The sequence below is a fragment of the Bos mutus genome, chromosome 18, assembly GCF_027580195.1.
Source record: "Bos mutus isolate GX-2022 chromosome 18, NWIPB_WYAK_1.1, whole genome shotgun sequence".
Classification (NCBI taxonomy): domain Eukaryota; kingdom Metazoa; phylum Chordata; class Mammalia; order Artiodactyla; family Bovidae; genus Bos; species Bos mutus.
In genome coordinates this window covers 18948196-19017430 of record NC_091634.1, presented here as the reverse complement: position 1 = coordinate 19017430, position 69235 = coordinate 18948196, and the positions used below count along the sequence as shown (strand labels likewise).

The 69235-nt window shown below is 51.9% G+C and overlaps 2 protein-coding genes across 5 annotated transcripts; one reads left to right on the top strand and one right to left on the bottom strand.

The window, feature by feature from the left end:
• The first annotated feature begins 32227 nt into the window (after positions 1 to 32227).
• On the top strand, positions 32228 to 44499 carry LRP3 (LDL receptor related protein 3). Of its 3 annotated transcripts, none has more exons than XM_070387994.1 (7): positions 32228 to 32545; positions 34386 to 34433; positions 40034 to 40172; positions 41475 to 41689; positions 42113 to 43229; positions 43452 to 43584; positions 43841 to 44499. In XM_070387994.1, exons 1-7 carry the CDS (start codon positions 32473 to 32475, stop codon positions 44426 to 44428), a joined length of 2313 nt encoding a protein of 770 aa, XP_070244095.1. In that variant the 5' UTR covers positions 32228 to 32472; the 3' UTR covers positions 44429 to 44499. The 3 variants fall into 3 exon arrangements, with proteins under 3 accessions (XP_070244095.1, XP_070244096.1, XP_070244094.1); XM_070387995.1 differs by having other exon boundaries at positions 39998 to 40172; positions 43822 to 44169; XM_070387993.1 differs by having other exon boundaries at positions 32229 to 32545; positions 39998 to 40172.
• Positions 44500 to 45389: 890 nt separating this feature from the next.
• SLC7A10 (solute carrier family 7 member 10) lies at positions 45390 to 61281 on the bottom strand. Of its 2 annotated transcripts, XM_070387997.1 has the most exons (11): positions 61062 to 61281; positions 51619 to 51823; positions 49418 to 49569; positions 48826 to 48951; positions 48601 to 48754; positions 47787 to 47910; positions 47598 to 47701; positions 47160 to 47256; positions 46811 to 46960; positions 46070 to 46247; positions 45390 to 45827 (listed from the first exon to the last, which is right to left on the bottom strand). In XM_070387997.1, the coding sequence occupies exons 1-11, from the start codon at positions 61210 to 61212 to the stop codon at positions 45697 to 45699; spliced, it is 1572 nt and encodes a 523-aa protein (XP_070244098.1). In that variant the 5' UTR covers positions 61213 to 61281; the 3' UTR covers positions 45390 to 45696. The 2 variants fall into 2 exon arrangements, with proteins under 2 accessions (XP_070244098.1, XP_070244099.1); XM_070387998.1 differs by lacking the exon at positions 46811 to 46960.
• Positions 61282 to 69235: the final 7954 nt, after the last annotated feature.

The window sequence follows — 69235 nt, the reverse complement described above, 5'->3', positions numbered from 1 at the left end:
AAACTAAAAGACATTTACTCCTTGGAAGGAAAGTTATGACCAACCTAGATAGCATATTCAAAAGCAGAGATATTACTTTGCCAACAAAGGTTCCTCTAGTCAAGGCTGTGGTTTTTCCAGTGGTCATGTATGGATGTGAGAGTTGGACTGTGAAGAAAGCTGAGCACCAAAGAATTGATGCTTTTGAACTGTGTTGTTGGAGAAGGCTCTTGAGCGTCCCTTGGACTGCAAGGAGATCCAACCAGTCCATTCTGAAGGAGATCAGCCCTGGGATTTCTTTGGAAGGAATGATGCTAAAACTGAAACTCCAGTACTTTGGCCACCTCCTGCGAAGAGTTGACTCATTGGAAAAGACTCTGATGCTGGGAGGGATTGGGGGCAAGAGGAGAAGGGGACGACAGAGGATGAGATGGCTGGATGGCATCACCGACTCGATGGACATGAGTTTGAGTGAGCTCTGGGAGTTGGTGATGGACAGGGAGGCCTGTCATGCTGCAACTCATGGGGTTGCAAAGAGTCAGACACAACTGAGCGACTGAACTGAACTGAACTGAACTGAATATTCCATTGTGTATACTTACCACAACTTCTTCATCCATTCATCTGTTGATGGATATCTAGGTTGCTTCCATGTTGTAGCTATTGTAAATAGTGCTGCAGTGAACAATGGGATACATGTGTCTTTTTCAGTTTTGGTTTCCTCAGGGTATATGCCTAGGAGTGGGATTGCTGGGTCATATGGTGGTTTAATTCCTAGTTTTTTAAGGAATCTCCATACTGTCTTACATAGTGGCTGTATCAATTACATTCCCACCTACAGTGCAAGAGTGTTTCCTTTTCTCCACACCCTCTCCAGCATTTATTTTTGATGATGGCCATTCTGACTGGTGTGAGGTGATACCTCATTGTAGTTTTTACTTGCATTTCTCTAATAATGAGTGATGTTGAGCATTTTTTCATGTGCTTGTCAGCCATCTGTATATCTTCTTTGGTGAAATGTCTATTTAAGTCTTTTTCCTTCTTTTTTGATTCAGTACCATTTTTTTCCTACTTTTTGTTTGTTTTTCTGGTATTGAGTTATATGAGCTGCTTGTATATTTTGGAAAGTAATCCTTTGTCAGTTGTTTCATTTGCTATTATTTTCTCCCATTCTGAGGGTTGTCTTTTTACCTGGCTTATAGTTTCCTTTGCTGTGCAAAAGCTTTTAAGTTTAATCAGGTCCCACTTGTTTACTTTTGTTTGTATTTCTATTACTCTAGGAGGTGGGTCATAGAGGATCGTGCTTTGATTTATGTCATCGGAGTGTTCTGCCTATGTTTTCCTGTAAGAGTTTTATAGTTTCTGGTCTTACATTTATGACTTTAATCCATTTTGAGTATATTTTTGCCTATGGTGTAAGGAAGTGTTCTAATTTAATTCTTTTACATGTAGCAGTCCAGTTTTTTCCAGCACCATTTATTGAAGAGGCTGTCTTTGCCCCATTGAATATTCTTGCCTCCTTTGTCACAAATAAGGTACCGTAAGTGCATGGGTTTATTTCTGGGCTTTCTATCTTGTTCCATCGGTCTATATTTGTTTTTGTGCCAATACCCACTCCAGTATTCTTGACTGGAGAATTCCATGGATGGAGGAGCCTGGCGGGCTACACAGCCCATGGGGTCACAAAGAGTCAGACACGCCTGAGTGACTAAGCACACACAGCCTTGCCTGCAGCAGGTAACTTTGAAGACATCCTCACTCCTGGACAGTGAGCAAAGCCAGAAAAGAGATTTAAGCCCAGGGTTGAGCCCAACCCTCCTTCTTTTCTTTTAAAAATGTTGTGCTATTTCTGCATGGGGCCTTTCTACTTGCTGTGCCCTGCACTTGGAATGCTATTTCCTGGGCCTTTTGCAGAAATGGCTCTTTCTCCTCTCTTGGCAGTCAATAAGTGTATCACCTCTTTGGAAGGCCTCCTCTCACCATGCTCTGTACAGGTTCCTCTGGGTCAGCATCCCATACCTCATCTTGCCTGTTTCCTTATAGCCTTTTCACAGTCTGAAATCATTTTGTCTCTTGTCCACCTTCTCAAAGAGCATTAGGCCCGGGCAGGTGGGCAGCCTTATATGTCTGTCTACCTAATGGTGCTTGGACTGTAATAGGCATTTGTGGACACGTGACTTTTTTTTTAAATATATGTATTTGGCTGTGCCAGGTGTTAGTTTCAGCATGCTGGATCTTTGATCTTCATTGTGGCAGATCAGATCAGATCAGATCAGTTCAGTCACTCAGTCGTGTCCGACTCTTTGCGACCCCATGAATTGCAGCATGCCAGGCCTCCCTGTCCATCACCAACTCCCAGAGTTCACTCAGACTCACATCCATCGAGTCAGTGATGCCATCCAGCCATCTCATTCTCTGTCATCCCCTTCTGCTCTTGCCCCTAATCCCTCCCAGCATCAGAGTCTTTTCCAATAAGTCAACTCTTCACATGAGGAGGCCATAGTACTGGAGTTTCAGTTTTAGCATCATTCCTTCCAAAGAAATCCCAGGGCTGATCTCCTTCAGAATGGACTGGTTGGATCTCCTTGCAGTCCAAGGGACTCTCAAGAGTCTTCTCCAACACCACAGTTCAAAAGCATCAATTCTTTGGCGCTCAGCCTTCTTCACAGTCCAACTCTCACATCCATACATGACCACAGGAAAAACCATAGCCTTGACTAGACGAACCTCTGTTGGCAAAGTAATGTCTCTGCTTTTGAATATGCTATCTAGGTTGGTCATAACTTTCCTTCCAAGGAGTAAGCGTCTTTTAATTTCATGGCTGCAGTCACCATCTGCAGTGATTTTGGAGCCCAGAAAAATAAAGTCTGACACTGTTTCCACTGTTTCCCCATCTATTTCCCATGAAGTGATGGGACCAGATGCCATGATCTTAGTTTTCTGAATGTTGAGCTTTAAGCCAACTTTTTCCCTCTCCTCTTTCACTTTCATCAAGAGGCTTTTTAGTTCCTCTTCACTTTCTGCCATAAGGGTGGTGTCATCTGCACATCTGAGGTTATTGATATTTCTCTTGGCATCTTGATTCCAGCTTGTGCTTCTTCCAGCCTAGCGTTTCTCATGATGTACTCTGCATATAAGTTAAATAAACAGGGTGACAATATACAGCCTTGACGTACTCCTTTTCCTATTTGGAACCAGTCTGTTGTTCTATGTCATCATGGCAAGGGACATCTTTACTAGCAGCATGCAAACTCTTAGTTGTCACATGTGGGATCTGTTTCCCTGACCAGGGATTGAACCTAGGTCTTCTGCATTGGGAGCATGGACTCTTAGCCAGTGGACTTCCAAGGAAGCCCCTGGACACATGACTTTTTAAAAACTCAACATATTATATTGTTTGGATTATGCATTTTTTGGACAGTTAGTTCGGCCTTTTCAAATACCGTAAGGCACCAGTTCTCAAAATATGGTTCCTGGAACCCTAGGGGTCCCTAAGACTCTCTAGGTGGTCAACTCTACTTTCATGATTTTACTGTATGTCACTTTTTCACTGTGCTCACATTGTCATCGATGGGCTACAACACATCAGCATAGATGTGGGTAAATTCAAGGCAGTGGGGCCACAGGGCCGTAGTTATCATTATATTTATTCTTCACTACTACACTTTCAGAATTCCCTGGTGGCTCAGATAGTAAAGATGTTTGTTTGTTTTACTTACTCAGTCATGTCTGACTCTTTGTTACCCCATGGACTATAGCAAAGGCTCCTCTGTATGTGGAATTCTCCAGGCAAGAATACTGGAATGGGTTGCCATTTCCTTCTCCAGATGGTAAAGGATCTGCCTGCAATACAGGAGACCTGAGTTTGATCCCTGGGTCCAGAAGTTTCCTTGGAGAAGGAAATGGTGACCCACTCCAGTATTCTTGCCTGGAAAATCCCATGGACAGAGGAGCCTAGTGGGCTACAGTCCATGAGGTCGCAGAGAGTCGGACACAACTGGGCAACTTCACTTTCTACTCTTTCACAGAGAAAAAGCCAGTTTCCCTTAAGAATTTGCTTATGGAGCAGTAAGCATTATTAATTTTATTAAATCTTAACACAAGTACTTTAATATTTTGTGTGAGGAAATGGGAAGTAGGCAAAGAGCCCTTCTGCCAAGTATCAAGGTTCAGTGGTTGTTTTAAGAAAAAGTACTTGTGTGATTGTTTATCGGGTGACAAGGCAACGGTTTTCACAGAACACCATTTCCACTTGAAAAGATAACCGACAGGCAAACATGCTTATTCACATTTAATAGACATCTTCTTAAAAATGAATAAAGTGAACCTATCACTTCAAGGAAACCAACTGACAGTATTTGTTGCCAATGATAAAATGTGGATTTCCAAACCAAAACACAAGTTTTAGAAAAGTTGTATCCACCACCATGAGCTCGACAGTTTTCCAGTATTTAAAAACTTTGTGGGACTTCCCTGGTGGTCCAGTGGTTAAGAATCTGCCTTAGAACCTTGGTGGGGGTTCTAGGTATAGGATAAAAGAAGAATATCCACAATTTTCTGGAAAAGGCTATTAAAATACTCCTCTGTTTTCCATCTACATATCGCTCTGAGGACATATTGTCTTCTATTTCAACCAAGATAACATATCACAGCAGACTGAATGCAGGAGTAGATATGACAATTCAGCTGCCTTCTGTTAAACCCAACATAAAAAAGATTTGCAAACTGTAAGACAATGCCACCTTCTCACTCAGTTTTGTTTTATTTTGTAAATAGTTTCATGCAAAATGTTATTGTAATTATTACTTTAAAACATTGTTTTAAAGTTATTGTTAAAACTTATTGTTACTTTAAAACATTAATACATATTTATAAATTTGTCTCAATTTTAATTTCTAATATCTCAAATTATTGATAGATATATTCCAAATAAAAACTTCTTTGGGATGCTCAGTAATTTTTAAGAGTACAAAGAGATCTCAAGGTAAAAAGAATTGAGAACCACTGTTTTAGTGAAAAAGCTTTTGGAGCCTTGAAGGATTTTAAGAGAGGCGGGATAAGAGAGAGTGTTGGGAAATGTGTGAGGGGTTGCATGTGTTCCCCTCAATGAAACAACTCTGAATTATGGTAACTGAGGATTGGAATGTGGTGACATCGTTTTTATTGACCAGTGACTCCTCCATTCATTTCAGTGACTCCTTTGATAGTGTTGAATGAATTATCTTGATGACAAAATTATGATTTAAGTAAAGTTTTGAAATCATACCAATACAGCCTCCTGATGAAAGTTCAAAAAAGAAATGTATAGACTGGAACTTCCCCACTCGTTCAGTGGCTAAGACTACACATTCCAAATGCAGGGGCCCTGGGTTTGATCTCTGGTCAGGGAACTAGATCCCACATGCCACAGCTAAAGATTTAGCACAGTCAAATAAAGGAATAATAAATAAATATTTAAAAAGAAATGTATAGACCAAGATACATGCGAAGCAGTATTGTCTGTATTGAGGAGGGCATGGCAACCCACTCCAGTATTCTTGCCTGGAGAATTCCCGTGGACAGAAGAGATTGGCAGACTACAGTCCATGAGGTCACAAAGAGTCAGACACAACTAAGCCACTAAGCACAGCACATCATCTGTGTTAATGGGTAAGAACACTGACTGTGGAATCAGACTGCTTTGCCAGGTGTGTTTCGGAGAAGGCAGTGGCAACCCACGCCAGTACTCTTGCCTGGAAAATCCCATGGACGGAGGAGCCCAGTAGGTTGCAGTCCATGGGGTCACTAAGAGTTGGACAAGACTGAGTGACTTCATTTTCACTTTTCACTTTCATGCATTGGAGAAGGAAATGGCAACCCACTCCAGTGTTCTTGGCTTGAGAATCCCAGGGACGGGGGAGCCTGGTGGGCTGCCGTCTATGGGGTCGCACAGAGTCGGACACGACTGCAGCGACTTAGCAGCAGCAGCAGCAGCAGCAGCAGCTGTGTGTTTGTTGCCGGCGATAAATGTTCAGCACATTTCTTATCCTCTCTGAGGCTCAGTTTCTGCACGTGTAAAATGAGAATAATAATAATTACCTCATTTGCTTGTCCTAAAGACTAAATGAGTTATTTTCACCCTTAGATCACACAGAGAAAGTACTTCATAAGGGTTTACTGTTAGGTTTTCAATTGATTGGATAAGGCCCACCCAGGTTAGGGAGTAATATGCTTTACTGAGTTCACAGGCTTCACTCAGTAATTACTCGGTAATTACCCAGTAATTAACTTAGGAATCAATTTACTCAGTAATTACTCCATAATATGCTTTACTCAATCTACCAATTCAAATATGTAATTTCATCCAGAAACACCCTTATAGACACACCCAGAATAATGTTTGATCAAATGTCTGGGCACCCTGGTGACCCAGTCAAGTTGACACATAAAATTGCCCTTCCCCACAAAAAAAAAAAAAAAAAAACCCACAAAAAACATATCCTTTAATTATGAGGGTTCTAATTTCTCCACAACCTTGACAACACTTGTTATTATCTTTTTATAGCCATCCTAGTAAGTTTGATGTGATATCTCACTGTGGTTTCAATTTGCATTCTTTTAATGACTTATGGTGGTGAGCATCTTTTCATGCACTTGTTGACCATTTGTATATCTTTGGAGAAATGTCTATTCAGATCATTTGCCCATTAAAGTATTAATGGGTTGTCTTTTTTATTGCATTTAATTATTCTTCATACACGTTCCTTATCAGATACATAATTTACAAATATTTCATGCCATTCTGTGAGTTTTCACTTTCTTCATGCGTGTGTGCATCCATGCTAAGTTGCTTCAGTTGTGTCTGACTATTTGAAACCTTATGGACTGAAGCCTGCCAGGCTTCTCTGTCCATGGAATTTTTCAGGCAAGAATAATGGAGTGGGTTGCCATTTCCTTCAGGGGATCTTCTGCACCCAGTGATTGAACATGCATCTCTTATGTCTCCTGCATTGCCACTAGCACCACCTTAGAGAAGGCAACGGCACCCCACTCCAGTACTCTTGCCTGGAAAATCCATGGACGGAGGAGCCTGGTAGGCTGCAGTCCATAGGGTCGCTAAGAGTCAGACATGACTGAGCGACATCACTTTCACTTTTCACTTCCATGCATTGGAGAAGGAAATGGCAACCTACTCCAGTGTTCTTGCCTTGAGAATCCCAGGGACGGGGAAGCCTGGTAGCCTGCCGTCTATGGGGTCGCAGAGAGTTGGACATGACTGAAGTGACTTAGCACCACCTTGGAAGCCCCCACTTTCTTTATACTGTCATTAAAACAAATTATTCTGTATTTACTGGCTACACTGGGTCTTCATTGCTGTGCATGGGCTTTCTTTAGTTGCAGGGTGCGGGCTTCTCATAGTGGTGGCTTCTCTTGTTGAAGAACCCAGGTTCTAGGGCATGTGGGCTTCAGTAGTTGTATCGCTCAGGCTTAGTTGCTCTGAGGCATGTGGAATCTTTCTGACCATCATTTGAAGTTCAAAAACTTGTAATTTTGATTGAGTCTAATTTATCTATTCTTTTTTCTTTTTTTTTTGTTTATGCTTTTTTGTGTCTAAGATTCCATTGCTAAATCCAAGGTCACAAAGTTTTACAATTACATTTTTTTAAGGGTTTAAAATTTTTTCTTTTACTTTGGTTTCTGATTCATTTCGAGTTAATTTTGTATATCATGTGAAGTAAGGGTCTAACTTCATTATTTTGCATGTGGATATCCTGGTATCTCAGCATCATTTATTGAAAATCAATTGATCATAAACATGAGTGTTTTTCTTCTGAATTCTCAGTCTTATTCCATTAATCTCTCAGTTCATTTCAGCTCAGTTGCTCAGTTGTGTCCGACTCCTGGCGACCCCATGGACTGCAGCATGCCAGGCTTCCCTGTCCATCACTATCTCCTGGAGTTTACTCAAACTCATGTCCATTGAGTTGGCGATGCCATCCAACCATCTCATCCTCTGTCGTCACATCTTTCCTGCCTTCAATCTTTCCCAGCATCAGGTTCTTTTCAAATGAGTCAGTTCTTTGCATCAGGTGGCCAAAGCATTGGAATTTCAGCTTCAGCAGCAATCCTTCCAATGAATATTCAGGACCAATTTCCTTTTGGATGGACTGGTTGGATCTCCTTGCAGCCCAAGGGACTCTCAAGAGTCTTCTCCAACACCACAGTTCAAAAGCAAAAACAAGACCAGGAGCTGACTCTGGCTCAGATCATGAACTCCTCATTGCAAAATTCAGACTTAAATTGGAGAAAGTAAAGAAAAAACTACTAGACCATTCAGGTAAGAGCTAAATCAAATCCATTGATCTATATGTCTATCCTTATTTAAGTATTGAATTGTTTTGATAACTGCAGTTTTGCAATAAGTTTGGAAATTGGGCATTGTGAATCCAGCTTAATTCTTCTCCAAGATTGTTTTGGCTACTCTGGGTCCCTTGAGTTTCCATATGTATTTTAGCATGTTTTTCAGTTTCTGCAAGTAAGCCAGCTGGGATTTTGTTAAGGATTACCTTGAATTTGTAGATAATTTTGGGGAGAGAATTGCTGCCTTAGCAATATTAACTCTTCCAATCCATGAACATATCATTCGTTTTCCTTTATTCAGGCCTTTAATTTCTTTCAACATTTTTTTTTTCTCTTTGGAGTACACATTTTGGACTTTTGTTAAATTTATTCTTCTTTTTGATGTTATTATAAATGGAATTATTTTCTTAATTGTATTTTTATATTGTTCATTGCAAATATATAGAAATACAATCGGTTTTTTTTTAATCGTAATCTTATATCCTGAAGCCTTGCTGGACTCTTTTATTAGCTCTAATACTTTTTTAGTGAGTTCTTTAGAGCTTTACTATACAAATCATATATTCTGTGAATAGAAAAAATTGCTGTTTTTTCCATTCTGGATATCATTTATTTCATTTTTGTGCCTAGTTGCTTTGGCTAGATCTCTAGTTCAGTACTGAATAGAAGTGGTGAGACCACACATCCTTGTTTTTTCCCTGATCTTAGGGGCAAAGCATCCAGTCTTTCACTATTAAGCATGATGTTAGCTACAGATTCTTCACAGATGTCTGTTATGAGGTTGAGGAAGTTCTCTATTCCTAGTTTGTTGAGTGTATTTCTCCATGAAAAGATTTTGTCAGATGCTTTGTCTGTATCCATTGAGATATTTATGTGTTTTTTGTGTTTTTTTTTAAATTTTATTGTTATATTACATTAATTCATTTTCAGATGTTAAACCAACTTTGCATTCCTCTGATAAATCTCACCTAGATGTGTTTTTAACATATGTAATCATCAAATTTATCTTGGAAGTCTTTCAAGGTGCATGCCCCTAAATTCCTTATATTCTCATTTATCACTCTCTTGTGTTTCTGGCTTGGCTGTGGCTGGTTTTAAATTTTATTTATTTATTTACTTAATTGGTGTAAAATTGTTTTACAAGGTTGTGGTACTTTCTGCTGTATAACAGCATGAATCACTATATGTATCCCTATACTCCCGCTCTCTTGAGCCTCCCTCCCACTCCCCAACCCCAACCATGACTATTGTATGAATTATATTGCATATAATTCATGAATTGCATGAATTGTTGGTCCTATTGCACCCACAAGGACCCCTCCCTTGTTGGTGGACATCATGGTGGTGTGAGGTTTTCTCTGAATCTCACCACCAAGGACAAATCTGGGATATCACTCCCCTCACACACAGGTTTCTTATTGCACATGAGTCTTTCTAAGACAAAGTTGAGAAGGGATTGCTGATTGTAGTGTGGACAGGTCACACTTTCCCCTCCTCCTCCAGCTGTTCTGGAAAACGCACTCCTCCACATCTGGCAGCACTGGAGACTGCCAATATCAGGGTAGCCTTGTAAAATGAGCTCTCATTGTTTTAACCCGCATTTCCTTTGCTTACAAGTGGAGTTGGGTATCCTTCTATATGTTTGCTGGGCATGGCATTTGTTCTGTGAATTGCCTGTTCATATCCTTTGCTCAGTATTACAGCTGTGTTGTTTGTTTTTCTTATTGATTTGCAGGTGGAATTTATATTAGATAAGAACCCCTTGCCTTTCATAGGTGTAATCAATATTTTTTTCTCAGTATGGCATTTGCCTTTGGACTGTTACAGTTTTATCTTTTTGGTTATTTGGACTTGGTCTTCTTTCAAGTCCTTTGGTCAGTTTACAGTGTTCTTAATCTAGGTCTTATATTGTTTCTTGCTGGGTTTATTTCTAGTTGGACATGAATTTGGGTAAACTCTGGGAGTTGGTGATGGACAGGGAGGCCTGGTGTGCTGCAGTCCATGGGGTTGCAAAGAGTCGGATACGACTGAGCAACTGAACTGAACTGAACTGATGGTGAATGGGATAATATTCCTATTATATTAAAATTTCTATACTCCTGCTATGTAGGACCTCCCTTTATGTTTGGATATGGCTTTTTAAAGAAGCCCTCTTGCCTGAGTCTCTTACAGTTTGATAATAGTCTCTTCAATAGTTTGTAAGATTTGGGGGAGGGAGCAAATCCTGGGTTCTGAAAATTGGGATATTGAAGGATAAATTTAATCTTAAGGGGAAAAAAGATCACAACAAACTAGAAAAAGACATCTGCAATACATATAAGTAACAAAATAATTTTTGGCAGAGGAAGGACCCAGCGAGGTTAGCAGAGTCATAGAAATTACCTCATCTTATCAGAATTTCAAGAGACTTCCAGAAAAACATCTACTTCTGCTTTATTGACTATGCCACAGCCTTTGACTACGTGAATCACAACAAACCGTGGAAAATTCTTAGAGATGGGAATACCAGACCACCTGACCTGCCTCCTGAGAAATCTGTATGCAAGCCAAGAAGCAACAGTTAGAACTGGACATGGAACAACAGACTGGTTCCAATCCAGAAAGGAGTACATCAAGGCTGTATATTGTCACCACGCTTATTTAACTTATATGCAGAGCACATCATGAGAAATTCTGGACAGGATGAAGCACAAACTGGAATCAGTATTGCTGGGGGAAATATCAATAACCTCAGATATGCAGATGACACCACCCTTATGGCAGAAAGCAAAGAGGAACTAAAGAACCTCTTGATGAAAGTGAAAGAGGAGAGTGAAAAAGTTGGCTTCAAGCTCAACATTCAGAAAACTAAGATCATGGCATCTGGTCCCATCACTTCATGGCAAATAGATAGGAAACAATGGAAACAGTAACAGACCTTATCCTTTTGGGTTCCAGAATCACTGCAGATGGTGACTGCAGCCATGAAATTAAAAGATGCTTACTCCTTGGAAGGAAAGTTATGGCCAACCTAGACAACATATTAAAAAGCAGAGACATTACTTTGCCAACAAAGGTCCTAGTCAAAGCTGGACTTTGACTACTGGTTTTTCCAGTAGTCATGTATGGATGTGAGAGTTGGACCATAAAGAAAGCTGACTGCCGAAGAATTGATGCTTTTGAACTGTGGTGTTGGAAAAGACTCTTGAGAGTCCCTTGGACAGCAAGGAGATCCAACCAGTCCATCCTAAAGGAAATCAGTCCTGAATATTCATTGGAAGGACTGATGCTAAAGCTGAAACTCCAATATTTTGACCACCTGATGCGAAGAGCTGACTCTTTTGAAAAGACCCTCATGCTGGGAAAGACTGAAGGCAGGAGGAGAAGGGGACGACAGAGGATGAGATGGTTGGATGGCATCACCGACTCAATGGACATGAGTTTGAGTAAACTCTGGGAGCTGGTGATGTACAGGGAGGTCTGGTGTGCTGCAGTCCATGGGGTTGCAAAGAGTTGGATACGACTGAGAGACTGAACTGAACTGAAATGAATCAGAATTTGAAAAGATAGGTTATCAACAATCTGAGTGTTTATCAAAGAAAAATTAGCATTTGTACATGAGAAATTAAAACAAAGACCTGTACACAAATGTTCACAGATGCTCTAAGTACAATGGCAAAAACTGAGACTAGCCCAGGTGTCTGTCACAGGACACAGATAAACCGTGGCATATCCAGGCAGAGAATTTCTATGCAGTCACAAAAAGGTATGGATTTCCAATATACTCACGTGAACAAAATCTCACATTGGAGATAGTAAAACAGCACAGGGTTCATGAGTTCATTTATGTAAAACTTGAGAAAATGCAAATTTATCACAGTGATAGTAGATCAATTGTTGCCTATATGGTGGAGGGATTGACTAAGAAGGGGCACAAAAAATAAACCTTTCTGGGATGATGGAAATGCTCTTCATCTTGGTAGGGATATGTTTATCAAAACTCATCTAATGTTTACTTAATATGTATGCATTTTATTGCTTGAAAGTTAATCTCAATTAAAATATTAAAATAATCAAAATCGTGTTACCACAATTTTGTTAAAAATCTGGAACTTTACCCCAGTCTGACCCACCAGTTTTTCTTGCCTATGTCCTGTGTCCTCATGGCAGGGCCAGGCCTTCATTTAGGGGTTGTCTCATCACCCCCTATTTCTACCTTCTGTGTAATTACAGCTTAAAAGGGGCTCCAGATAGGGGTTCATCTGGGCCAGGAGGACAGGGATTTATACACCCCATTAGCTGCTTCCTGAGAAGGGTTTCACATTTAGTTATCATTTGGAGGGCAGGCTCAGCCTTGGGGATGAACCTTCTGACATCCTCCTGGGGAAGAAGCCTGGCTATCAGGGAAGAGTCTGGAGTGTGTGGGGTCTCCGCTGTGCTGGGTTCTTAGGGAGACAAAATCAATCATGGAGTTCCCTCCCTACCAGCTCTGTTCAATCATGCAGTTATTTTTATAAATCAAACTGTAATGTTGAATGTATTTGTACAAATGATATTTACAAGATTTTATTATTTAAGCTAATAGGTAACTAACAGAGAAACAGAAAACATTTCACACTACATTATACTTCTTATAATCAGATTATACTTTAATACAAAAACTCATCTAAATTTAACTGAAACTCAGCAAGCATGGAGTGTCTATTAGGCGTGAAACGATTTACTCTGTGCTCTGGGAGCTGTAACATGAGCTTAGAAGATCTGTGGGGGGAGTGCCCTAATTCAAGCTGGAGGAGCATTAAAATGGAGAGTGAAGGGCAGGTGTAGGATTTAGTGTGGACTGGTTTCCGGCCTTCATGTTTTGATTCCTCACTGGTCTGCATCCCTGAGATATTCTATCACTTACTTCTGAACAGAGTGGCTTCTTAGAAGTCTGTTGCAATCAGTTATTTTATTTTAAATTGAAGTAAACCTGATTTACACTGTTGTGTTAACTTCTGCCGTACAGCAAAGTGATTGTTATACTTACACGTACATTATTTTTTGGTATTCTTTCCCATAATAACTTATTTGAAAATAGTTCCCTGTGCTATTAATATATAGTAGGACCTTGTTGTTGGTATTTTACTTTTTATTTTAAAACTTATTTATTTACTTATGTTGGTTGTGTTAGGTCTTCATTGCAGCACACAGGCTCTCTCTAGTTTCAGCGAGCAGGGGCTGGCTACTCTTGAGTTGCAAGTTGCGTCGTGAGGGCTTCTCAGAGTGGTGGCTTCTCTTTGCTGCAGGGCACAGGCTCTAGGGCTCTCGGTCTTCAGTGGTTGTGGCGACTGGGCCCTAGAGCGCTTCGGCTTCAGTAGGTGTGGCACACCGGCCCAGTTGCTCCTCAGCCTGTGGGATCTTCCTGGACCAGGAATCGAACCCATGTCCTCCTGCATTGGCAGGCAGATTCTCAGCCACTGGACCACCAGGGAAGTCCCATTGTTGGTATGTTAAACAATAATGTGGTACCAAGTCAGCCACTAGCTGTGCTTACTCTGCTCTATGCAGTGTCTGGTATACCTGTGTGTACCTGGGTCTGAAGTGCATAGAGGAACTTGGGAACTTTGCTTTAAAGAGAGTTCAGGAGGCCAGCTGATGATCCAGGGAGCAAGTCTTCTGATGAATGCCTCAGTGGAGCTTCTGCAGGTCAGCCCCAAGGGCATACAGCTAAAGGTGACCTGGGGGTGGGGCGGATTCCTGGGATGGCTGTCAAGCCAGTGACTTTCAGTAAGTCCACACCTATGAGAGTCAAGCCCTGGAGAAAGCCAGACTGATCAGTTTCCTGGTGGAATGGGCACCCCTGATTTCCCTCTTTCAGTGACTCCCAAAGCTCTTTTTAATGCATGAGAGTAAAAGAATTTTGCTTGAATCACCATAACTTAGAGTACAGAATATAATTATATAAATACATTTCATCAAACAAGTATTTCTAGACCATGTTTTCCAAATTTGTAAAATATCATGAAAGTGTAGTTGCTCAGTCGTGTCTGACTCTTTGCTACCCTATGGACTGTAGCCCGCCAGGCTCCTCTGTCCACGGGATTTTCCAGGCAAGAATACTGGAGTGGGTTGCCATTTCCTTCTCCAGGGGATCTTTCAGACTCAGGGATCCAACTCAGGTCTCCCGAATTGCAGGCAGATTCTTTACCGTCTGAGCCACCAGGGAATCCCTGGTGGTAAAATATCACAGAGATAAGAACTTATTCTAGATCATAGCACTTCAAAATGAGATTGGAGGTAAACAAATGAAGATACTTGCAATTATGATACCTGTGTTATTCTTTACATTCTAAAATGAACAAATTTGGGACTTCCCAGGCAGTCCAGTGGTTAAGACTCCATGCTGTCAATACAGAGGGGCATGGGTTGGATTCCTCGTCAGGGAAAAAGGATCACACATGCTGTGGGGCAAGGCCAAAAAAAATTGAGCAAATTTGTAATTAGCACGTGGTGATCTATTAACTACATTTGTTGTTGTTCAGTCACTGTGCCGTGTTCGATTCTTTTTGACCCTGTGGACTGCAGCCTTCCAGGCTCCTCTCTCCATGAGATTTGCCAGGCAAGAACACTGGAGTGAGCTGCCATTTCCTCTCCAGGGGATCTTCCCAACCCAGGGATTGAACCTGGGTCTCCTGCATTGGCAGGTGGATTCTTTACCACTGAGCCACCAGGGAAGCATTAGCTACATAAATACATCAATGTCTCCCAATAACTTTGAGAGGATGCTGGATTTTATATTCACAACCAGCCACATTTATCATTGCATCTTATAGTCTATGATTTTGTTAAAAATAGTAAATTCTTTCAAACTCCATCCACCATCGAAAAATGAAACAAACGACCTGATGAAACAGAAGATGCAAATGTGGGGAGCAGTCTTTGACAAAGGGGCCAGTGGGTTCCGACAGATGAAGTGGGTGTAGACCAAGGACGTGTTGCTGCTGGCAGGATTTTGCTTCCTGGTATTGTCATCAGTGTCTTTGGAGGCAGGGCCAAACGAAGGAGAGGGTGTCAAGGCACACAAGACAGAGGGCTTGAGGGCAGCCTGTGTGGCCGCTCACAGGACTGAAGCCCTGGTGGGAAGGGAGGTGGCCTCTTGGTTGGGAGCCCAGCACCTTGTCCCGTGTGCTCCTTAGAACTTCTCCCACTGAAGAAAAAAGAGAACTTGGTTGGGTCCAGACTCTGGGAAGTCCCAGGGTGGCACTGGCTTCTGGCGGGGTGGCCCAGTCTTCCCACAGTGCCTCAGGGTCTGTGTATTCTCTGTCACTTGTCTCTGCTTCCATTGGGGTTGCCTCCCTTCCAGGTGGGAGGGGAGCTTGCTGCCAGTGGCCTCAGACGGACATCCCGCTGCCACACGAGCTCAGGGCAGAGAGTTTCCCCAGCTTCGAAATCTCAGGCTCATCTTTGTGAGCCAGAGTTGGGCCTCAGGCCTGTCCTGGGTGAGATGCTGTCCACCCAGAGGAAAGGAGGGAGGGCTCAGTGGGTGAATCCCACAGTGTCCCCTTGTGGTCCTGGCAACACATCAGAATCATCTCCTGAATGACTCGAGAGACCTTCTGTTTTATTTTTTAATTTACTTTTGGCTGCCCTTGCTGGAAGCAGGCTCGCTCTAGCTGCAGCAAGCAGGAGCTGCTCTTTAGTTGTGATGCTGCCCACTTCGCTGTCTCCCCTTTGTCGCAGAGCACAGGCTCTAGAACTCACAGGTTTCGGTATTGCAGCTCGTGGGCCCTGGAGCACAGGCTCAGTAGTCGTGGCACATGGGCTTAGTTGCTCCTTGCCATGTGGGATTCTCCAGGCCCAGAGACCGAGCCCATGTTCCCTGCACTGGCAAGCGGATTCTTCACCGGTAGACCACAAGAGAAGTGTTTGAAGGAACCAAACCAAACCATAGTGCAGTTTCTGACCCACCTCATTGTTCATTCTAGCATTTCCCCTTGCTTTTCTGGTAATTTCATTCTCACTCAGTGAAAAATCTATTTCTCTCATTAGCTCCAATACATTTACTTCTTTGTTCTACTAGACGTGTGAAATGGTTTCAGAATTCAAAGCCTGCATCTGTTTGAGAGGGCTTCACAGGTGTTACAGTGGTAAAGAATCCGCCTGCCCATGTAGGAGACGAGGGTTCGATCCTTGGGTCAGGAAGATCCCCTGGGGAAGGCAATGGCAACCCGCTCCCATATTCTTGCCTGAAGAATCCCCACGGACAGAGGAGCCTGGCGGACTACATGGAGTCCCGTGGGGTCACAAAGAGTTGGACTCGACTCAGCGACCGAGCACACACACACATCTGTTTGAGAAACAAATCTTCCAACCAGAGTACAATTTATGTACAGTTCTTTTTTCCTTAGTTTTACCATATCTCGTCAGTACACTGCCTGAGTTCTTTTCTTCCTCACCAGTTTCATTGTGGCTAAACCATCCATTTGTAAGCAGATTTACTTGTCTGCTTTTCATTTTCAAATTTCAGAGTATGCATTTCACTTTGGATTCCCTTGACATTCTGGATGATTTCTAAAAAAATTTTATATTGTAAAATTTACTCTTTGTGGTATGCAGATCTATGGATTTTTGACAAATTACACACACTTATTTTCCAGTGTTGAATGAGCCTTGTATTCTTGGGATAAACTCCGTCTAGTATCTTTTTAATATATTGCTGTATTAAATTAAAAAAAAATTTTTTGGCTGTGCCAGGTGGCATGGTTTGATGCCAATTCCCAGGGATTTAAGATCAGACGACACTATCCCTTGACCACAGCTGGACACTCGTCCCAGGATGGCCTATACAGGAGAGCACCTGGCCAGGCTCAGCTAATCAGAGACCTTCCATAGAGTTTGGAACTTGATTGGCTGGCCTGTAACATGCAGACCCTGGTTCTGTGTGTGATGGCGGTGGTGGTGGGGTGCCATGCTTTCTGCTATGTAGTTGCAAGAAACAGAAGATGCTGAAGAAGAGAACAGATCAGGTACAGGGAGAAGGGCTAGGATGAGAGACCCAAACCACACAATCTGCCTGTTTCTACCTTTTGTATTTCTTTTCAAGGGATAAAAGTATTTAGAGACAGAGATGTATGTGTACTACCTTTAGGGAAAAGAGCAAATACATTTGAGTTCTTGAACATACCTCAGGCCATAGTCCCTTAGGAAGACTTGAGTTGGGTTTCTGTTACTTGCAGCCATAAGTATCACTGGTCACTTTCCCTCAACTGGCCTCCTCCTCCCTAGTCTAAATTGGGGGTCACTGTGGCTGAGCCACACCATGCTGATTCTCATTTTCATCTTTCATAAAGTGAAGGAAATCCTCTCTGACTTTCATGCAGGGATCTTGCATGGAGAGGGGATTCAAAGGACCGCCAGGACAAAGATGTTGGAAGGAAAACAGCCAAGAATTTCAATCATCTGAATTTGGGGCTGAGATAAATCCAAGAGAGTAGCCTGGTGGGCTACAGCCCTTAGGGTCACAAAGAGTCAGACATGACTGAATGACTTAGCACACACACCTATCCAATAGTGATGATGATAATGGGGATGATGATTTGGGATTTTTGCCTCCCCAGGAGCAGAAAAGAACTTTTGCCTCCCTAGTTGGCCTTGAAGTTGTCATAACCCTCCTGAGAGCAGATATTATTATTGTGGTTGTCCTTGTCATTACTGTTACAGCTAAACGTAACTGAGCACCCTGAGTTCATAGGGTTCTAGGTCCTTGGCCTCCCTTGCCACCTCCCAAATTTGACCACTCCATGGCGACCTGTGACCGAACCTTAGATCAAAACTGGTTAGACTTTGGATCTTGCAAACAAGATTAAGGAAACTGAGATTATTTTCTCCTCTTAATTTATAGACATTTTTTAAAAAGAAAAAATGAAAAGAACATCATCTCTTGGTGTTCTAGGTGGTATAGAATGTTATTTACATAAACAGTTGAATGAACTTTGGGGATGGACATTTCTGATGCTCATTCTCTGGATGAAAACATCACTCCCTTATTTTTTGCACGACTTCCGTTGTTGACAACATGGGGAGTTGAGTGGACAAAACTCAGCCCCATGCATTCCGGTGACTTCCAGTCCCTGGGGACCAGGGATGATGTTGTTCAACCTGGCTTCAGCTACCTGAGAGAGTGTAAAATTGTATTTCCAGTGCTATGTAACCTGCTCATTTTCTTTGTTATCTGAGATTTAGGAGCTGGAAGGAGACCTCTAAACTTCTTGGCACTGATTATTTCAACTGCTGTGAAGCTAATGATTCGCATATTGAAGGAATAAAATATCCTAGAAACCTGCTAAAGCAGGAATTTCAAAGCGTGTTCATTCTGTTGACAAATGTGCCCTTCTGAGAGGCTTATGGAGGCATGATTTTATTTGCTCTTGTTCCTAAAGGTAGTGCATACACCTCTCACTCTTGCTAAATACTTTTTCCCTTGGGAGAAAAAAATTTGCAAAAAAGTTGCAAAAAGGAGAAATAGGCAAAGAAGAAAAGCAAATAAAAGATGGGGAGAAAAAAGCATATGAAAAGATGTTCAATTGAGCAAATGCAAATTGAAGCAGTGAGGTTTTTTTTTCCCCTCCAGCCACATAAGAAACTATTATATAAAGGCTAATGACAATTCTGCGTTGCTGAGAAAATGAGCACTTTTTATATCCCACCTTCCAGGTGCAATCTGGCAACCTTCACCGGGGTTTACACTGCTTCCTTTGGCTCAGAAACTATACCTCCAAGCACAGTCTTGAAGCCCTAACTGAAGCCCTTTGTGAGGCTGGAAACTGAGGCCATTGACTGGAGATTGCTTAGGAGAGAGACCAGAAACAGCCTCACGCCCACAGCGGGGACGGGTGAGACGCGTGCCATACAGCTCTCCACGGCTCTCCACGGAGCTGGGGCAGGTGGTAAGAATGAGGGTGCAGACATTCACATGCAAATGTGCGGACAGGAGGTCTGTTACTGCAAGTGAAAAAAGCGACAAATCTGTGCTCATTGTGATTTCATTTCTGTAAAACATTTGTGTGTGTGTTTTAAAAAAGTAGTCTGGGGAGTCACCAAAGAATAAATACTGTATGACTCCAATCAGACGGGGTACCTGCAATAGTCACATTCATAGATAAGGAAGTAGAATGGGGGTCGCCGGGGCAGTGGGGGTGGGAGGATGGGGAGTTACTATTTACTGGGTACATGGATGCAGTTTGGGAAAAAATTCTGGAGCGGGATGATGGTGACAGTTTAGTGCCACTGAATTGTGCGCTTAAAAATAGTTAAAATGGGGGACTTTCCTGGTGGTCTAGTGGCTAAGACTCTGTGCTTCCAATGCAAGGGTCCTGGGGTTCAGTCCCTGGTCAGGGAACTAGATTCCACATGTCGCAACTAAGGATCCCATGTGCCACAACTAAGACCCACACAGTCAAATAAATCAATAAAATAAAAGCTTCTAAAAATGGTTAGAATGGCTCACTGACAAACAGCAAGTCCTGCTGTATAGCACAGAGAACTATACTTGATATCCTATGATAAACCATAATGGAAAAGAATATTTAAAAAAGAATGTATATGTATGTGTGACTAAATCACATTGCTGTATAGCAGTAATTAACAACATTGTAAATCAACTATACTGCAATAAAAAAACTTTAAAAATGGTAAATTTCATGTTATGTATATTTTACCACAAGAGGATTTATTTTAAAAGAGGCTGGAAGGATTTTTGCCAAAATAACCCTGTATGGTTGGTCTTTGTTTTCCTTATAACATGCATACATTACTTTTCTATTTTGTGGGCAGCCAGTGAGCTATGGATTCATCAACTACCTCTATTTCCATTAAAGAATTAAAATGCTATTACGTTGACTCGAAGCCTGCACCCATGATCTCTTTGGGGGTGTTTCTGTCAAATTTTCCCTTAGAAGCAAATGTATAATTTTTGCCTCTTTTCCCTTCCACCCCTCACCTCTGCTTACCCCTCCCACCCGACAGACTTCCCAAACTTCCTCTAGCCAACGGGGAACACTCTGTCATGGGTCCTGCTGCACGGCCTTGTAGAATGTCAGTCTCAGTGCCTGCAGATTGCTCTTACCCACGGTGGGCACCACTGACTGTTCTAGCTGCCAGGGAAGTTTGTTGAGGAGAGAGAGGAGGACATTCGGGGATGGAGCGAGGTCATGGAACCCACAGCAGCAAAGTTGGACGCCAGCTTGGCACTCACTGGCAGAGCAGTCCCAGGAGCCAGCCACCAGACCCCTCTTCCCCGATGCAATGAAGCAGGGTTCTGTAGGGCCCCTCCAGGGACAGAACCCTCTGTGTCTCCTGCCTCTCATTTGTAGAAAAGCTTTAGCCTCCTAGACCCATTCTGAGTTCCAAAGAGCAAATTGAATCAGGGAAATGAAAAAAATACAGAAACAAAGGAAAACAGGTAGCAAGACAAACTATTAATAGTTTAGCCAGAGAACAAAGTCAAGCACCTTCAGTTCCCTCCTCAAGGGCTGTAGGTAATATCCTGAGCCATAAACTCAGTTGTTCTACAGATACTAAAACCCCCTACCAGGTAGAAGTTGACTGCATGCTGACCACAAGCATGTAGACTCCACACTGGTTGGAACCAGAAGGTTGATGAACCTGCTTATCTCAGCAGCAAACAAGCAGAAGAATGGCCACCAGCTGATCAGTTAGTTACCTTGCGATCCTCAACCCTAGTGTTGTCTTTGAAACGCTTCCCCAGGAGACTTTGGGGAGTTCAGGGTCTTTTGAGCATGAGCTGCCCATTCTCTTTGTTTGGCCCCATGTTGAATGCCTTGCAAAAATGCTGCGCTTTTCTTCACCACAGCCTGGTGTCATTAGATTGGCTTTACTGGGCACAGGTGAGTGGACCCAGTTTGGTTTGGTAACACCAACCCTTCTTCCCCCACTTCCCCCACCCTCCCTGCTCTGTAACCAGGGCCTGAGAGTGTGGTGATTGGCTGATCTTGGTTGTGTGCATGTCAGTGCTTGCAAGAGTGGGACAGAGAGTGTCCCTAATAGACTTCTGCACTTTTAGCAACGGCTGGGGGCAGAGCATCCTCAAAAGGAGACTGTGGCTGGGACCAGGAAGGGAGAACCATCTAACCCTGGCAGCTGCCCACTTGGTAGCAAACTTCCAGAGCTTGAAAACTTTTCACAAGCTATTCCCTCTGTCTACTACAATCTGTCTCCAAACCTTTGCCTCACTGCCTCCTTGTATTCATGTCTCAGCTTGAAGGCCATCTTGGTGCATCCCTCTGGTAGGCCATTGAAGAGTCCTGCATCCTGATCCCACATCTTATTTTCTCTGAGGTACGTATCTTCACCTGAGGGTGTTGTATTCACTCACCTGCATGTTTAGGGTCACCTCTCCATTGGTTCTTGTATTTGTCACCTAGACCTGCCGTAACAAAATACCATGGACTGGGAAACTCAACAGCAGATATTTGTTCTCTCACAGCACTAGAGGCTGGAAGTCCAAGATCAAGGTGTCAGCAGGTCTGCTCACAGCTTCCCTCAGAGGAGGAGGGTGGGAGAGAGCAGTCCAAGATGCGTGAAGGCCATAATCTTGGAAGTGGCATCCATCGCTTCTGCTATTCATGGAAGAGAATCACTAGGTTCAGGCCACCTTCAAAGGGAGCAGGGACGGGACACTCAGAGGAGCATGACTGTCAGGAGTCTGGGATCATTGGGGACCACTGTGGACACAGATACCCTGTTGCCAAGCTAAGGAGGAAACTCTCATTGTTCAACCCCCACCATTTAGAAACCATTACAGGTGTCAGCATTCTTAGCAATAGCCAAACACTGTTTTAACAGCCTGAATGTCCCTTGGTATGAAATGCACATGCTTCAGTCATGACCAACTCTTTGTGACCCCATGGACTGTAGCCCACCAGGCTCCTCTGTCCATGGAATTCTCCAGGCAAGAATACTAGAGTGGGTTGCCATACCCTCCTCCAGGGCATCTTCCCAACCTAGGGATCAAACCTAGTCTCTTGCATTGCAGGTGGATTCTTTACCATTGAGTCACCGGGGAAGCCCATGAAATGCACACGTATGTATAAACAGAATAATAATAAGTTAAAAGGAATTGTGCTTGTTTGGGTCCTTTGAGAAGCAACCATGGAGATGATATTAGATCTGCAAGGTAATTACTGGGGGAAATGCCTGAACAATAAAAGGGGAGGGAGCTGGAGAAATGGGGGGCGGGAACAGCCAGATGCAGGTAAGGTCAGATGCAGACCTTACCCTGGGAAGGAGGAGTGGGTGGGTGGCAAGAGGCTCAGTCTGGCCAGGCTGAGTCACAGTTGCCCATTAGGGGAGCCCACATCCCACCTCATCTTGCAGCAGTGGACTGGCATTAGCACCCCAGCCACGCTCAGCCCCTGGCTGGGAGCAGCGTGCAGGAAGTGCGGCAGGGGACCCATGCATTTTCATGGCTCCCAGGTGAATAAACTGGGTCTGAGCATAACAGTGTGGATAGATCTTGTAGATATAACACTGGGTGAAAAGCAAGTTGTCTCAGAGAATAACCACTTATGTAAAATACAAAATGAAGAGGGTGGGACGAATCGAGAGAGAAGCAGCACATATATACACTATTGTGTAAACTAGCTAGTGGGGAGTTGCTGTATAGTGGAGGGAGCTCAGCTCTGTGCTCTGTGATGACCTAGAGTGTGGGATGTGGGATGTGGGGGTGCGAGGGAAGCTCAGCAGGGAGCGGATATATGCATACACGTGACTGATTCACACTGTTGTACAGCAGAAGCTAACACAACATTGTAAAGCAATTATATTCCAGTTAAAAAAAGAACTCAGAAAAAACCCCAATATGATACATTGGTCATGGGTATATACCATGTAGTGAAAGTATAAAAATGAAGAGTAAATATGTATACCAGACTCAGGCTGGGTTAGTGATGGAGAATGGGATGGGGCAGGATTCTCTTGAAGTGATGGCTAATTCCAAGGGATGCTGGGTGGGCTCCTTTCCTCTGGGGGGTAGGATGGATTTATGGAATGAAAGATTGGAGACATGATGAAAGACAGTATTTCTGCAGGCAGCCCGAGCCAGGCTGTCACTTGCTTCAACCCAAGTCAGTCAACACCTGCTAATCACCTACTAGGTAGGTGTGGGCAGAATTGCCCTGGATGATTAGGATATAAAGGGTAGTTAACATCTCTAGGAAGGAACTGACAGCCTGAGGACACAAATAGCCATGAAAATAAGCTTGTAAATTACAAGAGGAGGATGTGCTCAGTCCCAGAACCCTGTTTGCTGCTACTGCTGCTGCTAAGTCGCTTCAGTCATGTCCGACTCTGTGCGACCCCATGGATGGCAGCCCACCAGGCTCCCCCGTCCATGGGATTTTCCAGGCAAGAGTACTGGAGTGGGGTGCCATTACCTTCTCTGAGAATCCTGTTTAAGATACAGAAAAAGCAGTGAGGTGGGAGGGAGTTTTATCTTCCTCTGGGAAGATGGACAGAGGATCGTTGGCCTGGGTTCTGAAAACTGAACAGGAGTTTTCCTGAAGGGAGTTGCAGCTGGATAATGGCTAATATTAATATTTACTGAGTGCTTACTCTGTGCTGGGCACTGTTGTGAGTGCCTGAGAGGTATTAATGCTTTGAGCTCTTACCATGATCTAGAAAAGTAGGTATTGTTGTGGTCGTATTCATAGAGGAGGAAACCAAGATTCATAGCAGTTACACCTGCTCACGTGGGGAGTCCATGGGGAGACAGGTTGAATTCTCCGCAGGTTGACTCCAAAACTTCTGTGCTTAATCATGTCCATCTTCCTGCTTGTGGGATGTGGGATGCATGGGGTGACTTCTAGAGTAACTGGGATGATCCTAATCAGAGCCGTTGCATCCTGCCATAAATACCTGTTGTTCAGTTGCTCAGTCATGTCCCATGCTTTGCGACCCCAAGGACTGTGGCATGCCAGGCTTCCCTGTCCTTCACTGTCTCCTAGAGTTCGCTCAAACTCAAGTCCATTGAGTCAGTGATGCCATCCAGCCATCTCATCCTCTATGACCCCCTTCTCCTCTTGCCCTCAATCTTTCCCAGCATCAGGGTCTTTTCCAATGAGTGAGCTCTTCACATCAGGTGGCCAAAGTATTGTAGCCTCAGCTTCCACATCAGCCCTTCCAAGGAATATTCAGGGTTGATTTCCTTTATGACTGACTGGTTTGATCTCCTTGCTGTCCAAAGGCCATAAATACTATCGAACCACAATGCTAGGATACTCCTCTCTCTTCAGTTCTTCTCCAGTGTTTCTCGTTTGATTGAACAGAAAATCTTTGCTTTGAAGGTAGTATGTCTTTTTTAAAAGTTTTTTTTTTTTTAATGTGGATCATTTTTAAAGTCTTTATTGAATTTGTTACAAGATAGCTTCTGTTTTGTGTTTTAGTTTTTTTTTTTTTTGCACAAGGTATGTGGGATCTCAGCTCCCCAACCAGGGATCTAACTCACACCTCCTGCTCTGGAAGGTGAAGTCTTTACCGCTGGACCACGAGGGAAGTCCTGAAGCTAGTGCACCTTCAGTTCTCTAGATTACTTCCTAACTGTTCTCGGTGGTGAAAACAGGGATGTAGGCAAAAGAAAAAAAAAAAAAAAGTGCAATGTTTTGTTTGGATCATAGATCATAGTTCCTAAGTTATGGCTAGAGATCTGGATTTATGTTCAGGGTAATGATGTAAGATTTCTTTCTGAAGCAGAGACACTTAAGTATATTTCTCATTTTAGAATGAGCTGACTTAAATACAACTACTAAGTCCATAATAAAGGCTCACAATCCACCACGGTAGAGGAGGGGTCTTCTAGCCTGGGTGAGTGAGCAGCACAGCAGTAGGCTCCCCATTGTCCCCCAGGAGTCCTTTGAACTCAATAGGGAAAAGTGGCCTCCCTAGGAGCCACCTGGGACCCTTCAACAGGCTGCCTTCATCTCGCACACATGCTAGGGGGGAGCTGAGTCTCCACTCTCTTGATTTGAACGGTGAAGGAGACACTTGGGCTCGTGAGGGCTTGTCCCCACGGCTTTCCTCGTCTCTTCCTCTGCCCTTGGGTTTCCCAGAGCTATACAGCTCCCTCTGGACTCAGGCTTTCAAACTATCACCTTCATTCCCGCGGCAGCAATGAAGTTAAAGAACAAACAGTACCTGTTTAGTCACCTCGGGGTTCTGATGTACTTTGCTCCATTAATAATTTAGTGAGGTGGACTGAATTGGATTGATTCCCCCCCCAAATCAATATACAAAATGATTACTGTTTCAGGGTACTTCTGAGTGGTTCAGCAAGGCGGAGGGGGAGCTTTTTGATTGAAAATTGAAACTGTACTCCTTATTCAAAATTACTGTGGAGAGGGTTATGTAAACCAAGGGGATGACCTGGCACTAACATTTTTATTGCAGTAAAAAGCCTTTTTTTTTTTTTTTTGGAATGGGGCTTTTATAGCATACTATCACTGTTCCAGGCCTATAATTTGAAAATTACTGTTCAATACTGAAGGTAAAATTATTTTACTGCTGCAGGTCTATTAAAGTTGGAAGAACCAGCGGCGGCCTGGAGAGTGTCTAGGTAGATGCACTTTGCTGCACTGAGCCCATTGCCAGTGTGCCTGCAGATGCGGCAGGCGGGGTCCCTGGGCTGCACAGGGTGGAGCAGGGTTCTGCTCTGCGCTTTGTGAGGTTCTGGGAGGGTAGGGATGCTGGGAAACACATTAAATCCAGAGCAGCCATTTAGGCTGGCCACCTCACCCCACGGAGTCCAGGTGGAAATGTTGTCACAACTTGGAATTTTGCCAGTTTTAGTACTTTTAAAAGTACCTATTTATTTATCTGGCTATGCCAGTTCTTAGCTGTGGTACGAAGGACCCTCGGTCTTCATTGTGGCATGCAGGGTTGTTTTTTTTTTTTTTAAGTTGTAGCATGCAAACTCTTACTAGTGGCATGTGAGATCTAGTTCTCTGACCAGGAATTGAACCCAGGTCCCCAGCATTGGGAGCATGGCGTCTTAGCCACTGGAACACTGGGCAAGTCCCTATTTTCAGTATTTTTTATTTGTGGTCAAATGCCTATTACACAAAATTTACCGTTTTAAGCACTTTTAAGTGCACAGTTCAGTGGCATTAAGTACAGTCATGTTGTTGTATAACCATCACCACTCTCCACCTCCAGAACTTTCATTTTCCCAAAGGGAAACTCTTGTTCATCAATGAATCCCCGTTGGTTCCTCCTCCCCGAGTCCCTAGCAACGACCTTTCTACTTCCTGTCTCTGTGAATTTGATGGCTCTATGTCCCTCATGTAAGTGGAATTACACACTATTTGTCCTTTTGTGAATGGCTGGTTTCACTTAGCAGAATGTTCGCAAGGTTCATCCATGTTGAAGCATGGATCAGAACATCCTTCCTTGTTCACTGAATAGCATTATGTCTATGCCTATAACTCTATATTACACTTTACTTATCCATTCATTTATTAATGGGCACTTCTGTTGTTTCTGGGCTTCCCTGGTGGCTCAGATGGTAAAGAACCAGCCTGCAATGCAGGAGACCTGGGTTTGATCCCTGGGTTGGGAAGATCCCCAGGAGAAGGGAAAAGCTGCCCACTCCAGTATTCTTGCCTGGAGAATTCCATGGACAGAGGAGCCTGGCGGGCTACAGTCGGGGGGTCCCCAAGAGTCGTGGTAGCCACCTCAGTCGTTAGACTGAGGGACTAACACTTTCACTTCCCCTGAGTTGCTTCTGCTTGTCGGTTATTGTGAATAATGCTTCCACGAACATGAGTGTACAAACATTTCCTGGAGTTCCTGCTTTCAATTCTTTTGGGTGCATACTCAGAAGTGGAATAGCTGGATCATATGGTGGTTCTATATTTAACCTTTTGAGAAACTGCCAAACTGTTTCCCACAGCAGCTGTACCATTTTACATTCCCATCAGAAATGCACAAGTGTTCTAACTTCTCCGCATGCCTGCCAACACTTGATATTTTCTTTCTTTCTTTCTTTTTTTTTTTTATAATAGCCATCTTAATGGATATAAAGTGGTGTCTCATTGTGGTTTTGATATTTCTAGTACTTCTAAGGCAAATAAACCTTAACTCTCTTTCTCTGAGGCTATTCTTTCTCTTCTTGCTTCTTTCCTGTCCTTCTACCAGCTTATATTCAAGCTGTACAACATTAGCTGCCATTCAGAAGTCCCATAGTTGCACGTTTTCCTGTTAGTTTCTACCTAAAAGGCTGAGATTTTAAAATATCATTTGAGAAACACGGACTTTGATGTATATGAGAGCAAAATAGCGAAGAAATAGCAAAATAGAGAAAGCACGGTCTTGTGAGGCTTCTCTGCTGGGTCCCAGAGGGATCTTACAAAGCATTCAAGGGTTGTTTCTGCCCAAAGAGAGACTTAAATGCAGACAGAACAGCCCTCCCACCACTGGCTCCAGTGAGTGGCCATCCTCAGGGGCTTGGAGCGCTTCTCTCCAAGGTGGCCCTGGACATGTAGCAACAGTTACCTCCACACGCTGGAGGGGCCGCTCACAGGGCTAAGAACATCTCTCCAAACACTCTCCTCCTCTGCTTCTTGACTGCTTTTCTGGCCAAGAAGGAAACGTAGATCTTAGCTCTGGCTAAGGTGGAAACATTCTGGGGCCAGAACGAGTTGGGTGGAGAGGGGGGCTTGGAGAGGTTGGTAGGCAGGGTTAGTCCCACAGGATCACAAAGCTCAGGTTAAAAACTTCAAAGTCTGCCCTGGTGCATTTTCTGTAGGAAGCATGATTCATTTTGCATGTTAAAAATGTGAGCTGTTAACTGGGAGGCAGGGGACCATGTAGGAGGCCCAAGAGAGAGGAGGTGGTGGCTGGGACCAGGGAGCTGGCTGTGGTAATGAAGAGAAGTGGGTAGATTTGATTTGAGATACCCACATTGTGGGGTTGAGCTATCAGGACTTAGTGATGGATGGCTCTAGGGGGATTGGAGTAGAAATTATTAATTCAGCAAATGATGCCACCATGAACCGAGAGGGACACAATAGCGAAGGTGCAGACGGCAGATTTGGAAGTGTCTGGAAAATGGAGAGCTTGCCCCCCACCCTGGAAGGCACTTGCAGTAGACCTGGACCCAGTGATCATAAGCCCTTGTTTCAGTTTGACCTGCCAAAGCCACATTTGGCCTTTGCTCCTCAAAACGATGCTCACTGTGTGAGATTGAGAAAGACCATTACCAGCCAACTTGGCGTCCTCTACATAGGGTCCAGCAACCATTGGGTAAGAGCGGGCTTGAGTTGTGCCTGCATTTTGGTGAGGAGGTTGTTCCAGAAGGGGATTTATGTGGGACGCCTCCAAGCCCCTTCCTTCTCTCTGCTTGCCCTCCTCACCTCACTCCTGGAGCAGATTGCTGTCAGTGGCCCACATGCTGAAGCTCAGGAGACATGTGGAAGGAACAGCAGCTTCCCTTCCTCCTAACTAGGAAGGTCAGCTTCCTGCCAGGAAGACCTTGATCCCCTGCCTGGGTCCCTCCGCCCCACTGTTTCCTCATCGGCTCCAGCCGGTCTGCAGGGTCTTGGGGTTTGTTACCTGTATCACCCCTTTCCAGTACTAAATTCTCCACTAGTTGGAAGATTTGGTTGTGAGGGACACAGGCCTCCTGGAGACAATCAAGCCAAGGTGGGATGTTTGTTAAAAAGTTGTGGGGGACCTGGTGACTGCAACCAGACTGTCAAGGCCTGCAGCAGAGATTAGGCTGCCAGGAACTGCTCCAGAAGTGGTTAGAAGGGTTACAGGAGAAGACTGGGCCAGGGCTCCACTGGAGCCCCCTAGGGAGGCCCTGCCTGGGGCAGCAGCCTCTAGAGGGTGCTAGACCACCAGGAGACTAAACTGGAAAGGGATGTCAGACAGTCAAGGTCTCCATATAGGCAGGGTCCAGAGAAGGCGATGGCAGCCCACTCCAGTCCTCTTGCCTGGAAAATCTCACGGACAGAGGAGCCTGGTGGGCTGCAGTCCATGGGGTCATGAAGAGTCAGACACGACTGAGTGGCTCCCCTTTCACTTTCCACTTTCCTGCATTGGAGAAGGAAATGGCACCCCACTCCAGTGTTCTTGCCTGAAGAGTCCCATGGATAGAGGAGCCTGGTAGGCTGCAGTCCATGGCGTCACGAAGAGTCGGACACAACTGAAGCATCTTAGGAGCAGCAGCGTAGGCAGGGACTAAGTTTGTGCCAGAAGACTCAGTAATCAAGATGTGTGTGCATGCGCTAAGTCGCTTCAGTCATGTCCAGCTCTTGGCAACACCATGTATTGTAGCTTACCAGGCTCCTCTGTCCAGGGGATTCTCCAGGCAAGAATACTGGAGTGGGTTGCCATTTCCTCCTCCCTTCCAACCCAGGGATCAAAACTTAGTCCCTTACATATCCTGCGTTGGCAGGTGGGTTCTTTACCACTAATGCTACTTGGGAAGCCCCAGTAATCAAGATAAGTCACATATATTTCTGTGTTAGTCACTCAGTCATGTCTGACTCTTTGCGACCCCATGGACTATAGCCCACCAGGCACCTCTGCCCATGGGATTCTCCAGGCAAGAATACTGAAGTGGGTTGCCATTCCCTTCATATATTTCTAAATTTCATTAATTATTATTTTTTATTTTATTTTTTTACTGTGCTCGGTCTTTGTTGCTGCACGTGGGTTTTCTCTAGTTGCAGTGAATGGGGGGCTACTCTCTAGTTTTTGTGCGTGGGCTTCTCACTGTGGTGTCTTCTCCCAGGTGGTTCAGCAGTAAAGAATCTGCCTGCCAATGCAGGAGACCCTGGAGACTCAGGTTTGATCCCTGAGTTGGAAAGATCCCTGGGAGAAGGAAATGACAACCCACTTCAGTATTCTGGCCTGGAGAATCCCATGGACACAGGAGCCTGGCAGGCCACAGTTTGTGGAGTTGAAAGAGTGAGACACGACTGAGCAACTAACACACATACTCTTGTTGCAGAGCATGGATCTAGGTGCTCAGGCTTCGGTAGTTGTGGCACATGGGCTTAGTTGCTCTGTGGCGTGTGGAGTCTTCCCAGACCAGGGATTGAATCCGTATCCCCTGCATTGGTAGGTAAATTCTTAACCACTAGACCAACAGGGAAGTTCCAGATAAGTTATATTTTTTAAAACGTATATAAATGCAAGAAAAATTCGTGCTGAACAAATTATCGAAAGTTTACATAAAGTTAGGTGGTTGTTGTTTTCTGACCCTGCTCTACTGGGCAGTGGGAAGACTTGTTCCCAATTGACCAAAGGGTCCCAGGCTGTCTGTGCTCTGGCCTGTGGGTTTATGAGGGTTGACAGTGAGTCTGAACAGATTGGGCAAATTGGAGCTTTTTATCTAACCATGTTTTCCCACTTGGTTAAACATATTTTGTATTTGAGAAGTGTACATAGGGGCTCATATTTTTCCATTCCCCACAAGCTCCAGTAGGACTCCCCAGGGCACTGGTGTCAACCCTGGATTCCTTACATAGCTTGAAAAACATATACTGAGGCAGAAAGCATCTTCAGATGGAAACAAAACTGCAGACTCTGCCTATCCCTACTTCTGCTGAACATTTTTGCTAAGCATAAACACCCATTACAGGGTGGTCAGCAGCCTGACGAAATTTTGAAACCGAATTACTGCAGGCTAGTGCTCTTTACTATAAATGAGTCATTTATCCTGTTATTTGATTCTTAAATCCTTTAATACATATCCCAAGAAGTCCACTGTGGAAAAATCACCAGAAGAATTAGAAGAGAGAACAAGGGAAGACAGAAAACCTAAAAGTTGTTTTTCCCCCAGATTTTTAAAAATTAAAATCCAGCTGGCCTGCACTGTGAAAATGAGTTAGTTGAATTACAATGTCTACAATGTTCACTAACATAACACTGGTTTCTCTCTACCTTCTTTGCAAAACAGGGAACATCAAGGGGAGACCAATCCTGAGCCTTGGCTTGGGGACGAAGGCAGGGAAGGTTATACCCAGCAGCCAGGACAGGGAGGGACGCTCTGGGGACATCCCATTTCACAAGGTTCTCAAGAAAGGAGGGGTGGCCCTTTAGGTGATTTCCTCAAACTGTTCCCCAGGGTTTCGGCTTCTACTGGGTCCAGGCCCTTGGTTGACAACACTCCCGGATGGAAGAGGCTGGAAAACAGGCCTTTTCTCCATTTCCCAGTGCCTGTCGGGATGACTGCGTGGGCTCTGGGGCCCGCGGGAGGGGTGGGTTTCCAGAGGCCTCTTAAGAATGGTCACCTGGTCAGCAGTGTCCCCTCACAGGCCTCTCTCTGCGCAGAGCGATTCATCTCAGGGATGCGGTGGGTCTGCTTGGTCGTGGCCAATGAGGGGGGCAGGTCCTCACACAGAAGACAGGCCTTAGTCTTGCGCCACCAGGCGCGGTCCTGCCCTCAGGTCCCCTTAGCAGCTCCTCTAGCCCCTTTCTCTGCCACCCCCTACCCATCACCGCCCCCCTCCCCTCCCATCTCAGCCGGCTCCGGGAGGGACAGATTCTTGGGCGGGGAGGAGGGCTGCCGGGAGCGCCAGGCTCGGCCGGGAGGGCGCGCACTGGCCAGGGGCCGCCTGCGTGGAGCTGTCCAGCACCCAAGGCGGGGCGCGCGCCCCCCGCCCGCCCCAGCCGCCCGCACCCGCCCTGCCAGCGCCACTGCGGCTCGGCGGGCGTGTCACGTGGCTGGCGCGGCGCGGCCTCCGGGCTCGGGCGGGCCAGGGGCCGGGCGGCGGGACCCACAGACCCGCGGACGCTCCACCGGCGGCACCGGCCGGGCGGGCTCGGCGCAGCGCGGGGCGGCCGGGGGGCGCCAGGGCCGGGCAGGGCTGCGCGCCGCGGGCATGGGCGCGCCGGGGCCCCCCAGGCACAGGCCGGCCGCGCCGCGGGGTCCAGGGCGCGGGGGCAGCGGCGGGCGGGGGTCCTCCCTGGCGGCCGCCGCTGAGCCCCCGCGGGGCCCGTGACGCCGCGGCCAATGTGGCCCCGCGCGCGCTGCGGGCCTGCACCGCCGCCTCACAAAGACGCCGCCGGAGCCGCCGCCCGCATCCGAGCCGCAGCAGCCGCGGGAGCCCGAGCCGGAGCCGCAGGCGCGGGGCAGGAGGCGGCGCCCGCGGGCGGCCGGCCGGCCCCGGCATGGAGAAGCGGGCGGCCGCGGGGCCGGAGGGGGCGCCGGGCGCCCGGGCGCAGCTCGCTGTCGTCTGCCTGGGTGAGTGGGCCGCGCGGCCGCAGCGGGATCGGTCCCCTGCCTCGTAGTTCCGCGCCGCGCCCTGGTCGGACCCGGGGCGCCCCTCTCCTGGTTGCGGCTGGGGCTCCCGGGGCGGGCACTGCGAGAGCTCCCGCCAGAGGCCGAGGAGACTGCGGCTCCCCGACACCCCGGCCTGCTGGGGTCTTAGGCCTCTCTAGCAGGGTTCAGAATAGCGTCCGGGAGCCCGGGTGAGCGGCGCGCGGGGCGGCCCGCTGTGCGGGCGCCTGGAATTGGCGGGCAGTGGCTTTCTGCCTGACTTCCCCGCGCTTAGCCTGGCGGCGATGGGGGATCCGGACCTCCGGAGCTGCGGACAAAGGCGAAGCCAGCGGGGCTGGGGCCGGTAGTCCCCTGAATAAGGAACTATTTCCTGCCTGGAGTGGGTTGGGGGCGGGAGCCAGCCGGAGCCGGGATCAGGATGCGCGGCAGGAGGCAGTTGCTAGAATGACTCCTGTCTCCCCTTTGTGTCTTCTCGGACCCAGCAGGGCAGGCCTCAGCAGCCCAGGGTGATGTGTCTGGGGAGGGCCGAGGGACCCATCCAGCCCTGCCAGAGCTTTTCTGTCCACCTTTCCAGGGCCTTGTGTGCGGGAGAGGGGAAGCAAGGGGTTAAATCCTCTAGCCACATGGCTCCTTTATTTACCATGATGAAGGAGGGAGGCCATTATCTAAGCCCGGGGTCATTAGGGGACACCCTATGGTGTCATCAGTGAAGGCTCTGTAATCCCAGAAGGTTTGTTGAAGCCACTGAAATGACAAAGTAAAAAAAAGAAGCCTGTTCATTTTAGGGTGCACTCTCCTCTGCCCCCAAGAATCTAGGAGCTGGGGTCAGGCCCCTGCCTTAGCTGCGTGAGCAGATCTCAGTAAGCTTCATGGCCCCTAGAGTGCCCACTCCCCAATCTGTCAGTGTGGTCCCGTGCTCCTGAGTGCCTGGCTTCCCCCGGGGTGCAAGGCAAGGCGCAGACCCTTTGGCCTCCCCCAAGGCCCTCTCCCGCCCAGCAGAGCCTGGGTGTCCTGCCAGGGGGCAGCTGGCTCTCTTCTTCACCAGACCCCTGGGCTACAGGGCTGACCCCTGTAGAGATGTTCTCTGCTTCCCTTGGCATCGTTGATGTTGGGGAAGGGGCACCCTGAACCTCAGGAAGTTGAGTGTGCCTACATTTTCTGCTCCCATAATCGCTGCAGGAAAGCATTCAGTGAAAGCAAAGGGCAGATCCCATGGTGGTGGATACTTGAAGGGGTAGGTGGCAGGCAAATTCTTTGCCTCTCTTCGCAAGGTCAGCATGGTGCAGTGAGAAGGACCTTGAACCCTGGTAGCTGTGAGTGCCTGTAGAATGGGGATGATCAGAACTGCTTCCCTCCCTCCCTGGCTGGCTGGCAAGGCCCCTCAGAGGGAGGAAGCCATACAGTGGTAGGAGCTCCCTTCATAAGCAGGGCCCGTGCCCGGGTTGAGCAAGGTCTTTCCCTGAAGGATGGTCAAGGCCCTGGTTCCCAAGCCTGAGAAGATACAAGCAAGCCCCCTCCCACGTGAGTTAGAATTCCCAAGCGTGGGGAATGGCGGGAGTGGCCTGGTGCAGCCAGGCTTGCACCCTGCTCTCTCCTACTATGGGTGTTTGGGTGAGTCCTGAGATCCCCTGGGGTTCTCGTTCTGCCCATCCCAGCAGGCCTGTAACAGTGCTCTAGGCCGTACCCTTAAGCAGCCTGGAGTTTGGGCTCTCTTGTTTTGCACCCCAAGGGCTTAAGCCCCGAGAGCCACCCCCCTTCTCCTCCCCTCCCCCACACCACTGAACCCGCTTTGTGTCTCCCACAGTGAACATTGTTCTCACTGGGCGGTTCAGCAGCGCCGTTCCTGCCTTAGGTGAGTAACATGCTTCTCCCCTTCCCTCCTCCCTGCTCTCCTGGTTTAATGACCTCTGAGTACCAACCTTCAGGAGCCTGGCTCCACCCCTGAGGTCACCTGGCCTTTTTCCACCTCAATTCCTGGGCATCTATGCATCACAAAGGAGTTTTTTGGCATTGGGCAAGCTTATACCTCTCTGAGCCTCAGTTTCCTCTTCTGTAAAATGGGTGCCTTTAACCATGAAGCCTGGTTAAATGGGCCAGTGAGGTAAGGTGTTCAGTACAGCTTTTGCACGTGGTAGCCTCATACAGCTAGGAAACTGTCATGGCCTGCACACTTGGCAGACTATGATTCCTGTAGGCAGTGGGGGTCCCAGAGAACCGTAGGGCACCATAAGATGCCTGCCTGCTTTAAAATTCCACCTGGGATTTAGTTTATGAAGGTATCACTGAGCAACAACACAGAGAGGCCAAAGCCATTGATGGAGGAATTTGTTACTTGCGTGTCTTGCGAGGAGGGGACATGCCATGCCACTTTTAGGGTCACTTGGACAATACCAGGTCTAGTCAGGCAGACAGAAGTGAATGGAAGGCTTTGGCCAGAGCCTTGATCGAAGTTTCGGTGAGAAGGGCAAGACAGGGCAGAGTAAACATCTAAGGGCTGGCTAGTTTGGCTAATCCCCAAGAGCTCTGGGCTAGGGGGGGTGGTCTCTCTGTGCCTGGTACCTGACCCTGGGATGAAATATTGTCTTGGCGTGTGAATTAGGTAAGAAGTCTGTAGGGGTTCTTTCTCGCATCAGCCTGTCTGCCAGGGAAAGACCAGTTTCAGGGACACCGGTTTGCAGCAAAGTAAACACTTTGGCTGATAGTTTGGCCCTGTGATAAGCAGGTGCCAAATAGACACACGGGATCTAAGAAAACACAGTTGAACTCCGTGGCTGCCTCCTGCCTGTCTGTCCATCCGCTGGCTGTCTTCATGTGTGGGCCTGGTGCCGAGTATAGCAAAGGCCGCCAGGAGCGGGAGCCTTCAGGGCTGAGGCCATCAGGGGCATTTGCCCTTTGCTGAGGGGGCTGCCAGGGGTTGGGTCCCTTGGTGCCAGGGGAGACATCTGAGAAGGGCCTCGGGAGCTGGAGTCTGGGGGCTGCGGGCTTGTTTGCTGTGTCCTGAGCTGCGTCGTGGGGCAGGAGGTACCTGGGATTTTTATTAAAAGTTCTGCTCAGGGCCTGCAGAAGGCAATGGCACCCCACTCCAGTACTCTTGCCTGGAAAATCCCATGGACGGAGGAGCCTGGTGGGCTGCAGTCCATGGGGTCGCTAAGAGTCGGACACGACTGAGTGACTTCACTTTCACTTTTCACTTTCATGCATTGGAGAAGGAAATGGCAACCCACTCCAGTGTTCTTGCCTGGAGAATCCCAGGGACAGGGGAACCTGGTGGGCTGCTGTCTATGGGGTCGCACAGAGTCGGACACGACTGAAGCAACTTAGCAGCAGCAGCAGCAGCAGCTCAGGGCCTGGCTGGCCACAGAAGCCCACTGAGGCAGCTCAGGGAGGCGGAAGGGTGGGGTGGGGTGGGCTGTCTCCTGGGCTGTCCCTGCGATGGGGAGGCTCAGAATTCATACAAGCTGCTCTCCCAGGCTTATCTCTTAGATGCATACTCTCAGCCTCCTTTTCCATTCTCCCTTCAACCAGCTCCTTCCTGCTCCTGCAGCCTGGCCTCCGCTGCTGACCGCGCTGGCTCAGGGCCCAGCCTTGCTCAGAGCTGAGCCAGCCTCAGTCCCACCTGACGTCACGGCCCCTGCAGCTAACAACCCAGTCTCCCCACCCCAATCTCCAGGACCAGACAGACTGGCCTCACCTGGATCAGGTGTCCATGGCCATGGTAGAGAGTGGGTGCAGGGGGAAGGGGACAAAGGGGTGGCAGGTCTTACACATGTGAGTCCCAGGCCAGTCCCCCTGCTGGTGTGTGGGCAGGCATGTGGCTCCAAACATGTCTGTCCCGGGTTCGAAAAGAGATGCGCTGGGGACAAAGTCCATCTGTAGAGCCCGGAGAGAAATCCATCCAGGTTCAGCCTCCTGTTTGACTGCCATCGGGGTTCAAGCTGTCTGTGCCTGCACCCCTCCACCCCCGCCCCTGGCCCTGGTGTCCTGAAGCTGCACACAGAGCCTGTGTGGCCACAGGGGCTATGCCGAACTGAGGCTGTCCTAGAGCTGGTCTCTCACCCTCTAGCATTGCTGAGAGAAGTGGAGACCAGCTTCTGGCTGCCAGAGTGTCTCCTCCCACCCGAAGCTCCGTCCCTCTGCACTTCTAGGGTTTCCGTGCGATTCCTGCTGTGAGGAGCCTGGGTCATCACTGTCTCACCTGCTGCTTTCCCACCCTCACTGGGCTCAGTCCCTCCGCAGGGTCCAGCTGAGCCACCCGGGGACCTCACAGGCTTTTGCCTCTCAGCTGCCATCCTGCCCCAGCTTGTCAGGCACTAACTGGGTTGGATAACTCACCCCTGCAGCCCAGACTTTGGCCGCTGTGACCCAGGGGCTGAGCATGGGCAGGGTCTCCAGGGTGTTCTCCGCTCATCTGGCAGCTCCGCCCAGGCACTCTGCTGGGCTCCCGGCTCCCAGTCCTCCAGCACACTGGCAGGTGGTCCAGAGTGCCGGCAGCCCCTGGAAACCAGGTCTGCAAGCTGTGTGTCTTCAGGCTTGCTCATGCCCTCTCGGGAGTATTTGACATTTCTTTAGACCAAGAAAGGACGCTGGTCTGAAAGTACTCAGTCACCCCTTGCTCCCTTGAGCAGGCCACCTTGACCTGAGCAAAACTTCTGTCCAAGTGAACACAGGTCACTTGCAGTTAAGCTCAGACAGACTTCTCTGACGGCCCCTAAAGACCCCCAAGAGCCTCCATCCTGCGTCAGTATCTCCCAGCTCCCCTCACTGCCCACCCCTCATCACACACGCCATCTCTGCCCTCACCTCCCATAGGTGTCCCCTCTCCTCACCCCACATGCACGTCTGCCTCCAGACTGCTACTCCCCCACATCTTCCAGCCACCCTGAGATGAGCAGCACCCTCTGACTCCATTTCACTGATGGGCAAGCTGGGCCTAGGGTGCGACTGGCAGTGTGGACTCCAGAACTGGACTGGATTCACGAAGCTCTTTCTCCTGCCTGTGCCTGGGTGCTGGGGTGGTGGTGGGATGGGAGTGAGATTGCTGTCCCAGAGAAGCCTAGGGCTGGTCGTCTGAGCTGGTGATGCCCTCCAGGCCCATGGCCAGGCAGTGTCCAGTTTGGGCTCCTGCAGGGACCCCGGCCTCCCTCCCCATCCATGGTCACTCTGCATGGGCCAGGCCGACGGCTGCAGTAACCCGTGGTCTCTCTGCCCACTCCCCCCTTGCAGAAGAATTAACAGTGACTCAGCGACATTGCTGCCCCCAATGGGGAAATGTCTGGGGCATCCGAGGGGCACTTGGGGTGAGGCATGTCTGGGGGAACATGTTGCCAGGGGATTGTTGAGAAGCAGTGTCTGGTTTTCTGCTCCTGACTAGGCTGGTGGTCTGGAGAGACAGGCTTACCCATGTCATGAAAGAGGGTCAGACATGGGTCCCTGCAGGCCTGGCTTTCTCTGGCTATATGGGGGATAAACCCAGCCTCCACGAGGGCTCCATCCTGTGGGGAAAACCTCTAGGCTACAGTGGGTATTGCTTTGCCTCAGGCCTGTCCTGGGGGCTGAGGGGACAGGGGTGACTCCCACACTGGCTGATGGAGCATCTGACTCCGGGTGTAACGTTTGCTTTAGAGACTCAATGTTGGGGGAGGATGTGCTCCCAACCCTGCCTAGGGACTCTTCCCCCACCCAGCATCCTGGAGGAGGAGGAGCCCTGACCTCACACCTGCCAGGGTGTCCCCAGGTCAGCATCTCTGTGAAGCCCACAAAGCCTCACCCATCCAAGGAAACACGTTGCTCAGGCCCCTGATCACCACTCCGGTTGTTTAGTCCTTACCTTCCTGGGTTGTGAGAACACTGAGGCTCAGGGAGGATGACCTCCAGGCCCTGGTGAATGCCAAGTGGGGAGCCCTGGCTGGTACCTCACCAACCTGGGGCTGTCAAGGCTCTGACGGCGACCCGATGTGGTCAGCCTTGCTTTAGGGTCGGTGTGGGTTTTTCTCTTCCAGCCCTTGATGCTCCTGTGAGCCACTGCTGGGGGTTAACCCCCTGTGGGTCACAGCCTTGGATCACCCGGACCTCCACGGGTGGAGCATGGGAAGCTGCTGGAGGGCTTTCACTCTTCTTTCTGCAGCTGAGTCTTTTGGGGTTCCAAAGAGTCTTGTTGAGAGCCAGCAGAGAGATCCTGCTTGCAGGGCAACAGTCAGGGGTCAGGGAGAATGAAGAGGTAGGTAGTGTCACTGGGCTCAGGAAAAGTACTATTTGTCTCCCCGGGCCTCAGTTTTTCCGTCTGTATAATGGGCCTGCCTGTGCCACAGGCTGTTGTGAAGATCAGATGAAGAAGTATGGTGAGGGGCTATGAGGGGCAGGGGCAACCAAGTATAGGACCTTGCTTGGTCCTGCAAAGGCCAGGGCACACCAGGGCAGGGTTTGCCACCTTTAGGCTAGGTGAGTTTGGCTGGGTGCAGAGGGCATGTGTAACTAATGAAGTGGGTACAATGAGGCCTGCGGGGCTGGGCATAGAGGCACTCATCACCCGTGCTGGCCAGGGTGATGCCTTGTGCTCACTGACACAGTGGACGGTTGACACTTTACCAATAAGTTGGCACTTTATCAATGAGAGGCCCAGCCCACTAGAGGACCAGGGTGGGCCCTGACTCTGCCACTTACCCGCTGTGGCCATGGGCAACTCACCGACCCTCTCTGAACCTTGGTTTCCTCATCTGGTTATGACATCCCCTCCTGGTATGCCTCCCACTCACACTCAGGATAAAATCTAAATGCCACACAAGATGCCATCAGACCCAGCCTGTGTTTCCAGCCTCCTCAGGATATCGGCCCCTCCCTTCAGGCCCGTTTTATAAACTTCACTTTGCCCAGGGAATCTGCATTGTCTGTCTGCTCCTCCCCCAGTCTGTGAGCCCCACAGAGCCAGACTTTTACCCGTCTTATGAACATGCCTGGTACTGTGCTTGCCACATAGTAGGTCCTCAAAAAGAATGTGTTGGGTGAGGCCTGTATTAGGCCAGCCCTGGGGTGGTGGGGTGGCAGGCAGGGAACCATAGTGGGCCTGCTTATGCTGGGCCACCAGGCCTAGGGCTGCAGGATTCTCCACTGAGCTGAGACCCGAGGCCGAGAGGCCTTACCTGTGAGGTGCCAAGGAGAGTTGGTGGGCTGGCTCCCAGCCCCGTGGAGGGTAGGGGAGAAGAGCTGGGCTCTGGGGCTCAGGGTAGACTGTCCTGAGTCCATGGGGGTCCTCCTCTCCCCACTCCATACATACCACTTCCCTGAAGTCTCACGGCACGCCCATGCCCTTGGCCATGGTCACCTTAGCTGGCCTTGAGCCTACCTGGGGAAGGCCTGTGCTCAGGTCATGGGGTGAGGGGCTCAGTGTCGCCCTCCCTCACTGCCCCCTCCCACCCAAAGGTGAAGCCAGCGCCTCTCAGCCTCCTCTCCTGACAGCCGCCTGCAGCGGGCAGCTGGAGCGGCACACTGCGCGCCGCGGCGTCATCTACAGCCCAGCCTGGCCCCTCAACTACCCGCCGGGCACCAACTGCAGCTGGTACATACAGGGCGACCGCGGGGACATGATCACCATCAGGTACGTGTGCGCGGGGGTGTCAGAGCGACTCGATGTGGGCCTGCACGCGCTGCATGTGTGATGGTGTGCATGTGAGTATCTGTGACAAGTACAGTGACCAGATGTGTGTGTACGTGTGTGTGAACACACATGTGCTTGTGTATGTGTGTGCGCCCAACCTGAGCAGGTATGAATGACATGTGTATGTGCGTTTGTGAGCACATGTGTGTGTAGGTGTGGAGGGCATGTGTGTGAGATGTGCAGGTGTGCAAATACATGTGTGAGTCTATGTGTGCACATATATGGGTCAAATGCATGTGAACATGTGGGTGTGGGTCTCTGGGGCTGGCTACCCAGACCTGGGCCTCTTTCATGGGCTTGTGAGCCTGTCTATCACCTCAGGCCTGCCAGGGAGGGGAGCCCTGGGACTGGAGGGCATGGCCCAGTCATCTGTGAGGTGGCAGAGGTGTCCTGTCTGTCCTGCAGGGGTGGCTTGAGGCCAGGCTGGCACTAAGCCCAGAGCGGGTTTTCCCCCGGGCCCTCGGGGCCATCTCAGCAGGAGAGGGAGGAGCAGGGTGCTCAAGCTGCGGGGATGTGCAGAAGGAAGTGGGGTGAGGAGATTAGATGGTGGAACCGAGGCTTGAGTTTGGCTGGGGTATCACTCCTGTAAATGCAAAGCCTGGAAGACCCAGTCACTCCACGTCTCCAAGGCCAGGGGTGTGATGGGAACACATCAGGGTCTGTGCCTGTTTCCCTGTGGCCACTGGGAATCTCTTCAAAGACGCCAGCCTTTTTGGCCACTTCTAGAGTACTCCTCAGCCCTGCTCATCCACGGCCCGGGCCACTGCTTCTCCCCAGGGGATGAGCTGTCCCCCGGCCCAGGCCTGCCCTGTGCACACAGGCCCCCCTCAGTGCCCTGGCCTGGGATTCTTGCCGGGGTTGTTGAAGCAAAGCCAGCGTAGGGGGATCTGGACCCTTGGACCTTGTCCTTCAGGGGAGAGTGTACGTGGAGGGAATTGCCTACCCTGGGACTCCTGCCTCTGCCTCCACGTGGCCTTGGGTTGGGGCACCGTGTGTGTTCTGATGGAGGGTGGAGAGGCACAAGAGGAGGCCTTCACAGAACTGCAAGGGGGCTGACATGTTCCTAGTTGTCCACGTTGTCCTGATTCTTCATGGAGCCACTCTCGGACCCCTGGGGGCCTGCTGAGTAGCTGGGAGTGGAGGAGAGGATGCTGGGGCTGGCCGTCCTTGCTGTGAGTTTAAGCATGACCTGCTGGTCTCTGGCCACCCACTCACGTCTGAGGTCCTCCCTACCCCCTGCAGCTTCCGAAACTTTGACGTGGAGGAGTCCCACCAGTGCTCCCTGGACTGGCTCATGCTGGGCCCTGCAGCCCCGCCCCGCCAGGAGGCCTTCCGGCTCTGTGGATCTGCCATCCCGCCCGCCTTCATCTCTGCCCGGGACCACGTCTGGATCTTCTTCCACTCCGACACCTCCAGTTCTGGCCAGGCCCAGGGCTTCCGTCTCTCCTACATCCGAGGTAACACCAATGGCAGGGTGCACCTATGGGCTCCCCGGGGGTGAGGGTGGCACCCTCCATCTGCCCCCTACCCTCAGGGTCTCCCCCAGTAGCCCAACAGTTGGAGCCCAGCGTTGGGACGGGAACTGGTCATCTTGCTGCCTCGGGGTGCCTTGGAACCCCTCGAGATCACTGACCCCACTTTATAGACCCCAGCTCAGGTCAGGACCTGAGATTCCCCGACATTTGAGGTGTCTCTGCCCCTCAGGTGGTCAGGGAGAGAGAGAGTCCAGCGCCCTTCTCCTTGGGTCCTGCCTCTCCCTGGACCCTGCAGAGGCCTTGCTGGGATGGGGGGGACCTCCTGCGGGCTGCTGGCCCCAGGCCCCACGAGGAGGGTGGTTCTGCGCACCCCTGACTGTCTCCACCACGCACTTCACCCTGCAGGGAAGCTGGGCCAGGCATCCTGCCAGGCTGACGAGTTCCGCTGTGACAACGGCAAGTGCCTGCCGGGCCCTTGGCAGTGCAACACCGTGGACGAGTGTGGGGATGGCTCGGATGAGGGCAACTGCTCGGCGCCCGCCTCGGAGCCGCCAGGCAGCCTGTGCCCCGGGGGCACCTTCCCCTGCAGCGGGGCGCGCTCCACGCGCTGCCTGCCCGCCGAGCGGCGCTGCGACGGCACTCAGGACTGCGGCGACGGCTCCGACGAGGCCGGCTGCCCCGACCTGGCCTGTGGCCGGCGGCTGGGCAGCTTCTACGGCTCCTTCGCCTCCCCAGACCTGTTCGGCGCGGCCCGCGGGCCCTCGGACCTTCACTGCACGTGGCTGGTGGACACGCAGGACCCGCGCCGCGTGCTGCTGCAGCTGGAGCTGCGGCTGGGCTATGACGACTACGTGCAGGTGTACGAGGGCCTGGGCGAGCGCGGGGACCGCCTGCTGCAGACGCTCTCCTACCGCAGCAACCACCGGCCCGTGAGCCTCGAGGCCGCCCAAGGCCGCCTCACCGTGGCCTACCACGCCCGCGCCCGCAGCGCCGGCCACGGCTTCAATGCCACCTACCAGGTGAAGGGCTACTGCCTCCCGTGGGAGCAGCCGTGCGGGAGCAGCCGCGAGGGCGACGCGGAGGACCCAGGCGAGCAAGGCTGCTTCTCGGAGCCGCAGCGCTGTGACGGCTGGTGGCACTGTGCCAGCGGCCGAGACGAGCAGGGCTGCCCCGCCTGTCCCCCGGACCAATACCCCTGCGAGGGGGGCAGCGGCCTGTGCTATACGCCCGCCGACCGCTGCAACAACCAGAAGAGCTGCCCCGACGGTGCGGACGAGAAGAACTGCTTCTCCTGCCAGCCGGGCACCTTCCACTGCGGCACCAACCTGTGCATCTTCGAGACGTGGCGCTGTGACGGTCAGGAGGACTGCCAGGACGGCAGCGATGAGCACGGCTGCCTGGCGGCCGTGCCCCGCAAGGTCATCACCGCTGCGCTCATCGGCAGCCTGGTCTGCGGGCTGCTGCTCGTCATCGCCCTGGGCTGTGCCTTCAAGCTCTACTCCCTGCGCACGCAGGAGTACAGGTGGGCGCTGGGGCCGGAGCGTCACTTCCTCCGTGTTCCTGGAGAGAGGGCCTTGGCTCACGCTTCCTGCAGCTGTGGGCCACCCACCCGGGGCTTCTCCGGTCTGGGCCCCTCGGGATGCCCGGATGGAGGGAGGAGGGCCCACATCCTGGGAAGCGGGAAGTGCGACCCCAACCCCCGCCAGGCCGGCCTGCCATGCTGCCCTTCTGCCGTTGCCCTCAGGGCCTTTGAGACCCAGATGACACGCCTGGAGGCTGAGTTTGTGCGGCGGGAGGCACCCCCGTCCTACGGGCAGCTCATCGCACAGGGCCTCATTCCACCCGTCGAGGACTTTCCTGTCTACAGTGCATCCCAGGTGAGCCTGAGAGCGTGAGACCGGACCCCCGCCCCGCCCCCGCGACCCGCCCAGCCAGACCTCAGAGAACGCGGGGTACAGGGAGGTACCCAGGGGCCGGGTGCGACAGCGTGCAGCCGGGATGGTCCTGGGGTTGAGGGAGGTGGGAGATGAGGCCTCGGCAGGGTGACAGGCCAGGGGAGGGGACAAGGGGGCCCCTCGGCGGGGGTGGGGTCGTGCTGACCTCTGCCCCCTCAGCCGCCGCCCCACCCTCCAGGCCTCGGTGCTACAGAACCTGCGCACGGCCATGCGGCGACAGATGCGCAGACACGCCTCCCGCCGCGGGCCCTCCCGCCGCCGCCTAGGCCGCCTCTGGAACCGGCTGTTTCACCGGCCGCGGGCACCGCGCGGGCAGATCCCGCTGCTGACAGCCGCGCGCACCTCCCAGACGGTGCTGGGTGACGGGCTCCTCCAGCCGGCACCGGGGGCTGCCCGGGACCCCCCGGCACCCCTAACGGACACAAGCAGCCCGGGGGCAGCAGGGGAGGGGTCCCCCGGCGCCCCCAGCCACGCCTCGGAGGTGGGACCTCCTGTGCCGCCCCCCTCCGGCCTGCGGGACCCCTTGGAGTCCAGGCCGGCTGACAAGGACAGAAAGGCTGGCAGGGACCCTCTGGTGGACAGCCCAGCCCCTGTGGACGTGCCTCAGGAGTCCTGCTCGGGCCAGGACCCTCACCCCCCGGCCCTCACTGCCGGTAGCACCCTCGGCCCTCACCCATCAGAGCCACTGGGTGTCTGCAGGAGCCCCCCGCCACCCTGCTCCCCAACGTTGGAGGCCAGTGACGACGAGGCCCTGCTGGTCTGCTGACCCGCCGGACACGCTGATGACCGCCACAGCCCCGCTTTGTAACCAGGGAATACACAGTCATTTCTACCCCGCCTCCGTGTCCTTCTTTCTTATGGAGAGGCCCACCCGGGAGCCCTGCCAGCTTCCTGTGTCAGCACCCTGGCCCCTCTGGTGGGCATGGTGGGCAGAGGGACTTGCCGGGGGTTGAACACGGGAAGAGGGTGGAGTGGTAAGCCCCTCTCCAGGGCCCCAGGGTACACAAGATACCTGGGGGGAGTCCCCATCTGCCTCCCCTGCCTCCATTCTGGGAATCCTTTTGCAGAGAAGAAAGGAGGGCCAGGGCAGGGCTCTCCGGAATGTTTCCTGTGGCTTTTCCCTCCATTCACCCTGTGGGGCGCCAGAGCTGTCCCTGGACTGGACGTGGCCATGGGTACGTCAGACCTAGTCCACGGTGAGCGCTCTGGTGGCACAGGGCCCGGAGAAGCTGGGCCAGGAGGCTTCTGCCCCTAACCTCATGCCTGTGGGGTCAGTGTGGGCCCAGTCAGCTTGATGCCGGGCTGAGAAGGTAGGCAAGGGGTAGAGAAAGCTCACGGGATCTCTTACAGGCCCCAAGGCCCCCAGAAGATGGTGCCCAATGCTTTCTCAGAGGGCAGAGGCTGAGGCACCGACAGCAGCCAAACCCACGCCATCCCATCTCAAAGCCCCAGTTTCCCCAACTGTAAACCAAGCCAGGCCACTGAGTCCTGACACTCACTCCGTGGGGATTTATGGGAAGAAAGGCAGTTCTGGTGGGAACCCCAGGCTCTCCTGGGTGGCTGAGCCTCCAGCAGGGTATGGGAGAAAGGGTCACACCCAGCCAATTCTCAGTCCTCCACCTCTGTAGGGCAGGGTTGGCCCCGGACACCAAGGTGCCAACCCCAGAGAAGGAGTGTCTGGCTCAAGCATCAGAACCCCCCAAAAGTCAGGAGCCTCCTCCCGAGCCAACCAAGCCACCTGCTCCAGCCAGCTCCACACATGCCCCCCCCCACCCAGGGGGACCCAACAAGTTCCTGAGACAGGTGCACCACCAGCCCTGTTTTATGCACAGATCTTTCCAGGAAAAGCTAGCAGGGCAGTGCTGACAGGGGACCCAGTCCACATCTTCAGGGCTTCCTTACCAAGCCCTTCTAAGAGTCAGAGCTCTTTTTATTTTTCCCCAGGAAAAAAATTTTTTTTTTTTTTTTTGCAAAAACACCTCCTCAATAAACAACATGTAAACAGAAACAGCTGCTTCAGGCTCCACAAATGTCTCATTGTGTCTTCAAGGGCTTGTCCGTGGCAGGCAGTGGGGAGGGCTGGCAGGGGCCATTTTCCTCCTCCTCTGGGGAGCCCTGGGGGTAGACCACGAAACACAGCTCCTGGCCCCAGCGTGTCACTGACTCTGAGGACAGACAGACAGACCAACACATGGACGCTGGAGTCTGACCCCATAGGACAGGGGTCCTCAGGGAGCTGCTCTCTGTGCACGGGACCCGGACACTTGAGCCACACCATGGGCAGACGTCTGGTGGTGGCTGGGCCCCGTGTGGCCACCTCGGCTGCCGGGAGATCCCCGCTTTAGGGCAAAGCCCAGAGAGGGTCCTATCTCCAGGCCCCGCCCCCTCGGGGAGCTGCCCAGCTCACCTGTGAGTCTGTGCACACACTTTGGTTTGCTTCTCCAGAACGCTCCCAGGAAGAAGATGGGCACCCCTGTCAGGATGATGATAACGCCTACTCCACACACCATGGGCTCCGAGATGAAGCTGAAGACCAGCAGGAATGCCCAGAAGACCAAGTACGCCATGGGGACGAGGAGGTTCACCTGGGGGACAGCAAGCAGCAGTGCAGGACACCACCCCCCCAGCTCTCCTGCCCACCCCCCAACCCTGGGGGTCTCGGGCCATTTCCTGGGAGCTGAGACCTGAGGAGCCCAGTTGGCCCAACTGTTGAGGGTCTGTCAACTTCAGCGGCTCTGAGCTCCCCACCGCGACTGTATGTGGACTGGCCGCTCGCACTTGGCTGGAGGTGAATGATTTTCAGTGTTCCACATTTCAGGCATTGAGCACTTACTTCTCCAGCTCAAGGATTGATATGCAAATGGGAGGACTTTCCTTTTAGCTCACTTTCGGGGCTTCTGTTTTGTGTGGGCTCGTGGAATCCTCTGTAACCGTGTCTTAACCTTATTTTCCTGTCCATGAAGTGGGAGTATGCACAGCACCAACCTCATAGGGCTGCTTAAGGACTGAAGACGCCAGTGCACACAGGGCCCCAGGCAGGGCTGGGCACATGGCAAAGCCTGGCCTCCCCATTGCTGCCATCGCTGCCCCCGGGGGTGGCCCTGACCACTTCCGGCATGTGAGCCAGCCAGTCCTTCCCCGGCCTCACCTTGATGGGCCTGTGGAGCGCTGGCCGCCTCCAGCGCAGCACGAGCAGGCCCAGGATGGTGACGCCGTAGCAGAGGTAGTTGATGAAGGACACGTAGTTGATGAGCGTGTACGTGTCTCCCACGAGCATGATGACCGCCGTGGCCCCACACTGGGAGAGGACCGGGCTGAGGTCTGGCTCCCACCTGCCTCCTGTCAGCCCAGGAGGGGCCCTGGGCCGGCCAGCTCAGGCCAGGACGTCGGTGAGCCCGGCCCTCCCCTCCCACAGGGCCAGGCCTCACCCCCTGCCACCACCCAGGCTGCTGCGTGGCCCTGGCTCCCTGCCCTGCCAGCCTGGTCCCCCAACTTACACAGACGAGGAGGGCAGGAATAGGGGTACAGCGTCTGACGTGGATCATGGCTAGCAGGCTGGGCAGGTGCCCCTCTCGGGCTCCAGAGAAGCACAGTCTGGGGGATGGGGGCAGATGGGTGGGGGCCATGAGCCTGGCCCAGGGCCTCCCTGCCAGCCAGATCCCGACCTCAGCTCTGGACCTGATAGCTCTCTTGAGCTGTCACCTCTGACCGCCTGCTCCAGCAGCCCCACTGGGCAGTTTTTCCCCTCATCCAGCCTGCCTCCCTCCTGCTTCCTGTTCCTCAGAAGTGGGATCAGATCTCTGTTCCCCGAGAGTTCCTCGTCCCACCTTCAGGTGGGCTCAACCAGGCGGGATTTCCCTTCCCCCAGCACTGCTCCCGTGCACCAGGGCGGCGGCCTGGCCTCACCCTGACCACTCTCCCTCCAGCCCGGTCACCTGGAGGAGGTGAACAGGTAGCCATTGATCCCTCCGAAAGTGGAAAGTGCCACGGAGACGGGCATGACCCAAGAAAAGTAGCCCAGCAGCTTCTCCCCGAAGGTCTGGGTGGGCACAGAAGAGAAGCAGAGCGTGAGGTGGGGCGGGGGCCGGACAGGAGCCAGGGACCAGGCGGGGGCCCCCACTCACCACGGCCACGGCATTGGAGGCCAGCAGCTCCTGGGGGGACATGGCGGTGAAGTAGGCGACGTTGGTGAAGGTGTACACGAAGGTCACCAGGGGGATGGAGATGAAGATGGCACGAGGTAGGTTCCTGGGGACAGTGGTGGAGCGTGTCAGCATTGGTCCTTGGGGGGCTGGGGTGGGGCCTCAGGGAGGTAATGGGGCTTTGAACCCATCTCCAGGGCAGGGGAGAGGACAGCCCTGCAATCCGTCAGTCTGTCTCCCCACTACTCCGCAGCCCAGCCTTGGCACAGCCTGGTAGGAGGAGGAGTCACTAATATCCTGGGGGAGGGGGTGGATCTAATGTCTGCACGTGAAAAGAATGTTGCATACAGCCAAATCAGCTTTGAAGATCCTCAGAGTGTCCTTAGAGCTCAGTCCACACAGGCCAGGGTCCCCAGGGACTCCCATCGGCACCCCTCACCCCCAGCCCCAGCTGTAACTGTTCACCGTCAGGGTCCCAGCTGAGCCTCAGACAGAGCCATTGGCTTCTTTTCTAGGGACCATGTTGTGTGCACATGTGTAATTTTTTGGCCAACCACATAGCTGGATCCGTTTACAGGGAGACAATGAGACTCAGTGTTTCCGAGACCCAGAGAGGGGCCGTGACTCATCCACAACCATACAGAGCAGGGTCAGGCTGGAACACAGGCCTCCTGGCTGCCTTTCCAGAGCCGCTCGTGGGGATCAGCAGCGCAGCCAGGCCATAGGTGACCGCAGGCCTGGGCGGGGAGGCCGCCTCTCCCACCCCTTCCCAGGGCTGGGCCAATGCCCCACTTACTTTCGAGGGTCCACCAGCTCCTCTGTGACATAGTTGAGGAAGTTCCAGCCGCTGAAGGCGAAGGAGCCCTGGAGGAAGGCCAGGGCCAGGTGGCCCACGGACGGCGTCATCCAGAAGTCGAAGGCGTTGCTGGGCCTCAGCTCCTCAAAGTGTCCTGGGGGGTCCGGAGGCCAAGGGTCAGCATCGTCTCCCCGGCCCTGCACCCAGCCCCATGCCCGGCCCTACCTTGGAAGATCTGGACAAAGCCCACGCCAATGATGAGTGAGAGGGCCAGCAGCTTCCCGCCGGTGAACACATCCTGTATGCGCGTGGCCCAGCGCACGCTCGAGCTGTTCACCCACGTCAAGAGCACTGCGGGAGAAGGACAGGAGGGCAGGTGGGTGAGCAGGCACCCGAGGCCAAGCCCCTCATGGTGGGCCATGGCCAAGTCCAGCCCCGGCTGCAGGACGGGGTGTCTCATGCAGCAGCCAGAGTGCCAGAAGCCCACCCCCTGAGGCCAGCTTCACGGGGGTCTGGCAGCTGGAGGGATACCCGCTCCCAAAGTCCTCCCACAGGGGACTTCCCCGGTGGTCCAGTGGTTAAGACTCTGCCTTCCAATGCAGGGGGTGTGGGTTCGATCCCTGGGTAGGGAGCTAGGATCCCACAAGCCTCCAGGCCCAAAAGCCAAAGCATAAAACAGAAACAATATTGCAACAAATTCAACAAAGACTTTAAAAATGGTCCACATTGGAAAAAAAAAAAAAGACCCCCAAGTCCTCCTCTGCAGGGTGGGTCCTGGGGACAGAGGCCCTGCCCACCCCCACAACTGGGCACTCACTCAGGCAAGCCATGGAGAGCACGCGGGAGGCGGCGGCTGGCGGGATGCAGTTGGGGAACACGGGCTGCAGCACGTAGTTGGAGAAGGTCATGGAGATGACGGCCAGGCTCGTGGGGTACATGATGAGCACGGCGCTCCAGAGCAGCAGGAAGCTGGAATGAGCCAGGGCCCGAGTGGGGCGGGCCTCCTGGGACCCTCCGGGCCAAGTGGGCCCAGGTGTGGGGAGCGGGGCTGCACCCTGAGCCCTGGTACCCAGGCTGCTGTGGGCGCCCAGAGGCTGGCTTCAGTCCAGGGAGGCAGGGCCCACCTTGTCGAGGTCTCTGCTCTACTGATAAATTGTTTCAACAGAGATAGCTGTTCAGCACACACTGCTATGGGCTGTCTCTGGGCAGGTGTGGAGAGAGACTAGGGAACCCACCCCTTTTCTAAAGAAAAGGTCCTCGGCCCCAGGCTGTTCCTGAGCTGGGCTGGGCTCTCCTGGGACCTCCAGTCCTGGCTCCAGAAGTAGTCCCCAACAGAGCCCTGTGGCTACAGATGGCTGACTCTGAGCTGTGAGCCCCGAGGGACCAGACCTTGCAAAGCACCCTGGTAGGGTGGGAAGGATTCAGGTCCCCTCTGCCCGAAACTCCCTCTGCAGGGTGTCCACGTGGGAGTGAGGTCTGACCTGTTCCTGGGGGCTCTGGCTGCACCCAGGGCACCACCTGTCCGTGGGGGTGGTGCTGGCCGCCTGTCCACCCCACCTTGAAGGTGGGCACTGCCTTATCCAAGGGTACCAGTGGCCTCTGGGGCACCAAGCTCAGTGGCTTCCTCTCGGTCCTGGCCTTTGCTCTGTAGCCCTGCTTCCATGCTCCTCGCTGTACACATTCCCCCCTGCCCCACTCCTTTCACTTCTGGGACATCCTAGCACCCTGGCCCCCCTCTCATACTGGGTGCTCCCCTCTCCCCACCCACACACCCACTCAGTGTTATGTGTCCCTGGGGTGGGGGTTGGGCCCTCCTCTCCCATCTTCTCAAGTATTCCAGCCACACAGCATGATTCTTCTGCTTTCATGGGTCCCAGGCCCCTTTGAGGATCCCCTCCCCAGAGAAGAACACCCCCAGACACACCCAGAGGAGTGTGCACGCTCTGCCACACTCCATCCTCTTAAAGGCCCCTGACCGCATTGCTCAGAACCACCCTTTAAATTCTTCAGCCTAGACTTCTCTGTGCTCCAGATACCCCACCCAAGGCCTGACTGAGCATCTCCTGGGTGTGCCAAAGACCTCACCCAAGTGACAAACCCCAGCCTGAAATCTACCCCTCCTGATCAGGAACCCCCATCAGTGGAGTCTTGCTAAAGCCCTCCCTCATGCCACACCGGCCACCACGTCCCCACAATTTGGACTCCTTAATGGTTCTGGAATCTTCCTGGACCTTTGTTCAGGCCCTCAGCGTGGCTCAGCTAGATGGAGCTTGGGTTCCCTTCCACCCACAGGCTGCCCAGTCCCCGCCAAGCCCAGGCCACCACCCTCTGTACGTGCACCCTATCCTTCCTCACTGGTCAGCCAAAAAACCCCCACCTGCCCCTTCAAGCCTCAGCGCAAAAGTGTTTTCTCTGGCAGCCTTCTCCGGGTGGTAGGCAGCTATTTTCTTGGCTACTGGGCAGCTACCTCTTACACTTTCAGAGCAAGGCTCCTCCTGGTCCTGATCACATCAGAGGGGTTTCCCTTCTGTACTGTAAGCAACCTGACGACTGGGCCGGACCCTTTTATCACTGCATCCCGGCCCTCAGCAAGCAGCAGGTGCTTAGCTAACATTCACGGTGATTAAAGGAACACTAGAAGTTATTTAAAGGAAAGCTCTTGCAGAGCGTTAATAGGAATGTCATGCCCTTCATTGCTTGCCTGGATGCTGACAACATCTAGAAGTTTCCATAGTAAGGACTTTCTCACCTGTAAACACCTGGGAGGGAGGTGAGGCTTATTTAAAAGGTAGCACAGAGAGGTCAGGGGCCAGCTAGTCTCTGGCTGGAGTGCCATGGGCATTGGTCCCACACACCCTGGCCTTAGAAGGCCATCCAACACTCTCTCCTTCCCTCCACCCACTCCCATGACCTCCCCAGGATATGAGAAGCAGAAGAGGATACTGGGGTCTGGGCCCAGCAGGCCATCGGTTCTGGAGAGGCTGTCCCCACCCCCAGCTGCTAGAGCCCCACACTTACCCAGCCAGGCCCCCAAAGATCTCAGTGACATAGGCGTAGTCCCCACCAGACTTGGGGATGGCCACTCCCAGCTCCGCGTAGCAGAGTGAGCCCAGGGCAGTGATGCCTCCACCCAGGACCCAGACGAAGAGGGCCAGACCCACAGAGCCAGAGTGCTCTAGGACCCCTTTGGGGGAGATGAAGATGCCCGAGCCAATGATGTTTCCTGCAGTGGGGAAAGGTAGGGAGGCATCAGGTCTGGGTGCCCCCAGCAGGCCAGCCTCTGTGTGCAGCTCTAGATGCTGCAGGGAGGAGGGGAGCTTGGGCTGCTCCCTGGAGGTGGGCCTGGAGGCATGTGGACGCCACGGGCCCCTCAGACCCTGCAAGCCCCACTCTGGCCACCTCATTTCCCCTCCCCAGCCCCTGACATGCACAGTGACACCTTTGTCTGTCCAGACAGGCTCCCTGCCAGAGATGAGTCCTGTTCCAAATTCCTCTGCCTCTCACTCCCATGAGGTGGGCCAAGCCCAAGCAGTGGCAGCCACTCCAGTGCCTCCCCACAGGGCCCAAGTGCAGCCCCTCAACCCTGGCCAAGGCCTCCAGGCTTGTCAGCCTCCAGCCACCTCCTTCCTCCCAGCCTGCTGGCAGAGCCTGTCACTTAAAGCAAGACCTTGACCATGACACTGTTGCCACTTTCTATTGGCCGAGATCCAAACTCACAGTGTCTTGGGGACGGCACCTCCCCCAGGAAGCCCTCCTTGACCAGCTGGCAAGGCTCCTCCTCCCACTTCACAGCCCCAGACCCTGCTCCATACTCTCTTTATCTTCCATCTCCTGTTTCCCTGTCAGAGAGCCCTTTGCCTGCTGGGCTCCTCCCTGACCTAGGACACAGACTGCAGACACAGACTCGGAAGAGATCTGGTTTCCTGGTGTTCTTAAAATGGTTCAGCTTCTGGGCAAAGGGCAGTGGGGTGAGGGAGAGGACCTGGTACATTTTCAGGGATGAGGTGGACGGTGGCAGGCTGGCAGGACTCGGTTGGCTCAGCCTGGGGTCTGGGCACAGATGCCTCTCCCTTGGGAACAGCCACTGTTGCAAACAGGAGTTACTGCTCAAATCCCAGGACCACAGTGGGAAATCCTGGCGGGGGCTCAGAAAGCCAGGAATCTCTCCTAGCTCAGGTCACCTCTCGAGTCCTGCCTGCACAACAGGGCTATAGTGAGGATTCAGTGAAGTACTGTATGGGAAGCCTCAGCTCATTCACAGCTGCATCCAGATGTTCTTTGCATCTTCGGGTGATTCTGTGTGTACTGTTGGAAACCTCACCTAGGGCCTCCAGCACATAGTAGGTGGTCAATACACATCTGTTGCGCAAACTACGGGATGAGTGAATGAATGGCCTGAGGTCCAAAATGGCACCCGTGCCCCGATGTGAGGGACCAATGTTCTCATCTGTGAAGTGGGTGCAGCTGTCTCCACTCGGCCCTCCCAGCAGGAGACTCTGGGCAGGAACAGAGGGGTTGGCTGGCTTTCTAGGTTTGGGTGCCAGTGGAATCTGGCAGGTCATGGGTCACAGAAAGCCTGGCCTGCCCCTGGACTGACTCTTGAGTCTTGGAAGGATGGGCACTGGTCAGAGTGGGACTCTCTGTTGACTCGTGGGGTCTGGGAGCAGAACAATGGGAGACCCTCAGAGAGCCAAGCTGCAGGCTGCAGAGCAGGCTTCCAGAATGAGCAAAATGCTGAGTGCCCACTTAACCCTGAGCTCCCTGGCAGTTAGGGCAAAGAGGATAATGCACTGGGTGACCTGGGCCTCATCCTCTGTGCTAATGAATCCAGTCATATCACTGGCGATGTACAGTAGGGCCTGCCCAAGAGGAGATAACCCCAGAACCCACAGGGCATGGGCTTCCCTGGTGGCTCAGCTGCTAAAGAACCCGCACACCAATGCAGGAGACACAGGTTCAATGCCTGGGTCAGGAAAATCCCCTGGAGCCAGAAATGGCAACCCACTCCAGTATTCTTGCCTGAGAAATCCCATGGACAGAGGAGCCTGGTGGGCTATAGTCCAAGGGGTTGCAAAGAGTCGAACACGACTGAGCACACAAGCGCATACACACCCACAGGCCACATGAATAAAAAAGTCGCACTGCTGGGACCTGGGCCTCAACCCCTCCACAAATGGCCCCATCTGCTAGGGCCCAGGTGGGGAGCACAGGACCAAGAGGGCAGAGTCTGCCGGCTCCACCTGCAGGGCCCACAGGCAGGTCTGGATGAGGACACAGCTGGGGCCGCCCATCTGCATGGACTCCCTGTTCACAGTCCTACCCCACCCCCACCCAGTCGACACAGATTTCCAGTCTGGATGGCCACGATGCCCTGCTTGGCTTTCCAGTCACATCCCAGGAGCCCTAAACACATCCAGATAAGGAGGAAAGAATTTCTGTCTCCCAGCCTCCCCCCAGGTAGGCTGTGTCCTCAGCTTGCTTCTAGGGGGAGACGGGCCACCTGCTTCATCCACTGTGGGGCCCGGGGCCTCGGTGGGCTCTTGGGTTTCTAAAGGGTCTTTGAGTTCACTCTGTCCAGTAGTACAGCCTCTGTTCTCAGGACCTGGTGGAGCAGGATTTGCCAAAAGCCAGGGAGGTTGGAAGCCAGCGGGGTTGGGTGGCCTTGGAAGGAGCTGGGTGCATCCAGAGCCCTGAGCCACGCGGCCCCCCCCACCCTACTGTGGGGCCCCCACCACCACCCTGTACAATTCAGCCTGACAGGGCCTCACCAGGGTAGCCCTCGGGGAAGCCACACGTGGCACCTCGTCTCCCAAGGCTGGGATCTGAAAGGGACACATCACTAGTCTTTGCCCACTGGTTGGAGACTTGGATGCTGGGAACTGGGGGATGGGCCGGGGGTGGAGACTGCTATTGTTTTAGACACGTGGCCTCAGGCTACAGTGCAGGACTTCTCCCCACATGGCTCAAAGGGACACGTGTGCCAGCAGGTGTCTCTGAGGTCTTTGGGGGCCTCTTCCTCCAGGCCTGGACATCCTCCAGCCTCTGCCCTGGGTCTGAGCTGGAAGATGGCAGAAAACCCCATCAAGGTCCACTGGCTGCTCTTGGTACCATGTGGGTGGGATGGGGCTATGCAAGGAGCAAAAAGGCTAGGTGAGGGGCAGAGGACAAGGAGGGATGTTGCTGAGGTGGCCGCCTACAGCAGTGGATGTTTAGGGGTGTGGAGAAGGGACCACAGAGCCATAAGGGATGCCTGCCTATCGCTCCTGGTGGTGGAGGGTCCAGGCCTCCCTTCTCAGCGCCCATGTTCAGGCCCGGCAGAATCAGCTCTGCCAGATTTAGTGAACAACAGTGGACAAGTCTGGGGTTCCCTGGTAGCTCAGCTGGTCAAGAATCCACCTGAAGTGCAGGAGACCCTGGTTCAATTCCTGGGTCGGAAAGAGACCCTGGAGAAGGGATGGGCTACCCATCCCAGTATTCCTGAGCTTCCCTGGTGGCTCCGATGGTAAAGAATCTGCCTGCAGTGCTGAAGACCTGGGTTCAATCCCTGGGTTGGGAAGATCCCCTGGAGGAGGGCATGGCAACCCACTCTAGTATTCTTGCCTGGAGAATCCCCATGGACGGAGGAGCTTGGTAGGGTACAGTCCATGGGGTCGCAAAGAGTTGGACGTGACTAAGTGACCAAGCACAGTGGACAAGTCCATCCTTTGGGGGATCCTGCTCTGGAGGAAGCAGAGGAAGGGCAGGGACCATGGAAGGTGGGATGGGCTGGGAGATACTGCTGAGCACCCGGTCAGGTGTCTCAGTAGGCTGGAGGAATGTGTGTTCCGAGGCCTCCATATTCCTGTCCACCCAATGGGACGGCTGCTCTGTGGTCCTCGCGGGTCCTCGGCGGGGCCAGAGCTCCCAGGAGGGTGGTGAGGATGAGTCCCCCCAACCAGGGGGCCCCCCTCCAGTATCCTCTCGGCCCTCTTCCCTCAGCCCGAGCTGGGTGGTTTTTATCACATTAAGATGTTTGGCCTGATGGGGCTTACCCAGCTCCGTGGAGGAACGAAGAAAGGGCCATTGTTCCCCTGGCTGCTGCAGTGCGTGCTGACCTATTTCTGGGAGGCAGTGGCCGACTATGGAGGTCGCCAGGGTAGACCACGAAGGTCGTGCCGGTGGAAGGGGCTGGCTGCCCTGGGTGTGTGTGGGGGTAATGTGCAGAGTCTGATTCAGGGAGGGGTCGGGGCGGTCCTGTCACCACCACCCCCATCCCTGAACAGGAGTCAGCTGTGTGACTCAGGCCTGTGCTGCCCCCTTTAAGCCTCAGGTTCCCCTTCTGCCAGGAAGGGCCATGGGACGCGGGGGGCAGCAGAGGGCTGGGGCAACCCTGACTTTGGCAGAGGTACTGCTGGGCAGGATGGATATGTCCTGCCAGCTGCCAGAGGAAACACGGTCTGCTCAGGGCCCTCTGTCCTCTCCCTTGGCAGGTCTCTTCCCAGCTCACTGGCCTCCAAGAAGCAATGCCACCTCCAGGAAGCCCTCCCTGATCTCCCACCATGATCTCTATAATAGGGCCCCTCCTCCTCTCCCATGGTACCTGGAGGATGGCTAGGAAGTGATTACCTTTATTTGCCATCCTGGGTGGACCTTGCATTCCCAGAGGGCAGGGACTATGCCCTGACCTGCTGAGATGAGGAGTTTGAGCCCCCTAAAAGGACAGGGGACCCCTAGGGCCTAGGTCCTCTTACACATGCCTGCCTTTTCAGTGAGCATGGCTATGACGTGGCCTCCTCCTGCCACACTGGCCTGCTGGCCTGACAGAGAACAGCTCCTGGGCTCCTGGGCCCTGTCAGGGACTGGCCATGGGCCAGGCCTCCTTCCCTTGCACTGGGCAATGAGTCCCAGCACCTCCCCATTAGGATGTGACCCATGAGATTTCCAGGGAAGAACTCAAAATTCCTGCTGGTAAGTCCCAAGTGTCCTGAGACCGTGGGCAGGGCCAATGACTAGTTGAGAACCCCTAAATCTGAATTCAAACCCTGGATCCCTCATGGTGGGGGGCTGTGGACAAGGTGCTTCTCTCTCTGAACCTTCTTATCTGTAAGATGGGGAGATGAGGGAGTGATGTGGGTCTGTACGCATCCTGTCTGCTACCTCAGAGGTCCTGGGAAGTGTTTATGGGTCGTCCCTATTGCTGTCTACTTTGGAGACACCCAGCCACCCAAGCTGACCTATGGAGACCTGAGCCCCTTGGGACCTCAACACCGTGGGGTCAGCAGCCAGAGCCCTGCTTTGGGGGCCTTGCTATTGCTCTGGGTGAAGCCTCTGCCTCCCAGTGTCCTGGTGGTGAGCACATGTCAGGCACCCCTCTGGGGGACACAAGTGCCCGCTGAAGTCGTGGCAGAACTCCAGGGAGGTGAGTGGGGACATTTCCAAGACATGCCTGAAAGTGCCAATCGGCCAGTGTGTACCACCAGACTGACCCACTTTCCTTTTGAGAGAGTGATGAGCAGAAGGACAGAACTCTCTTCCCTGGACCTACTCACCTCACAGTCTTCCCAGATCAATGAATGGCAAACCAGGCCCCCAGCTGCTCAGGCTCCAGTTCGCTATCACCTAGACTCTACTTGGCCACATCTTTCATCCAGTTCATCACAAGTCCTTTGGCTCAATCTTCCAGACATGCCCAGGACTGAACCTCCTCTCAGCACCTCCATTAGCATCACCCCGCTGTCTGCCACCATTATTTCTTACCCGGGTGACTCCTGACTGGGCTTCCAGCTTCAGCCCCTGTTGCCCGCAGCCTCTCCCCCACAGTAAGCCCCAGGCCATGTCATGCCATGCCATCCTGTTCCATTCCATCCTACTCCACCCCACGCCATCCCTCTTCTGCTCAAAGCCCTCCTCGGGCTCCCATCTGACAAAGAAAAAGAGGCAAGGTCCTTACTGTGGCTGCAAGACCCACACAGACTGGACCCCATCCCATGCCTGACTCATCACCCATCTACAAACCTCTATCATCTCACCTTAGCGCTTAATCATGACCCGGTCATCTAAACATTCAGCTGGTTTATCTTATTTGCTCTTCGACTTCCCATGCTGGAACGTCAGCTCCAGGAGGACAGGGATTTGTCTGTCTTATTCCCTGTTGTGTCTCCAGCACCCAGAACAGAGCCCTGCACTGTTTGGTACCTAACTGTTGAATAGATGCATGAAGATGACCAGTGCTGGCCAGCCCCACCCTTGTGGCTGGAGCTGCCTCAGCCCCCAAGGGTGATCGAGAGCACACCAACAGCATTTGACCCAGGCCTGGTGGCAGCCTCAGGTCCCTACTTCCCTCATCTGTAAATTGGGGCTATGGTGAAGCAAAGACAGGCTGGTGGGTGAGGGTTCTGAAGAGGGGTATCCTGAGCAGCCCAGAATCTCCAGCCCTGGAGACAATGGAGGGACCTGGCCACAGCTGGGTGCATAGGTACTGGCTCCTAAGGAGATGGGGTTCACAAAGGAGACCCCAGAGCCCCAGAACACACTTGAGCCTGATCCACAAACATAGGCTGGATATTTGGGTCAAAGGGAGACAGTGGAGGCCAGGACAGCCTGGTCAGCAGACACAGGTGATTCTCAGTCTGCTGAACCTGGGCACAGTCCCTCCTTGGGCATGAACTGGAGAGGTATCTGTTTGTGGTCCCTGAGTCAGGACAAGGGATCCTGTACATATAGCCTTGGGTGGGGGTGAGGAGTCACAGAAGATTTCTCTGTCCACCTGTTTGTCTATTTATAGTAGAGTGAGGAGTTCAGTAAATCTTGGTTGGATGAGCTCCCAGCTTAATCCTCAACCTTCCCCTATCATGAGCTCTGAATCTGGCTCTGATTTTGCCCTGCACCAGAGCAGTGTGAAGAAGCACGCTGGATTGGGAGAGGAGCCCAATTCTGGTTCCAAATATCAAGTCCACCCCTTGCAGCAGCATCATTTAACTTTCAACAGCAGTTTCTATATCTATAAAGTGGTATGAAAATTCCCATCTTGCAAGGTGGGCAATCACATGAGATAAAGGGAGACTGTGTTTTCATAATGTAGCCAGGCGTATTTTTCTGAATAGACAGATGTAGTGATGTCTTGCACAGCTCCGGCCCCAGAGGACTCTTTTTCCTCCAGGCTGGCTCATTCCCCTCCAGCTGTGCTTGCTTCAGTGGTCCTAAGTACGTTTTAGGTGGAGTCTTTTTCAAGCCCAAAGCCCTACTTAGCCTGAGGTAGGGGCTGCAAGGGGAGAGAATTACAGGATCTTCTGGGAGAGTATTTGGAAGTTTTGGAGATAAGAAGAGTAGCTGCTAACAAACAAGAAAAATTATGAAGAAGGCTATAAAGTTCTCAAGACTTTTTAGGCTAAAATAGGACACTTTGAAGATATTTTTTACTCTGGCCAGGCTCCCCAGTGCAGGAAAGTGGGATAAGATGTGGGAGATGCGGCCCCTGGAACAGTGAAGAGGGGGACCTTCAGGGTGTCAGGTGGGAGATGGTGGTGCAGTGATTCAGGCCATACCTGCCTCATCTGTCACCTTCTGGAACATTCTCCCCTTGTCTGTTTTCTGCTCAGGCTAGCCTCCCGCCTGCTGAAACCCTTCAAAACTCCCCAAGTAGGGTTATAGGACCACCCCTGAGTGTCCTGGGCTGCAGTCAGATCATTTGGGCTCTGTTTTTGAGTCTGCCACCCTTGGCTAAGTCACTCCTAAAGCCCAGCTCAGTCTTCAAGGCCTCACGCCAAGGGAACAGTGGCCCTGGAACAGCAAAAATGGCATGAGAGGTGGGGAAGCTGGGAGGGCAGAGTTGTGCTGCACAGAAAAACTCCTGCTGAGTTAGCCTCATCTGCTCCCACCATCACCACCAGGGCCCTCTCAGGAGGCGAGATGAGCCAGCAGCCTCTGCTGGACTTAGGGGAGCGGGGATGGGATATGGGGATAAGGCAGAGTAGGTCTATGCTCGAGGATGCTGGGTTTAGCTGAGGCAGCCCAGGAAAAATCACGTCTCTCTCTGCCCCTTCTGGGCACTGTAGCTGGTCAGCCTCTGAACTCCCTGGTCCACCCACGATGTGTGGGCTTCCTCTTTCTGGGGGCACAGCTCCTGGAGAGGGTGTGGGTCAGGGCAAAGCTCTAGCCAGTACTCTGACTGAATCCCTGGAAGGAGACTGTCCTCCCAGCAGACGGGCAGGGGCACTCGAGGTCAAGAAGGGCTCCAGACCAGATCAGGATCAGCTCCTAGAAGATGCCTTTCCAGGTGCAAGGGGGTGAGACAGAGGGGTGCCTGTACAGGGGTTGTGTCCTGGGGCAACCCTCAGTGTGAGTGTGGGGGTTGACCAAGAGCTAGACCCCAGCCTTGGCCCAGGAGCTCCAGTGTGGGGGGTGGGGGTGGGCCAGCGGAGGAGGAAGTGAAGACCCCAGACTGTCCTCCTGAGCCCCCAACTTTTCCATCTCCAGGGATCCGAGGATGAACAAGCAGCTCCCACTGACTGGGGATGGGAAGCATGAGAAGGTGATAAAGAAAGAGCAGTCAAAGTCCACTCCATTCATCCTTCCAGCCCTTGTCTCCTGGGACACTGGAGGTGGAACAGACTCCTCCCACAGGGCTGTCTGGGGCACCTTCTGTGGACACAGGCACAGGTCTGGGTTGGCCAGTTCCTGAGGTGTCAGTTTCATGACTTGGGACAGCAGGGAAATCCCACCACTGTTTTCACTGGGCCCTGAGCCCTCTGCCTACCCAGAAATCCCCATATGTGGGCAGGATGTGTGCACTCATTCTCAGGTGGGGAAGCTGGGCCAGAGAGGATGCGAGTGGGGTCCCACCCCAGGAAGCCTTTCTGCAGGCGGGGTCTGCCCACCCCAACTCAGCCGCCCCATCACTGCTGCTCCGCCCCCCTGCGCCAGGGTCCAGCTGGCAATCTTGGCACTAATTACATTCTCGGAACCCATTTCCACTCTGGGCTGGTTCTACCTGTCCAGGCTACCCACAGTCCCTCCTGCTTTGGAAGAATAAATCATTCACACGCTATGGCACCTGGACCCTGCACACCGTAGGAACTCTGCTTGAGCCACAAGATCCAGAACTGGGAGGCCTTAGCAGTAGGCCAGCTTACAGTGTCTGCTCACTTGGCAAGGCTCCTGCACTCAAGGCAGGACCACATGTTAGAGATGATAAGACTGAGGGAAACTGCCCTGCAGAAGTTTAAAGAAATAAGGACAGCAGGAGGATTCCAGCGGTGGATGGGACCTGCACCTCGTTCGAGCGCAGAAGTCCGGGGCACTTGGGAACTCTGCGGCTGCTGTGTGAAGGGAGACGCCGCATGTGCCGCGGGCGTGCATCCTTCATCCATGGTCCACCGTCGCGGACCGCTAGGCGCACCCGGAGAGGGGTGCTCCTTGTTCCAAGCCGCTGTCCGCCTCAGGCCTCACCGCCCCAGGCACCCGCCCGCTCCGGTCCCGCTCACCGATGATGATGGTACAGGCGCTCACCAGCCCGATCTCCTTCTTGAGCGCCACCCGCTCCGAGGCGCCGGGGCCGGGACCCCGGCCGGGGGAGGGCGAGGGCGCAGGGCCCGGGTTCCCGCGCCCGCTCGGCTGCTGCGTGTGGCCGGCCATGTCGCTGTCCCGCCGCGTCCCCGCTCCCCGCACTGTCCCGTCGGTCCGACCGGCCGCCTGTCAGTCCGGCTGTCGGTGCGCGCCGCCCTCTCAGCCGGGACAGCGCCCACAGGCGGGCGCATGCGCGGGCGCGGGGCCCGGGCCCTGAGCCCCGGCGGCGGGGGCCAGGGAGGGGCGGAAGGAAGACCGGCCGGCAGCCCCCTCCCCCACCTTCCTTAAAGGGAACTCTCCCCCCCCTCCCCGTGGCTCTCCCCCTCCCAACCCAGGCCTGGAAAGAAGGAAAGGACTTGGGGCAGACTTAGGAAGAACTTCCCAGACCCAAGAAGGCTTAAGAAGTGGGTCCTCCCGCTGCCTGAGTTACAACCATTCCTGGGGTGGGGGTAGGGGGGCAGGGCTCAAAGGCAGGACTGTCCCTGCCCTCAAGGAGACTGAAGAAAGCTGGTCAATATCATAGCCGTCTATGTGCTGAGATCCACTGTGCGCCAGCGCTGCCGGACCCCTTAAATCCTAGCTCGGGTCCGTAGAGCGCGAGTGCCAGGAGAGGGATGGAGGTTGGGCCCCTTCTCCGGGTGGACGCTGAGCTCCCGGGATAGTTAAGGGAGCTGACCGAGTGGCTTGCGAGGCGCAAACCCTTTCCCGTGCCGCCTTGGCCGCCTTGGCCTCCAGACAGACGCTGGGTGGAGGGTGTAGGAGCTACAGTTCTCCGAGGGGTATAGGTTGTGTCCGGGATCCCCTCGAAGGGGTCAGGAGACCCTAAGGCCACGCCATCAAAAGTCTGGGGAGATGGGGTCGGGGTGAAGACTTTGGAGCCCTCAACGGCCATCCAGAGGGGACCCAGTGCCTCGTGGGGGCCCTGGAAGGGCTTCGGCTCAAAACCCCACCTTCCCTCGCTCTCCGCCCAGCCCGGCTCTGCGCTGAGCCTGGCAGGTTCTACCCGCAGACGCCTGGCCACAGGTGAGAATTCGGGCTCGGTGCACCAGAACTCGGGTCTCTGGCGAAGGCCCCGCGCAGTCCAGCCCGCACCAGGAGACGAGGCCACCTCAACTGCCCCGGAGACGCGGAGAAGGGGGCCCTGGCCTCTGGGGTCACAGGCGGGGGTCGGGTGTGCAGGGCCCAAGGTAGGCTGCCGCCGCCTCCTCCTCCCGGAAGCCGTCAGGACTGCGTAGCCCGGCCCGGCGGAGCAGACACGAGGAGGGCCGCGTCGGGGGCCACCAGGGCGGCGGGAGGGGAGAGTCTGGCACGGTGCGGCCGGCGGCGGAACAGCCTTTGTCCCTTCCTGGCGGCCGCCGCGACGCGCTGTCCCCTGAATGTGGATGAGCCGCGCCGGGCGACCCGTGTTCCCCCCGCCCGCGGCCTCCGACGGGCGGACGGGGGTGGGGCGGGGTCTGGGCCCCGTGCTGGGCTGCGCGCGGAGCGTCGAGCTGCCAGCGTGGCGGTGCTCCGAGGTTGCAGGCGAGGGGGACTTTCGAAGCTGGGGGTGGGGACCTAGGAGTAGGCGTGGGACGACCCTGGCAGGACGCGGTGGGGGAGGCCGCCCGGCGGGGCTTCAGCCCTCGCGCTCCCGTCGGAGTCCCGCATTCTTGGCGCCCTCCGCCTCCCGCCCCAGAGACGCGTTCAGCGCGGACTTTCTTAAAGGAGCCTCGCGCGGGCGGTGGGGTGAGGGCAAGCGGCGCGAGCTCTGGGGACTCTTTAATTGTCGCGGGTGATGTGGACTGGGGTCTGACCTGTTCGACTCTCTGCACCCAGCTGCCCTTGCAACGATAAGGTCTGTTGGGAGAGGGTCCCTCCAGGGTTGGCATGAACGTCACGGGCCAGGGGCCTGTGGTTTTCCAAGGTGAGCCTCTCGTGGTCCCTGAAATGTGTTTCAGGAGGTGGAGGGGGGTGACCCTAGGGCACTGCGCAGAATGGAATTTGTATTTTGTTTTCCAGGCCCACAGTTCAGGAGGTCATTTTAGTGGAATACACCAGACCTTGCAAACCCTGATGGGAAAAAAAAAGTTGGCAAGATTGGTTTACCATCTAAATGACAAGAGGTATATAAGGCCCCACATTAACAGGAGGAAAAAATAGGAACATCATAGGATGTTCTCAAAAGATTCAGAAAACACTTTCACGATTTAAACAAACCAAAAAACTCTTAGCAAATTAGAAATAGTAAGGAGCTTTCTCAATTTGATAAAGGTATCTTACCAAACCCTCAAACCCTCCAAGATACAGAAAACAACAAACAAAACCCATTCAGTAACTTCGTGCTCAATGGCGAAATGATTGCTTTCCCACTGAGACTGGAGATGAGAAGGAATGTTAGTTAGCACTCTTTTCTATACAGTACTGGGCTGGTCCTCCCAGTGGAATAAGGCAAGAAAAAGAAGTGATAAGACACAACCTTTTAATGACTAAAATCTGAAATACTGACAACACCAAATGCTGTTGAGGATGTATAGCTACAGTAATTCTTACTGGTTGCTGGTGGGAATGCAAAATGGTACAGCCACTTTGGAAGATATTTTGGCAGTTTTTTTTAAAAACTAACATACTCTTATCATACAACCCAGCAATCGTGCTCCTTGGTATTTACCCAAAGGAGTTGAAAACTCAAGTCCACACAGAAATCTTCAGATGGATGTTTATAGCAGCTTTATTCAGAATTGTCAAAACTTGGAAGTAATCTAGATGTCCTTCAGTAGGTGAATGGTACATCTACAGTTTAGGATGATAGAATAATGTGTGCTGTGCTTAGTCACTCAGTCATGTCTGACTCTTTGTGACGCCATGGACTGTAGCCCACCAGGCTCCTATGTCAATAGGATTCTCCAGGCAAGAATACTGGAGTGGGTTTCCATGCCCTTCTCCAAGGAATCTTCCCAACCCAGGGATCAAACCCAGGTCTCCTGCACTGTAGGTGGATTCTTTACTGTCTGAACCACCAGGGAATCCCTTAAGAGAATAATGCTGCTGCTGCTGCTGAGTCGCTTCAGTCGTGTCCGACTCTGTGCGACCCCATAGGCGGCAGCCCACCAGGCTCCCCCGTCCCTGGGATTCTCCAGGCAAGAACACTGGAGTGGGTTGCCATTTCCTTCTCTAATGCATGAAAGTGAAAAGTGAAAGTGAAGTCACTCAGTCGTGTCCGACCTTTAGCATGGACTTCAGCCTACCAGGCTCCTCCATCCATGGAATTTTCCAGGCAAGAGTACTGGAGTGGGGTGCCATTGCCTTTTCCGAAGAGAATAATGCTATGCTACGTCACTTCAGTTGTGTCCGACTCTGTGTGACCCCATAGACGGCAGCCACCAGGCTCCCCCGTCCCTGAGATTCTCCAGGCAAGAACACTGGAGTGGGTTGCCATTTTCTTCTCCAAAGCATGAAAGTGAAAAGTGAAAGCAAAGTCGCTCAGTCGTGTCCGACTCTTAGCGACCCCATGGACTGCAGCCCACCAGGCTCCTCCATCCATGGGACTCTCCAGGCAAGAGTACTGGAGTGGGGTGCCATTGCCTTCTCCATACTTAGCACTAAAAAGAAATGCACTATCAACCCATGAAAAGACATGGAGAAAACCTAAATGCATGTTATTAAGTGAAAGAAGCCAATCTGAAAAGAATAAAAAAAAAGGTGTGAAGATAGGAAAGGAAAACATACAACTGTCATTTACATGTAACACTGTTGGATAGAAAATCCAAAAACATTTCTATTATATAAAACATTTATGTTTATAACTCAAGGTTAATCAGGTAATTTAGCAAAGTGGCTGATTTTAAAACATAGATGAAGAAGAACAAAGCTGGAGGATGTACACTGCAGTTAGGAAGACAGGTACAAGGATAAACAATCAACTAGGAACAGAATAGAAAATGAGAAATAGATTCATTCATTTCTGGACTCTTATTTTGTTACCACAAAGTTGACATCACAGAGCCTGGGAGAGAAGTGGGACAGACTTTTCAGTAAATGGTGCTGAATCAATGATGTATCCGTATTGGAAAACAAACAAACAAAAAACCCCTTCATCTCTGCCTTGCTCTATACCTTAGAACCGAGTCCATGGATGTGCCCATGAAAGCTAAATGAACTCGTGAAAGGTAAAACAACCAGGCTGCTACAAGAAGACTTAGGGGAAAGAATAGGTTCGTTGCCTTACCCAGGACACAAAAAGCAAGATCACTAAAGAAGTGATATATTTGACTCCGTTAAAAATTAAAAGTTCTGTTAATCAAAAGTCGTGACTAAGAGAGGGAAAAGTAAGCCACCTTTGAGAGAAGTTAGTTCAGTACGTATATCTGATAAGGGACTTGTATCTTAAAAAAACTACAGATTAGTAGGAAAAAGACTTTAAGTAGGTGCTTCACAAGGGAGGATGTCCAAATAGCTGGTAAACTCTTGAACAGGTGTTCAACCTCATTAGTCATCAGGGAAGTGCAAATTAAACCAGAACGAGCTACCAATGCACGTCCACCACACTGCTTAAAAGTAAACACGAGTGTCACCAAGGATGTGGAGGGAGTGTGCCTTGGTACACCAGCTTGGAAGCCTTTTTGGCAGTATTTCTAAACTGCTATGGGCTTCCCCGGTGGCTCAGCTGGTAAAGAATCTGCCTGCCAATGCAGGAGACTCAAGAGACGCAGGTTTGTTCCATCCCTGGGTTGGGAAGATCCCCTGGAGAAGGAAATGGTAATCCATGCTAGTATTCTTGCTTGGAAAGTTCCATGGACAGAGGAGTCTGGTGGGCTGCAATCCCTGGGGTCACAAAATGTCAGACACGACTGACTGCCCATGCACAAAGGCACTAAATCCCTATGGCCCAGCATCTCCATTCTTTATCAGACACCTGCCAGCTTCCACCTCAGATCCTCCAGCCTCGCCTTGCTTTGAGGGCCTGGCTACTTTCTTTTCCTTTTCAAGTACAACCTACTGACACCTCCCATCACCCTTACCCCCACCCAGGTCTTCTCTGCTATCCCTTGAGGTCTGAGACCATGAGGGTTGAAACCGGTACCCACACATTTGTAACCCAAAATGCAGAGGAGTTAACATACTTGGGCCTGATTTTTATCAAAAGTTAGGCAGGTGGTAACCAGTGGACAAATTCTCCGCCATTCCTCATCCTGGATGGACTGTCATGAGTCCTGTTCATTATAAAGCCTCTTGCAGGAGGGTCCCACCGGCCCAGCAATCAGATGCTTTTGGCAAGCTGTGGCCAGTTCAGAAACTCACCCTCATATTGGCTCTCTTGCCTTCCCTGCCTCACTTCCCTTCCCCTCAGTTTTTTTTTTTTTTTTTTTAACTATTTATTCGGCTGTGTCTTAGTTGCAGCACGCAGGATTTTCCTTGCATCATGTGGGATCTTTCATTGCAGTGCATGGATTCTGTAGTTGCGGAGGGCAGGCTTAGTTGCTGCGCGGCATCTGGGATCTTAGTTCCCCAACCAGGGATCAAACCCACATCCTCTGCATTGTAAGGTGGGTTCTTAACCACTGGACCGGCATGGAAGTCCCTCCTTTTTAAGTCTTTATTGAATTTGTTACAGTATTACTTCTGTTTTATGTTTTGGCCAGAGGCATGTGGTATCTTACAACCCACACCCCCTGCATTGCAAGGCGGATTCTTAAGCACTGGCCCACCAGGGGAGTCTCTAGCCTCACTCTTGATTCCCTGTGGTTTCACACTCTGGGTAAGAAGTGCCACCTAAGCTTTTGCCTCAGGCTTTGTTTCTAGAGCGCCAGGCAAAGATACACTCCCGGGGACCTTTCAGAAACAAAGATACAACTGCACTGCCAGATGTTTATAACATTGTTATTATTTTTAAAAGAACTAACTATTTTATTGTTTATTTTTTGGCCATGCTGTGGGGCATGCAGGATCTTCTCTGATCAGGGATAGAACCCGTGCCCCCTGCAGTGGAAGTGGGGTGTTAACCACTGGACTGCCAGGAAAGTCCCTATAACGCTATTCATAGCAGCCCTCTTCGCAGTAGCCCCAAACAGGAAACCATTATTAGTGGCATGGATAAATATGTCAAAGTACATTCAAATCCTAGAGTCCTGTACTGCAAAGGAAATGAACAAATTACTACCATGCCCCAACCTGGATAGATCTTATAGACATAATATTGAACAAAAGAAGCTGAATATGGTATAACATTCTCGGCAAAACTAATGTATGACGCTCTAAGTTAAGACAGAGGTGCCTTGGAGGTGGTGACTGGCGAGGGGTGAGGGAGGGAATCTGGGGTGGTTTGTGTTCTATTTCTTGATCTGGGTGCTGGTTGTATGAATATGTTGTTTGTGAAAATTCATCAAGCAAAACACTTAGGATGTGTGCAATGTTTTATATGTAGGTTGTGCTCACTTCAATAAGAATAGGACATTAAGCATGTCCTTTGCAGCGTCCCTGGATGGGACAGGATCTGAGCTGGGGTGTCCTTGGGCCAGTTCTTTTTCCACCAGCTCCTCAAAGGTGTTGAACCTGCTCAGTATCTCCATACCTGTTCTGGCCTTAACCCCCCTTCTCCTGCTACTTACATTCCAGCCTAGGTGGCTGCTCAGGCAGCCCGTTTCTCCTTGGTTTCTGCCATCCTGATCCCAAACCACTCCCTAAGTCTCCAGCATCTCCTTGTGGGTGGTTCTAGGGGACCGCTCTGCTTCTGTCTCATGGGGCTGTCTCTGCCTCTCCTTGTTTTCTGTCTCCAGTCTCTGTACCCTCCCTGGACAGCCACTGCCTATGTCTAGCCCTAACACTGGTTGGACCAGGGGCAGGAGTCCACACAAAGGCTCCACATACATATGCCTAAATATTTAGTTTAAATCCCAGCTCCTAAGGTCACTGTGGAATAGACAATGAAGAAAGCACAGTTAGAGGGAAATCAGGACACTGTCTTTGGTGACCTGAGGCAGCCAACTTTAAGTGAAAGCATTGTCTCTTCCAGTTTCCCAGGGCAGGGGTTATGACTGCCCCCCGTGCACATGTACACACACACACACTTACACTCCTTAGCCCAGCATCTTCTGGCCTTGGGAGGGGGGCCCTTGTATTACTCTTGTTCCTCTCTCGCAGTTCCCCTTTGTTCAGCTAGTTACCAAACTTTAAAATACTCTGTGAGACTGAAATTAAAAACAACTTTGTATTCTGGGCTGGTGACATTCTGGCTGTCCGTGGTGTGAGGGTCCATGGCAGGGACCCCTGTGCCCAAAGCTGAGGGCTCAGCCTGCACATTCGGTGCTTCTAGAATGATCACATGAAGGGTGTGTCAGGACACCAAGCCCTCGCCCACTCTGCGATCCCTATCTCGGTCTCCACTCCCGGACCTCTGACTCCTCCATCCTCCACACCAGCCTCGCCAGTGCTCTCCACCACCCACTCTTTCCTCCAGGCTGACGGCCGCTTCTTCGTCACCCCAAGATTGCTTCAAAATGCAAATCAAATCTCTCTCCCCCATCCCAAAGTCTCCCTGCTCAGTTTCAGCAGGGAGGCCATTTATTTATTTTTTAAATTTTTTTTTCTTTAAAGAACAGGTTTCTCTTTCTTTTTTTTTTTTAAATTAATTTATTCTTGTCTTCACTGGGTCTTCATTGCTGTGCTTTCTCTAGTTGCAGCAAGCAGGAACTGCTCTCCAACTGTGACGCACAGTCTTCTCATCGCAGTGGCTTCTCTTGGTGAGGAGCACAGGCTCTAGGCAAGCAGGCTTCGGCAGTTGCAGCAGGCGGGCTCAGTAGCTGTGGCACTCAGGCTTTGTTGCTCCAAGGCACGTGGGATCTTCCTGGACCTGGGATCGAGCCCATTCCCCCGCCCCTGGCAGGCGGATTCTTAACCACTGGACCACCAGGGAAATCCAGGGAGGCCATTTGACTAACAGTCCAAACTGGGGCCCTTTGAAAATGCAAGGGGGTGCTATTAATAATTAAAGCAGGATGAGAGGGCATTAACTGGATGTCTGAGCAATCTGGGATGTGCGCTCACCTTTAAAGCCACTGTGCCAGGCTCTGCATGCTCAGATGTCAGTCCCCATCTTGCCTCGCCCATGCTGTCTGCT

Excerpts from the sequence above, each read along its gene's own strand:
- LRP3 (XM_070387993.1), top strand. The coding sequence starts at position 32,473 with ATGGAGAAGCGGGCGGCCGCGGGGCCGGAGGGGGCGCCGGGCGCCCGG. Across the intron at positions 34,434-39,997 it reads CAGCGCCGTTCCTGCCTTAG|GTGAAGCCAGCGCCTCTCAG; the intron begins GTGAGTAACATG and ends TCCCACCCAAAG. Across the intron at positions 43,230-43,451 it reads CTGCGCACGCAGGAGTACAG|GGCCTTTGAGACCCAGATGA; the intron begins GTGGGCGCTGGG and ends CGTTGCCCTCAG.
- SLC7A10 (XM_070387997.1), bottom strand. The coding sequence starts at position 61,212 with ATGGCCGGCCACACGCAGCAGCCGAGCGGGCGCGGGAACCCGGGCCCT. Across the intron at positions 48,952-49,417 it reads GCTCTCCATGGCTTGCCTGA|TGCTCTTGACGTGGGTGAAC; the intron begins GTGAGTGCCCAG and ends CTTCTCCCGCAG. Across the intron at positions 48,755-48,825 it reads CTTTGTCCAGATCTTCCAAG|GACACTTTGAGGAGCTGAGG; the intron begins GTAGGGCCGGGC and ends CGGACCCCCCAG.